The sequence below is a fragment of the Oncorhynchus nerka genome, linkage group LG25, assembly GCF_034236695.1.
Source record: "Oncorhynchus nerka isolate Pitt River linkage group LG25, Oner_Uvic_2.0, whole genome shotgun sequence".
Lineage (NCBI taxonomy): Eukaryota > Metazoa > Chordata > Actinopteri > Salmoniformes > Salmonidae > Oncorhynchus > Oncorhynchus nerka.
The window spans coordinates 33,528,226-33,600,314 of record NC_088420.1 but is presented as its reverse complement, the minus strand read 5'-3'; the positions used below and the strand labels follow the sequence as shown (position 1 = coordinate 33,600,314).

The window sequence follows — 72,089 nt, the reverse complement described above, 5'->3', positions numbered from 1 at the left end:
GATTGAAAATATTCAAAGACATGCTGTGACATTTCATGAAAGGTGTTTAAAATTGCGCCACCGCTCGCCAAACGAAATTGAAACGATTCCATAAAATGGTGTAAATATCCAATCTGTATAACCCAACAATAATATCTCCTGAATGGTTGCGGACTGCTTCTTTCGCTGCTTCTCCTAACTGCTGTCAAAGCAAAAGGTGCCAGGCTTCCGGTCTGGACAGCCTGGTATCATAGACTAGACGTAACATAGTACACGTAAATCCGGGAAACTAATTTCTATGATATGTTACGTTTGGTATTGTTACATAAGACATATGGTTAATGAAAGTAGGGTTGTTGGGTTGGGTTGGGCGTATAATGTAAACGTCTAGCAGCACAAAGGTTGTGAGTTTCAATCTCATCACTGACAATTTTAGCAACTTTGCAACTACTTAGCATGTTAGCTAACCCATACCTAACCATAACCGTAACCTTTTTAGCTAACCCTTCCATAGCTACGTGAAGTAGGAGTGCTTAGGGTGCTGCAGTATCCCCTGAAAAATTGGAATAATAATATATATATTTTTATTTGATTTCACCTTAATTTATCCAGGTAGGCTAGTTGAGAACAAGTTCTCATTTGCAACTGCGACCTGGCCAAGATAAAGCAAAGCAGTTCGACACATACAACAACACAGAGTTACACATGGAATAAACAAACAAACAGATTTTCTATTGGGTTCAGATCTGGAGACTGGCTAGGCCACTCCAGGACCTTGAGATGCTTCTTACGGAGCCACTCCCTGGCTGTGTGTTTCAGGTCGTTGTCATGCTGGAAGACCCAGCCACGACCCATCTTCAATGCTCTTACTGAGGGAAGGAGGTTGTTGGCCAAGATGTCGCAGTACATGGCCCCATCCATCCTCCCCTCAATACGGTGCAGTCATCCTGTCCCCAACCTCACCTTGTGGGGCATCAATGATCATGAGGAAGGTGAGGAATCAGCCCAGAACTACACGGCAGGACCTGGTCAATGACCTGCAGAGATCTGGGACCAAAGTAACAAAGCCTACCATCAGTAACACACTACGCCACCAGGGACTCAAATCCTGCAGTGCCAGACGTGTCCCCCTGCTTAAGCCAGTACATGTCCAGGCCTGTCTGAAGTTTGCTAGAGAGCATTTGGATGATCCAGAAGAAGATTGGTAGAATGTCATATGGTCAGACGAAACCAAAATATAACTTTTTGGTAAAAACTCAACTCGTCGTGTTTGGAGGACAAAGAATGCTGAGTTGCATCCAAAGAACACCATACCTACTGTGAAGCATGGGGGTGGAAACATCATGCTTTGGGGCTGTTTTTCTGCAAAGGGACCAGGACGACTGATCCATGTAAAGGAAAGAATGAATGGGGCCATGTATCGTGAGATTTTGAGTGAAAACCTCCCTCCATCAGCAATGGCATTGAAGATGAAACATGGCTGGGTCTTTCAGCACGACAATGATCCCAAACACACCGCCCGGGCAACGAAGGAGTGGCTTCATAAGAAGCATTTCAAGGTCCTGGAGTGGCCTAGCCAGTCTCCAGATCTCAACCCCATAGAAAATCTTTGGAGGGAGTTGAAAGTCTGTGTTGCCCAGCAACAGCCCCAAAACATCACTACTCTAGAGGAGATCTGCATGGAGGAATGGGCCAAAATACCAGCAACAGTGTGTGAAAACCTTGTGAAGACTTACAGAAAACGTTTGACCTCTGTCATTGCCAACAAAAGGTATATAAGAAAGTATTGAGATAAACTTTTGTTATTGACCAAATACTTATTTTCCACCATAATTAGCAAATAAATTCAATTAAAAATCCTACAATGTGATTGTCTGGAGAAAAAAACTTCTCATTTTGTCCTATCATAGTTGAAGTGTACCTATGATGAAAATTACAGGCCTCTCTCATCTTTTTAAGTGGGAGAACTTGCACAATTGGTGGCTGACTAAATACTTTTTTGCCCCACTGTAGCTGATATGGCTGACTTGCTTAAACAAATGTGGTTTGTAATGACAATTGAGATGTGCAAACTATGGCATAAGGGGACGACAAATGATTAAGAGGCAATCCGTAACTTCGATTAAGACATTAATGAGCGAGCATGGACGGACATAGTCAATATATCTATTTGTTCAGCACTTTTGAAATGTACAGCAACTGAATTCAGAACATGGGCCGTTCTTACAGTGTTCTCCCTGTACATCAAGTCAGAACCGTAGGATAAATAAAGGGGACAAATATGCAGATGATGAAAGCTCTTACAATATTCGATGATAACATTTCTAAAAAAACAGGTTATAGGCTACATGTGCACCACCAAGTCAGAACAGTAGGCAAAGAGGTGAACATAGACCACATTATTAGGGTGAGGCACATGGGCTACTAACAGTATTACTTTATTAGCTACACTATACATGTCTCCCTGGCATATTATATAATTTATCCAGCAGCATACAATACATTTTTGGACTCACCTTGTTGTGCTGTGAAGGTGGCACAGCGGTCCTTCGTGGGCAACTTTTGTCATCAAGGTCTGGGATTCTCTGAATTTATGGTGCTTTCAAGACAACTGGGTGGTCGGAAAAAAACAAGGTCGAATCATGATGACATCAGTGATCTTCAGTTTGTAGATGTAGAAAAAGTTTTGAATATACAATTCTGAGTTGGATGAAAGTTCAAAACATATTTTCCCAGTCGTAGCTCCTTTTTTTGTTTTGAACTCACTAAAGTCAGATTTTGCAGTTCAGAGTTAACATTTGTTTTGAGCGTGGTACAAATCTTACTTCATTGACAGCATGGCCAATGTTGAATGTTTATCCTTTTAAACGAGGAAAAGAGACCCTTAAGCTCAGACTTTGGACCACACAGCCACTCCGCTGAATAGCAGGCTAATGATTGCTTTGCAATGCTTGAAGTTAGCCACACTGATTCCTCCAAATCACTCATTGTTGAATTTGCGGTTTCCAACTTGTTGTGTAATGTTTATGTCCAATGGCCGATGAGCACCTATATGTTTTATCTATAATTTCTCTTCATTATTTCTCTTCATATGACAATAATTAAAAAGGATTTGCCAGTAGATTGTCGACTTGATTCATGATGATGACTGCTAGCTAAGACTTTGAAAGTATGATGTTGACAGTCCAATCAAAGCTACTGTAGATATGTGATTTGGCGTCATTTTATCTGTGGCCAATGACCTTAAGTCTTCTTGGATGGGCACTCCGCATGTAACTCTGTGGCAGCACCCAAGGGGCTTGAATTTTCTATCTCTACCTTTAGACTTGGCAGTGATGTAGTGTCCCCATGAGTGACAGAACACTGAGCCAATCACGGCGCAACGCTCCGTATTTTCTGCTGTCTTGCCCCACCTCCACAGAAAGCACTGAGCAAGGCTGAAACACCTGCATTTTGGAGCTGCCTTACTCAAGAAAACAAAAAGAGACCATGTTTATATGCAGCTTTATTAACTCAATGATATATATTTTTTCTGTAGTGTAGGCAAAAATATTTTTTCAGCATCTCTGCTTTAGCAAAAATAAAAATGTGTTGTATAATTAATAACAATATCTTGCAGGATTCAATCAATCCTGAATTGTAAGAGTCCCTTTATCTGTGATCTTCATTCCAATGGAATCCAGAAAGACCAAAACCCTGTCCTCAAACATTTACATCAAAAGGTGCAAAGTTATGGGCATCAAATTAAATATTTTTCTTGATCAAATAACATAGAAAACAACCACTTTTTGTTCAGTATCAATTTACCATCCTTACAAACCACTGAATGTAAATGTACATTAACATATCTTGGTTTGTACATGTAGACTTTCCATCACCATGAAGGAAAAGCAATGAGTACATTGAGACAGCAAGTAGTTTGTGAAGATGTAATGTGATGATGTGGCTTAGTTGGTAGAGCATGGTGCTTGCAACACTAGGGTTGTTGGTTCAACTCCCATGGGGGACCAGTATGGGAAAAAAAATGTAAATGTATCCACTCACTACTGTAAATTGATCTGAATAAGAGTGTCTAGTAAAAGGAATGAATAGACCATTTCAGTTTTAACATCAGTAAGTTGCATTTGCAAACTATACTGAACAAATACATAAACACAACATTCAACAATTTTACTAAGTTACAGTTCATATAAGGAAATCAGTCAATTTAAATAAATTCATTAGACCCTAATCTATGGATTTCACATGACTGGGCAGTCGTGCAGCCATAGGTGGGCTGTGAGGGCATAGGCCCACTGACTTGGGAGCCAGGCCCACCCTCTGGGGAGCAAGGCCCAGCCAATCAGAATGAGTTTTTCGACACATAAGGGTTTTATTACAGACAGAAATACTCCTCCGTATCATCAGCTGTCTGGCTGGTCTCAGACGATCCCACAGGTGAAGAAGCCAGATGTGGAGGTCCTGGGATGGCGTTGTTACGCATGGTCTGTGGTGATGAGGCCGGTTGGACATACTCTCTAAAACAACGTTGGAGGCAGTTTATGGTAGAGAAATTAACATTAAATTCTCTGGCAACAGCTGTGGGGGACATTCCTGCAGTCAGCATGCCAATTGCAAACTAGCCAGCTCCTGACTGGGACCTGCTCGTGCGTAATGTAGGTCAACGAGCCAGTGGCGTGTATTCACGGCTGCCAAGGGAAGCCAGTCTTCTCCAAACGGGGTCCCCTGAGAAGATCTGTAATATAATCAAACTAATTATTAAAAATTATCTTCAAATGTGTATAGAGTACAACCTTTTAGTGTCAATTAAGGTCCGCGTACACTTTTAGAATGTGTTTTCATTTCACACCTACTCCTGATCACTGGTCCTGACAACCCACATTGTGTACACCTGGCAACCATCATTGCGCGTACCTGCTCCCCATCGTTAAAAACACCTGGCCTCATCAACATCCTGATTACTCTCCCTTCATATTGCCCTCACCAACCTCAGTCATCAGGCAGAGTTTGTGGACATTTAAACAGATGGTTAAACAGAGCCAGGGACGGGACGGGACGGAAAAGACTGGACTGTGTCGGCACTTGTAGTGCAGGAATGTGGGGCGTAAGTCAGAAAACGTATTACGGATCATCTGGCTGTTTGAAAATGTCACCGAAGAACATGGCTGACGTTTTACATTCTCCCAACCAATTGTGCTATTTAGTTTTTTTTTTTTTGCGTTTTCTGTAACTTATTGTGTACATAATGTTGCTGCTACCATCTCCTATGACCGAAAATAACTTCTGGACATCAAAAGAGCGATTACTCACCATGGACTGGAAGAAACGTTTTACTTTAACGAGTCCGGCGAGAAGGATATCCTGCTTTCACTGGACCAAGCCCAGATCCACGCGCTTTGTTTGAAGAAAAGATGCCGGGAAAGGGTCCGCAGATTGGGCTTCCTTCTGAAAATACGGAGGCGAGCGAGTAAACTCGCATTGCTTTCCATTCTTCTCACTAACATGCAATCATTGGACAATAAAATGGATGACCTACGATTTAAGATTATCCTACCAACGGGACATTAAAAACTGTAACATCTTATGCTTCACCAAGATGTGGCTGAATGAAGATACGGACAACATAGAGCTAGCGGAATTTTCCATGCACCGGCAGAACAGAGACCCTACCTCTGGTAAGACGAGGGGGGGGGTGTGTGTCTTTTTGTCAATAACAGCTGGTGTGCAATGTCTAATATTAAAGAAGTCTTAAGGTATTGCTCGCCTGACGTAGAGTACCTTATAATAAGATGTAGACCGCATTATCTACCAAGAGTTCTCATCTGTGTTATTCGTAGCCATCTATTTACCACCACAAAATTAAGCTGGCACTAAGACAGCTCTCAACCAACTCTATAAGGCCATAAACAATTAAGAAAATGCTCAAAATCCTCACAAAAGCGGTGCTCCTAGTGGCCGGGGACTTTAATGCAGGCAAACTTAAATCAGTTTTACCAAATTGTTACCAGCAAAAACTAAAGCAGGAAGTACCAGTGACTCGCTCAATACGGAAGTGGTCAGATGACGCAGATGCTACACTACAGGACTGTTTTGCTTGCACAGACTGGAATATGTTCCAGGATTCATCTAATGGCATTGAGGAATACACCACCTCAGTCATTGGCTTCATCCATAAGTGCATCGACGACGTCGTCCTCACAGTGACTAAATGTACATATCCCAACCAGAAGCCATGGATTACAGGCAACATCCGCATCGAGCTAAAGGCAAGAGCTGCCGCTTTCAAGGAGCGGGAGACTAATCCGGACACTTATAAAAATCCCACTATGCCCTCATACGAACCATCAAACAAGCAAAGCGTCAATACAGGATTAAGATTGAATCCTATTATACCGACTCTGACACTCGTCGGATGTGGCAGGGCTTGAAAACCATTACGGACTACAAAAGGAAACCCAGACTCGTGCTACCCAGTGACGCGAGCCTACCAGATGAGCTAAATGCCTTTTATGCTCGCTTCGAGGCAAGCAACGCTGAAACACGCACGAGAGCACCAGCAGTTCTGGGTGACTGTGTGATCACCCTCTCGGTAGCCGATGTGAACAAAACCTTTAAACAGGTCAACATTCATAAAGCTGCTGGGCCAGACGGATTACCAGGACGTGTACTCAAAGCATGCGTGGACCAACTGTCAAGTGTCTTCACTGACATTTTCAACCTCTCCCTGACCAAGTCTGTAATACCTACCTGTTTCAAGCAGACCACCATAGCCCCTGTGCCCAAGGAAGCGAAGATAACCTGCCTAAATGATTACCGCCCTGTAGCACTCACATCGGTAGCCATGAAGTGCATTGAAAGGCTGATCATGGCTCACATCAACAGCATCCTCCCGGACCCACTAGACCCACTCCAATTCGCATACGTCCCCAACAGATCCACAGATGACGCAATCTCAATCACACTCCATACTGCCCTTTCCCACCTGGACAAAAGGAACACCTATGTGAGGATGCTATTCATTGACTACAGCTCAGCGTTCAACACCATAGAGCCCACGAAGCTCAACACTAAGCTAAGGACTCTGGGACTAACCTCTGCATCTGGATCCTGGACTTCCTGATGGGCCGCCCCCAGGTGGTAAGAATAGGCAACAACACATCTGCCACACTGATCCTTAACACTGGGGCTCCTCGGGGGTGTGTACCTCCTGTATTCCCTGTTCACCCACGACTGCATGGCCAAACACGACTCCAACACCATCATTAAGTTTGCTGACGACACAACAGTGTTTGACTCTTTGCAAACTGGAATCCATATATCCGGAGGCTGCATTCATTGTAGCTGAGGATTTTAACAAGGCTAATCTGAAAACAAGACTCCCTAAATTTTATCAGCATATCGATTGCGCAACCAGGGCTGGAAAAACCTTGGATCATTGCTATTCCAACCTCCGCGACGCATATAAGGCCCTGCCCCGCCCTCCTTTCGGAAAAGCTGACCACGACTCCATTTTGTTGATCCCTGCCTACAGACAGAAACTAAAACAAGAAGCTCCCGCGCTGAGGTCTGTTCAACGCTGGTCCGACCAATCCGATTCCACACTCCAAGACTGCTTCCATCACGTGGACTGGGATATGTTCCGTATTGCGTCAGACGACCACATTGACGAATACGCTGATTCGGTGTGCGAGTTCATTAGAACGTGCGTTGAAGATGTCGTTCCCATAGCAACGATTAAAACATTCCCAAACCAGAAACCGTGGATTGATGGCAGCATTCGCATGAAACTAAAAGTGCGAACCACTGCTTTTAATCAGGGCAAGGTGACTGGAAACATGACCGAATACAATCAGTGTAACTATTCCCTCCGCAAGGCAATCAAACAAGCTAAGCGTCAGTATAGAGACAAAGTAGAATCTCAATTCAACGGCTCAGACACAAGAGGTATGTGGCAGGGTCTTACAGTCAATCACGGATTACAAAAAGAAAACCAGCACCGTCACGGACCAAGATGTCTTGCTCCCAGGCAGACTAAATAACTTTTTTGCCCGCTTTGAGGACAATATAGTGCCACTGACACTGCCCGCAACTAAAACATGCGGACTTTCCTTCACTGCAGCCGACGTGAAGAAAACATTTAAACGTGTCAACCCTCGCAAGGCTGCAGGCCCAGACGGCATCCCTAACCGCGCCCTCAGAGCATGCGCAGACCAGCTGGCTGGTGTGTTTACGGACATATTCAATCAATCCCTATCCCAGTCTGTTGTTCCCACATGCTTCAAGAGGGCCACCATTGTTCCTGTTCCCAAGAAAGCTAAGGTAACTGAGCTAAACGACTATCGCCCCGTAGCACTCACTTCCGTCATCATGAAGTGCTTTGAGAAACTAGTCAAGGACCATATCACCTCCACCCTACCTGACACCCTAGACCCACTCCAATTTGCTTACTGCCCAAATAGGTCCACAGACGATGCAATCTCAACCACACTGCACACTGCCCTAACCCATCTGGACAAGAGGAATACCTATGTGAGAATGCTGTTCATCGACTACAGCTCGGCATTTAACACCATAGTGCCCTCCAAGCTCGTCATCAAGCTCGAGACCCTGGGTCTCGACCCCGCCCTGTGCAACTGGGTACTGGACTTCCTGATGGGCCGCCCCCAGGTGGTGAGGGTAGGCAACAACATCTCCACCCCGCTGATCCTCAACACTGGGGCCCCACAGGGGTGCGTTCTGAGCCCTCTCCTGTACTCCCTGTTCACCCACGACTGCGTGGCCACGCACGCCTCCAACTCAATCATCAAGTTTGCGGACGACACAACAGTGGTAGACTTGATTACCAACAACGACGAGACGGCCTACAGGGAGGAGGTGAGGGCCCTCGGAGTGTTGTGTCAGGAAAATAACCTCACACTCAACATCAACAAAACTAAGGAGATGATTGTGGACTTCAGGAAACAGCAGAGGGAACACCCCCCTATCCACATCGATGGAACAGTAGTGGAGAGGGTAGTAAGTTTTAAGTTCCTCGGCGTACACATCACAGACAAACTGAATTGGTCCACCCACACAGACAGCATCGTGAAGAAGGCGCAGCAGCGCCTCTTCAACCTCAGGAGGCTGAAGAAATTCGGCTTGTCACCAAAAGCACTCACAAACTTCTACAGATCCACAATCGAGAGCATCCTGTCGGGCTGTATCACCCCCTGGTACGGCAACTGCTCCGCCCACAACCGTAAGGCTCTCCAGAGGGTAGTGAGGTCTGCACAACGCATCAAAGGGGGAAAACTACCTGCCCTCCAGGACACCTACACCACCCGATGTCACAGGAAGGCCATAAAGATCATCAAGGACAACAACCACCCGAGCCACTGCCTGTTCACCCCGCTATCATCCAGAAGGCGAGGTCAGTACAGGTGCATCAAAGCTGGGACCGAGAGACTGAAAAACAGCTTCTATCTCAAGGCCATCAGACTGTTAAACAGCCACCACTAACATTGAGTGGCTGCTGCCAACACACTGACTCAACTCCAGCCACTTTAATAATGGGAATTGATGGGAAATGATGTAAAATATATCACTAGTCACTTTAAACAATGCTACCTAACATAATGTTTACATACCCTACATTATTCATCTCATATGTATACGTATATACTGTACTCTATATCATCTACTGCATCCTTATGTAATACATGTATCACTAGCAACTATGCCACTTTGTTTACATACTCATCTCATATGTATATACTGCACTCAATACCATCTACTGTATCTTGCCTATGCCGCTCTGTACCATCACTCATTCATATATCTTTATGTACATATTCTTTATCCCCTTACACTTGTGTCTATAAGGTAGTGGTTTTGGAATTGTTAGCTAGATTACTTGTTGGTTACATTTACATTTTACATTTAAGTCATTTAGCAGAACTAGAAGCACAAGCATTTCACCTTATGACATCCAGTGGAACACCACTAACATCTGGTCTAACCATGTGGTATTCCTGACAAATACAATTTGATTTGATTTGATTTGTTCCACCATTGGGGGCCAGAGCAGCGAACAGTTTTGATGGGCCTGATCACAGGCCAGACAACAGTGAGGTACTGGCCTATAGGGACCATGGTCTTGTAGGTCAAAGAACCAGTGGCAGTGTGGTGTTAATAATTGGTTATTACCATTGGACTAGAAGCACAAGCCTCTCCCTCAATGTGAGCAAGACTAAGGAGATGATCAGAGAACTCGTGGACTACAGGACAAGGCAGGTCAAACAGGCCCCCATTAACATCAACGGGGCTGTAGTGGAGTGTGTCGAGAATTTCTTGGTGTCCACATCACCAACTAACTATCATGGTCCAAACATACCAAGACAGGAGACTGATAATATTTGGAATGGGTCCCCAGATCCTCAAAAGGTTCTACAGCTGCGCCATTGAGAGCATCTTGACCGTTTGTATCACCGCATGGTATGGCAACTGCTCGGCATCTGACCGTAAGGCTCTACAGGGGGTAGTGTGAGTGGCCCAGTACATCACTGGGGCCAAGCTTCCTGCCATCCAGGACCTATTTACTAGGCGGTGTCAGAGGAAAGCCCATAAAATTGTCAGAGACTCCAGTCACCCAAGCTTTCGACTGTTTTCTCTGCTAACGCACGGCAAGCGGTACTGGAGCGCCTAAGTCTAGGACCAAAAGTCTCTTCAACAGCTTCTACCCCCAAGCCATAAGACTGCTGAACAATTCATAAAATCGCCACCGGACAACTTACATTGGAATGAGGCAGTTGATTTACTGGCTAAACAAGCTCTTAGAAGTGGGAATGTTGATGTAGTTTCAATGAGCAAGGCAGAGGCAGAAAGTCTGATATGGACAGCCATGGTGCAGAGATGGTAGGAGCAGTGGAATAGAGATACTAAGGGCAGGCATTTATTTCAAGTACACAGGAAAGTCGGGGAGGATGGAAGGGGCAAGAGGGGAGGCTATTTTTACAAGATTAAGGGCCAGTTGAATAAGTCCTTAAATGTGATAGGGAAGCATCCAATGGGAAAGTGTGATTTTTGCCAGGAGACAGTGGTGCATGTATTGCTACAGTGTGGGCAGTATCAGAGGGAAAGAGGGAGGCTGAGATCTTGTATGAGGGAGAAGGGGATACAGGAAATTAGTTTGAAGAGTATATTGAGTAGAATGTCATTAGATATAGTCTCAAATATGTCATCTTTATTAAGAGCAATGGGGCCGGCAGGTAGGATTTCATTTCTCCCTGTCTCTGGCCCACACTCCAGTACAGATGGTGGCGGTAATGCACCATAACGTTGGATGCCAACCACTGATAAACCCCACCGAAGAAGTCATCAGGCAGAGGCAATGGGTTTTGGACGTTGACGGAGCACGTCAGAGAAGGAAGACTGAGACCGCGCTTGTTTGAAATCGAAAGGTGTCGCGGTAGCTTTTGATAAAGATTATCATCAAGACGAAGCAACTGCATTATAAGTGGGATGCACTGTTGACCGCAACATCCCGAGGCGTTCGTGCTGATTGTACGGAGATTGTGACAGCGGGTTAAATGGCGTCCCTTGAGAAAGCAAGAACAAGATATGTCAGGAGAAGTGCAGTATTACATAAGGAGATGTATACTTGGAAAAATGGATATGGTTTGTTAAAGAAGAATGGTAGAAAGTGTAAACTGAGTGAGCTGAAGACCGGTGGAGAAATGGAAGTGTATGAGGGCGAAGTATCGGAGGTAGGTGTGGTGAAGTTCTCGGAGCCTGAGGCTTGCGGGTCAGGATAAAGATGAGTCTGTGACAGTAGGAGTGAAGTTTTTGGAAAAAGTGGACCCTTGCCTTTTGGCTGATCCATTTGTTGTTTCAGGGTGGGTGAAAACAGAATTGTGCACTGTGGAATCGGTGAGGGTAACCAGAAGTGGTCTAGTGATAATTGTTTGTGTTTCTGCTGGTCAGAGGGAGAAGGCGCTCAGTGTTAAACGAATCGGGGGCAAGAAATGTGAATTGTTTCGCTCTCAAGAAAAGCGTGCCATTGAAAATAGTGATTACTGAGGTAGCAGTAAATGTAAAAGTTGACAAACTAAAGGGGAACATTCTCGGTGTGTGTAATGCTCGTCGCTGGGTGTGATGCAGAAAGGGTGGTGTGAGTGGTGAAACAGAAGTCATTGTCTGTTTTAAGTTTTATGTTGTTTTTGCCCGACAAAGTGATGTTAGGATATATACGTTATCCTTTACGAGCTTTTGTACCGAAAACATGACATTGTTACATGTCAAGTTTATGGGCATGTGGCAGCAGTGTGTAGGAGGGAGGGTCCAAGGTGTGACAAATATGCAGAAGGGCATGAGACAAATGAATGTGTAGCATTGAGGAAAGTAGTGGAATGTGTTCATTGTAGGGTGCCCGTGGAGCTGGGGATCAGAAATGTCCGGTGCGAGAGAGGCAGGTTGAGGTTTCCAGGGTTACAGTAGTGCAGGAGTTGTCATATGCTGATGCAGTGAAGAAAGTGGAGTGATCCTGTGAGGAGTAGTTTGCATGGTAGATCTGTACCATTACAGAGGGATAGGCCAACAAGTGATATGTTTCAGTAAGATTGGATGTTTAGCATTTATAGCAATGGTTATCAACTGTACTGCAGGGATGGAACATAAGTCACAGTGCGTATGAACATACAGCGTTAACTAGGGAATATCATTTCTCCAAGTCGGGACCACTGCATTTTCTAGTGTAATTTGGAGTTGTGTGCAGATTTTTTTAAAGAACTCATTAATTATCTGGAAGTGTAATGGTTGCTTCATGGGTCTCTAATCTCTTTTAATGGTTTTAATATTTAAAAATGTACAAAGACACACGCTTGAACTTTTACTTGAAAGCATTTCACTGTGTTTAATTTGTCACTCGGGATGTTCTTACTTTATTTGTGCAACATTTAACAGTTGATTAGTATATTTGTCATTTCCACTTGACTAAGACTGAGCCTACTATTAAATGCATGACCTTTTTCCACAGGTTCCCATTTCATGACAAGCCCAGGCTACAGCAGTGGGTAGCAACTGTCAGGCGGATGAATTGGAAACCAACCCAACACTCTTGTCTCTGCCCATCACTTTGAAGATGAGTGTTTTTGGGATGATGACAAGGGAAAGGTCAGCCTCACTGCTTCTGCCCATTATTTTCTCCCCTGGTTGTCTTCAAAAGTGGTCACAATGCCCCAGGGAAAGATCAAGGAATACAGTAGGTACAGAGGTAAGTGGCAACGCTGATAATGTGAAAGCGTCTGCGGCATGATCACACTTAATGTGTATGTTACATCGTTGAGGTACTTGTTGATGATGATGTTGGTCACAGCAATATCAATGTGTTGTGTCTTTAGTATCATTAAAGGTGAAGACTGTTATTTTATCAACTCAATTCTCTGTAATTATTATTATGTGATTAAACTAATCCTGTAAATGTAATTAACTAGGAAGTCAGGGCACCACGGAAAATCTTCAGATTACAAAAATTATAATTTTCCAAATATAACTCTTCAGATATTTGAATCTGATCAATTAGTCTTCTATTAATGAATTATTCTTTATCTTACGTCAGTCTCATTTCAAACATCGTAGAATTCTTGGTTATCTGTACAAACCCAGCCTAAACTATGAATCATCCATACACCAATTGGCTTAATCATTTATTTACTAACTAACTAAACAATCACAGAAATGCATAACAAACAGTAGATATTGGTTACTAACAATGATAGGGAAGATCCCCTAGTGGACTAAACCGATATGACTGCTTGGTGGACAAAGAAAAGGGAGTGTGGACCGATAAAGGAGCTTGAAAGACAAAATGGATCACTACACACAGTGGATAATTATATTAATTGAAATGCTAATCCTTTGCAGATGATGCTCGCTCATTCGGGAATAATTACAATCAATATATTTACGCCCATATGTCGTTGTCTTCTCTGTTGGAATTGTCCGTCCGTCTGCTGGAGAGTCAGTTCATCAGAGTCTCTCTGGTTACTTATGGTGTTAGCTCTATCGGCGGCTCCTGATAGTGTCTGTTGTAATGGGTACGTCAGGGGTCCATTGTTCTTAGAGTAGATGTTTCGGCGGTCGTCGGTATTTTCATTCCAGGTTTACATAATTTCTAGCTGCAGACTAGTAATTAGTATCTAAGATTTGCTCTTATTCTGCAGGGATCGATAGTCTCAGAGTTGAACCATTTCCAGCCGTGTAGCCAATGCGCCATGTGGTATGGTTTTGTAGTCGTGGTACTCAACCATTGCAACCACAGCTCACGCTGGGGGTTTGCTTAGTCTGAAGAGGATTTCCTCAGGAGGGTTTTTTATTAGTAACAATAGAAAAGGGCGGTTCCATGATGCCTGATCATGTCTGTGCTCACAGGATGTGCTCCCTGTGCTCACAGGGAAATAACAAATAGTTTCATCTTTACTCATTCATTTTATAACCCCATAATTCAGAAATGTACACATTCAGACATATAGTTGTGTGTTTCCTGTCCTCCATGAGGTCACCAAATGAAACACACTCGTCATACCCGTCCCTTAAGTGTCCATGGACCCTTCCCACATTCTCACAAGTGGACATATAGTTTAATTCTTCCATTTTGGGGATTTAGGAGTTTGGCCAAGTGAAATCCCTTCTCTCTCTGTATTCTCTTGTTCTCTCTCTGTATGCTCAGTCCCCCCCTGTACTCCCTGTTCACCCACGACTGCATGGCCAGGCACGACTCCCAACACCATCATTAAGTTTGCAGACGACAACAGTGGTAGGCCTGATCACCGACAACGACGAGACAGCCTATAGGGAGGAGACCTGGCTGGATGGTGCCAGAATAACAACCTATCCCTCAATGTAACCAAGACAAAGGAAATGATTGTGGACTACAGGAAAAGGAGGACCGAGTACGCCCCCATTCTCATCAACAGGGCTGTAGTGGAGCAGGTTGAGAGCTTCAAGTTCCTTGGTGTCCACATCAACAACAAACTAGAATGATCCAAACACACCAAGACCGTTGTGAAGAGGGCACGACAAAGCCTATTCCCCCTCAGGAAACTAAAAGATCTGGCATGGGTCCTGAGATCCTCAAAAGGTTCTACAGCTGCAACATCGAGAGCATCCTGACTGGTTGCATCACTGCCTGGTACGGCAATTGCTCGGCCTCTGACTGCAAGGCACTACAGAGGGTAGTGTGTACGGCCCAGTACATCACTGGGGCTAAGCTGCCTGCCATCCAGGACCTCTACACCAGGCGGTGTCGGAGGAAGGCCCTAAAAATTGTCAGACTCCAGCCACCCCAGTCATAGACTGTTCTCTCTACTACCGCATGGCAAGCGGTACTGGAGTGCCAAGTCTAGGACAAAAAGGCTTCTCAACAGTTTTTACCCCCAAGCCATAAGACTCCTGAACAGGTAATCAAATGGCTATCCGGACTATTTGCATTGCCCCCCCCCCCCCCAACCCCTCTTTTACGCTGCTGCTACTCTCTGTTATCATATATGCATAGTCACTTTAACTATACATTCATGTACATACTATCTCAATTGGGCCAACCAACCAGTGCTGCCGCACATTGGCTAACCGGGCTATCTGCATTGTGTCCCACCACCCGCCAACCCCTATTTTACGCTACTGCTAATCTCTGTTCATCATATATGCATAGTCACTTTAACCATATCTACATGTACATAGTACTACCTCAATCAACCTGACTGACCGACATCTGTATGTAGCCTCGCTACGTTTACAGCCTCGCTACTGTATATAGCCTTGTCTTTTTTACTGTTTTATTTCTTTACTTACCTATTGTTCACTTAATACCTTTTTTGCACTATTGGTTAGAGCCTGTAAGTAAGCATTTCACTGTAACACCGGTTGTATTCGGCATACATGAGAAATAAACTTTGATTTGATTTTCTCTCTTTCTGCATGGCCAGGGGGAGAGTCTCCGCCAAGAATTTACGACCTGAGATAACAGAACCTGGGTGTAGGAGTCAGAGGGGGAAGCCACGATCTACACCCAGAAAGGGCCACATCATGACAACTGTGATGCTGGATGTGCATGATGACACCAGTGGTGTGTCAGATGTAGGCCTACATCACAATGACATAGCTGTGATAGTGGATGTGAGTTAAATGTGGTGTCAGATTAGCAGAGGATCTAAACCCAATACAGACAAACCCATGCGCTCTATCCTAGTTTTCCTGTAATTTTACCGTTTGTTTTCACATGACACTTACCGAAGGTCCTCCTGTGTATTCCAGCTAACTTTGTTAATCGCATGCTAGTTATCAAATTTCACTTGTGTGTTCCAGGCCGGCTGCTGCTGATTCCTTGCTTCTCACTAGGCGATGTTGCCACACCTCAGCTGAGCAGAGGATCCAATATGACAAACCATGCAGTAATTTCTCAATGGTACAGCTTCTTGGTTAAATACAAAGGTTCTCTTTCATTTTCTCCTCTACATTTGGATTAACAATGGTGCTTGTGTGCATCTAATATATTTTATGAGCTTTGATTAGAAGCATAACCAAACGGCTTTAGAAGTATAACACTGAAACTATAGATAACGTTATCCAGAAATCTTACATACTGTTTTCTGAAAGTTATTTTAAAACTGTAAATCCCTATCCTAAAGAAAATTATCCAACTTGTAACTCTGATTTGGACTATCGGTTTCTGTCAAAACACCCACACTGATGAAAGTGATAGTGGAAAGCCTAGATATGGAACCGCTTGGATGATATCAGTCTTTGGGCAAGGCATCATGAGGTTAAGTCATGTCCTCTGCCTCTCTCACTCCTCTCTGTCACTTCTCTCCTCTACACGTGGTCATTGCTTCAGCACTTGGACATTGCGGTCCTCCTGATCAAGTTCAAATGAAGTGTTCAGTATTCTCTGATTCTCAACACAAGTAAAAGAGGTCTCATACAATGAGTATACCAAACATTAGGAAGAACTTCCTAATATTGAGTTGCACCCCCTTTTGCCCTCAGAACAGCCTCAATTCATTGGGGCATGGACTCTACAAGGTGTCAAGTGTTCCACAGGGATGCTGGCCCATGTTGATGCCAATGCTTCCCACAATCCTTCTTTAACCTGTCTCCGCCCTTCATCTACAATGATTGAAGTGGATTTAACAAGTGACATCAATAACGGATCATAACATTCACTTGGTCGGTCAGTCTGTCATGGAAAGAGCAAATCAAATTTAACATGTCACATGTGCCAAATAAAATTTTTGTAGACGTTACCATGAAATGCTTACTTACAAGCCCTTAAACCAACAATTCAGTTCAAGAAAGAGTTAATAAAATATTTACTAAATAAAGTAAAAATAATTCAATCAAAAAGTAACACAACAAATGTGTATAACAATAATGAGGCTATATACAGGGGGTACAGGTACAGAGTCAATGTGCCGGGATACAGGTTAGGTGTTAATGTTTTGTATACTTGTTTTGCTCATAATGGTAGATGTATGCATGTGTTCTGTCTTTTCTAGTTGCACAACTAAGTTTCTGACTTACAATGACAGTCTGCTCACTATAATTCCCATCCAATATATTTTTACATGTATGTCTGGGGAAACCCCTTATCACCCAGTAACTCCTCCTTCAGGCTGATGATATCCATGCCCTGTTGGACACCTATGTCCCCAGATGCAGAGAAGAAGGATCACCAGCTCAGCTCATCACTGTCCAATTTCTGTCCACTCCAGGCCTGACTGCCCTTGACCAGCACAAAAACATCCTGTGGTGTACGGCATTAGCATCAAATAGCCCCTTTTCAGGGAAGTTAGGAACCAATATACACAGGCAGTTAGGAAAGCAAAGGCTAGCTTTTTCAAACAGAAATTTGCATCCTGCAGCACAAACTCCAAAAAGTTCTGGCACATTGTAAAGTCCATGGGGAATAAGAGCACCTCCTCCCAGTTGCCCACTGCACTGAGGCTAGGAAACACTGTCAACACCGATAAATCCACAATAATTGAGAATTTCAATAAGCATTTTTGTACTGCTGGCCATGCTTTCCACCTGGCCACCCCTACCCTGGTCAACAGCCCTGCACCCCCCAGAGCAACTCCTCCAAGCCTCCCACATTTCTCCTTCACCCAAATCAAGATAGCTGATGTTCTGAAAGAGCTGCAAAATCTGGACCCCTACAAATCAGCCGAAAGCCAAGTTAACAGATCACCGACCATTTTGATTCCCACCGTACCTTCTCCGCTATGCAATCTGGTTTCAGAGCTGGTCATAGGTGCACCTCAGCCACGCTCAAGGGCTTAAACGATATCATAACCGCCATCGATAAGAGACATTGCTGTACAGCCATATTCATCGACCTGGCCAAGGCTTTTGACTCTGTCAATCACCACATTCTCATCGGCAGACTCAACAGCCTTGTTTCTCAAATGACTGCCTCGCCTGGTTCACCAACTACTTCTCAGAGTTCAGTGTGTTAAATTGGAGGGCCTGTTCTCCGGACCTCTGGCAGTCTCTATGGGGGAGCCACAGGGTTCAATTCTCGGGTCGACTCTTTTCTCTGTATACATCAATGATGTCGCTCTTGCTGCTGGTGATTCTCTGATCCACCTCTACGCAGACGACACCATTCTGTATACTTCTGGCCCCTCCTTGGACACTGTGTTAACTAACCTCCAGAAGAGCTTCAATGCCATACAACTCTCATTCCGTGGCCTCCAACTGCTTTTAAATGCAAGTAAAACTAAATGTATGCTCTTCAACCGATGGCTGCCCGCACCTGCACGCCCGTCCAGCATCACTACTCTGGACGGTTCTGACTTAGAATATGTGGACAACTACAAATACCTAGGTGTGTGGTTAGACTGTAAACTCTCCTTCCAGCCTCACAATAAGCATCTCCAATCCAAAATTAAATCTAGAATCGGCTTCCTATTTCGCAACAGCATCCTTCCCTCACGCTGCCAAACATACCCTCGTACAACTGACTATCCTGCCGATCCTTGACTTCGGCGATGTCATTTACAAAATAGCATCCAACACTCTACTCAGCAAATTGGATGCAGTCTATCACAGTGCCATCTGTTTTGTCACGAAAGCCCCATATACTACCCACCACTGAGACCTGTATGCTCTCGTTGGATGGCCCTCGCTTTATGTTTGTCGCCAAATCCACTGGCTCCAGGTCACCCATAAGTATTTGCTAGGTAAAGCCCCGCCTTATCTCAGCTCACTGGTCACCATAGCAGCACCCACCTGTAGCACGCGCTCCAGCAGGTATATTTCACTGGTCATCCCCAAAGCCAATTCCTCTTTGGCTGCCTTTCCTTCCAATTCTCTGCTGCCAATGAATGGAACAAATGGAGAGAGAAAAAAAATCACTGAAGCTGGAGACCCATATCTCCCTCACTAACTTTAAGCACCAGCTGTTTGAGCAGATCACTGCACCTGTACATACCCCATCTGTAAATAGCCCATCCATCTACCTCATCCCCATACTGTTGTTTATTTTTTGGCTCCTTTGCACCCTAGTGTCTTTACTTGCACATTCATTTCTGCACATATCATTCCTGCGTTTAATTGCTATATTTGAATTATTTTGCCACTATGGCCTATTTATTGCCTTACCTTATTTGCACACACTGTATATATACTTGTTCTATTGTATTATTGACTGTTTATTATTTATTATTATTATTTGTTTATTCCATGTGGAACTCAAACTGTTGTTTGTGTTGCACTGCTTTGCTTATTCTTGACCAGTTCACAGTTGTAAATTAGAACTTGTTCTCAACTAGCCTACCTGGTTAAATAAAGGTGAAATAAATAGAATCAAAAATGTAACTTAAGAAGGTGGCACTTTAAGGTTGTCATAACTCTGTGGTCACTAAAGATCCCATGGCACTTATTGCCAGAGTATGTAATGATATGTACCATTTTAGGTGCAATGTGTATATCAAACTGTATTCCTATCATGTAATACTGTGTATAAAAATACCATGTATGAATAATGTATATGTAACAATATTTGTATAAAACATGTGTGAAACAAAGTTACTTTTGTACTCCAAATAGAAGGGTGGATGGGTCAATAAAATAAGAGTATGTAAGTGGGGTTAGGGTGGTGAGTTTCACCTTACACTGAGTCCAATCAATTAGTATTATTTCATGTTTAGCCATCTTCCATAGCTTGAAGACCATGCTTGAGATGGAGACTGGTACAAAATACCAAAAAGGTAGACTGCAAGGTTATGTTAAGTTAAATAAGTGACTATAGTAAGTGCCTAGGTGCCAAATAAAGTAACAGGATTTAAGTTAAATCTTAAATTAGCCAATTTCTGTGAAACTGTGTACGTTTTACTTGTGGCTTACTTGTATTTGAAAATCAAAATAAGTTGTGTCGATTTTTTTGTCTGCATGCCATTTTAAAAACAATTGAGATATTGGAGTAAACCTATTTGGGTTAATACAAGTAACTGAGTAAGGACAAACATCATGATAAACTTGCAAGCTAAGCTTGAATAAGACAACTGATTGCCACTTTGCATTTACAACGGTTGTTTTATTATAGCTAATAAATAACCACATTTCTGGATAACTAGATAAAATAAATTAATGTCCCTCGTCTGCCCCTGTAAACTGGGTGGGGGCATACACGTCATCACACTGCCTCATCTGATTGGTTGAGTAGGCGGGGCTTCTCACTTTGTGGCAACTAGTTAAGAACGTGAGTAAATTATGTTGAAGACAACGGTCAGGAATTTTGGACGCTGTCTCCAGTTCTTTACACCTTAGTTCTGTCAAGGTGCGTTGCTCTTTGTGGCCAACAATCCTTTGATTTCATTTGGAATGCTTGCGGGGAAGAAGGAATGGGGATTATCTACTGCCGGAAGACTGAGCCCTGTTTTGATGTGTGTAGGTCGGCCACTGTTCATGATGCTGGAGCCCTGCAGGACAGAGGGAGTCTGGACATTTTCCTTTTCATGCATTCATTAAATGCGCCATAAACATAACATTCTGAGTATTGTGTGCGCCCCAGACACTGATGAGCCTTATATTGAGAGTACATCTATTGAAATGTCTTCAAATGGATATTTTACCCAAACTACACATTGGGTTCCTTACCCTGTAAGCAGTCTATAGACATGGTATGACTGCAATCCATGCATTGGTTTAGTTTCCTTGGCACTGTTTCCACATGCTAACATTTGATCATTTGTAGCACAAATCCCATTCAAGTCACTGATTATTTGAACATGATGCGTGATAAATGTTTGTCAGTCCTATGTCATGGTATGTGTCACAAATGCTAAAACGTTAGCATGTGGAAACAGTGCCATGAAAACAACAAAGATAACGTATGGATTGCGGTCATACCTTGTCCATAGGTTGTAAGGAAACGAATAAGTAATTTCATAATTTGGGTTAACTATCCTTGTATGACCCTTTTGATGATGCTGGATGTGTGGATTTTGAAAAATAGCATATGCTGCGTTCAAAACAACTGGGAACCTGAAAATGTCAGACTTCAGTGTGTTCAAGGCAACTGGGAACTCTGACTAGGAAAAAAAGTTTTGAACTGTCATCCAAGTCGGAATTCCAAGTCGGAAACTTGGGCATCTTTCTAGAGCTCCAACTTTCTGACCTGAAGATCACTGACGTCATGACTTGACCTTTTTCTTTTCCGAGTTCCCAGTTGTCTTGAAAGCACCACTAGTATTCTCACTCAGATAGCTGCATGTAGCTGTCTGAAATGTATACAAATACAATATTTGGGACCACATTATTTTAGCAAGCTAGACATCTAAATATCTGTTCATTTTATCAAGTCTTCACCTAGCATTTTGTTTTTCTTAGAAAGATTGCCAGGTGCACGGTGTTTCCTCCAACACATTGGTGCGGCTGGCTTCCGGGTTGGATGCGCACTGTGTTAAGAAGCAGTGCGGCTTGGTTGGGTTGTGTATCGGAGGACACATGACTTTCAACCTTCGTCTCTCCCGAGGCCGTACGGGAGTTGTAGCGATGAGACAAGATAGTAGCTACTAACAATTGGATACCACGAAATTGGGGGGAAAATTCACAAAAAATAAGATCATTTAAAAAAAGAAATGAGGTAAAACTGATTTAAGTTTCCCTGCATTTAAGTCCAAATAGGAGCGCCGCCTCTGGATGAGCGTTTTCCTGTTTGCTTATGGCGGGATACAGCTCATTGAGTGTGGTTTTAGTGCCCGCTTCGGTCTCTGGTGGTATGTAGACAGCTATGGACAATACAGATAAACTCTCTAGGTAAATAGTGTGGTCTACAGCTTATCATGATATACTCTACCACAGGCGAGCAAAACCCTGAGACTTCCTTAGATACCGTGCACCAGCAATTGTTAACAAATATGCATAGGCCCCCGCCCCGTCTCTTACCAGAGGCTGCTGTTCTGTCCTGCCGAAAGTGTATAACCCGCCAACTGTATGTTCTTAATGTCGTTGTTCAGTCACAACTTGGTGAAACAAGATATTACCGTTTTTACTGTCCCGTTGGTAGGATATATGTGCTTTCAGTTCGTCCCATTTATTTTCCAGCTATTGAACGTTAGCTAGCAGAACGGGTGGCAAGGGCAGATTAGCTACTCATTGCCTGACTCTCACAAGGCATCTCTTTCCGCGAAACCCACGTTTCCTTTTAGAGTGAATCATGGGGATCTGGGCCTGGTCGGGTGTCCGTAGTATATCCCTCGCGTCCGAGTCATTGGAGAAGAACTCCTCGTCCAACTTGAAGTGAGTAATCCTAGTAGTGGAGGCTTCCAGGTTTTGTATTGTGTTCAACCTTCCCAAGTTCCCAAGTTCTCTCACGTCACCCCGCTCCTCCGCTCTCTCCACTGGCTTCCAGTTGAAGCTCGCATCCGCTACAAGACCATGGTGCTTGCCTACGGAGCTGTGAGGGGAACGGCACCTCAGTACCTCCAGGCTCTGATCAGGCCCTACACCCAAACAAGGGCACTGCGTTCATCCACCTCTGGCCTGCTCGCCTCCCTACCACTGAGGAAGTACAGTTCCCGCTCAGCCCAGTCAAAACTGTTCGCTGCTCTGGCCCCCCAATGGTGGAACAAACTCCCTCACGACGCCAGGACAGCGGAGTCAATCACCACCTTCCGGAGACACCTGAAACCCCACCTCTTTAAGGAATACCTAGGATAGGATAAAGTAATCCTTCTCACCCCCCTTAAAAGACCTAGATGCACTATTGTAAAGTGGCTGTTCCACTGGATGTCATAAGGTGAAAGCACCAATTTGTAAGTCGCTCTGGATAAGAGCGTCTGCTAAATGACTTAAATGTAAATGTAAATTGAAGTCAATGTACCAAGAGGACAGAAGCTAGCTGTGTACTCCGGCTACACCATGGTGCTACCCTGCAAGAGTGCTGTTGAGGCTACTTTAGACCTTCATTGCAAAACTGTGTTTTAATCAATTATTTGGTGACAAATATATTTAGTAAAGTTTTATCTTAACTTTTTCTGTTTTACAATTTTCATTTTTTAAAAGAAATTCACTGAGGAGGATGAATAAAACGAATTTATTAGTTGATTAATAAAACTCCCCATGCTCCTCTGAGCCTCCACTGTTGTAAACAAGCTGATGCATTGTTTTCTACAAAAATGAAGGTTATTGACCACACATAATAAAATGAGAGCATATACAACCAATTGCGCTCTAATAGACACTAGATGGCGGCATTTATTCACCATGAGACTGGGATCAGCATAGCCCTTTGCTTCCCGACTGTTCGTAAACAGGATTAGGGTTACCACACTGCCATATGTCCACGTTACAGCGCTTGTTTACTGAGAACAAACGGAAGACGGAGTGGACTACCTGTGCTAGTTAGCCATCTGCGTCTCCGAACACGTGTGTAAACGGTAGACAGACGCCACAAAGGTGTTGTCACTGAAAAAATACGGTGTGCTGAAACTGTTAAAACTGGTTTAAACAGTGTACGGTAGTGGAGGCTTGTCGATGAGCTATAGGCGGACGGGCTCATTGTAATGGATGGAGCAAACATGCTGTTTCCATATATTTGATATCGTTAAATGTATTCCATTCCAGCCATTGCAATGAGCCTGCCCTCCTGTAGCGCCTCCCCTGTTGTCCAGTGTGTGTATTTTGCAGTTGTGAAATTAGTTTTATGTTATATGAAAGTAGAGGGATTTATATTTCTAGAACCTTACTGCAATTGAGAATCGATTCACGTTTAGCTGGAGTATTTGGCAGCTTTGGCTTCCAGAGCCAAACCACCCTTTAAACAGACATGTAAGGTCCTTGGATTAAGGAGTAATGTTAGCCCAATATTGGACTAAAGGAGCCTAACTATTGAGCATGGGCTGTCAAATGCTGCTTTTTAATTTATTCATTTTACAACAACAATTACTCTTTGTCTGACACACTACTGGTTTTATCAAAATAAAACAACTATTTTTGTTTTAATCAGATCTGTTGTCTGTTTTTGCAGGAATTGTAAGTCAGACGCCAACGCAGAAAATGAGTAGATCTGGTTACTGTTGCTTGGATACTTGTTATTCAAACTAGTGAATAAGGGCTACAGCAAAATTCTACTGACAGGAAACGGTGGTCTACTCTTTCAGTCTAATACAATACAAACGGTGCAGTTAAAATTACCATAAACTTCATAAATGGGCATATCAACTGGCAATAATACTTTAGTTCTAGAGCATGTGTAAGCAAGCACGTGTAACCAACTTCAACCTTTATGATTTTATGGGCTGTTAATGTTCAACAATGACAATAAGTTTGTTCAATGTTGCATTAATATATCCCCTTTTCGCCCATCACAAATCACAATGTGTCTTTCAGCAGGAGGTAGAATTTGACCCTAACTACTGATACAGGATAAGATATTTCCCCCCCAGTTTGGGTAGGGTAATCTGATCCCAGATATATAGTGACGGGTAACTTCTAGCTCAACTGGCACCATTTTGTTTTTCCTGTGCAAATACGTTTCTGTGATCTGTCCAATGAGGGAACGAAGGGTGCCGTTTTTCATTTGAATGGGGGTTTGGTTTACAACTCGTTGCTAGGCTGTGGATATTTCTTCCAGGAAATCTTCCACTGCAAAACAGCCAAAGCTGTTCGGCTCACATCTTATTGGTCGGTGATGGGGTGGAGTACTAAGGACTGAACAGTACATTCAAAATGGCGTATGTGTTTTTGCTGCTTCCCACAAAGCAACGCCATTATGGTCTATCCATGACATTCTTCAATTGTACCTGTATACAATTGGTTCTTACATGGTCAATGCATTTTATTTGTAATATTAATAGAAATTATCGATACAAGCATTTACATATTATAGGCAAACAATTACAAATGTGGTAGTCTATATTAGTTTGACACTGGTATATTTTGACATATCTACTGTGTTCTGTAATTATTTAATTGAATAGCCTTTAGCTATGCAACACGTGATGAAATACGTGTACTGAAATACAGGACAGGAGGTAGTAAAACAAGACTTCAGGAATGTTTAATGTTCAAAACTAAACTATTTCAACAATGAAGTTGGTTTATACATCTTGCCTCATAAACACAAACATCTGTTAAGAAGAACAAACATTAAATGCAAAACAGACAGTAAACCTTTGAGCATAGATATTTGGACAAAACAAGGGAAATGTTGTCACAATGCATCTCCTAGTTTTAACATTTGATACATTTCAGACAAGTGTATAAAATACATGTAGAGCCACAATGTTGCATATTTTCCTCAATAAATCGCTTTATAGTAATTATCTAAACCATTCGAGTAGAGGCTCTCCTTGCTACCCAGGATGCTGGTGTGTTTCAGAGGAAGTTGTGTGCGCTTACGTTGAAAAAGAGGGGGCAGAGCTATTGAATAGGATAACAGTTCATGCAGACCCAGTGAGAAGGACAGACGGAAGAGACCAGCATCCAGCACAGAATGGCAGAGAAGCAGAACTGTCAGGGTGAAGATCCCGATAAAATGACGAAAATCTGCGAGAAATGCGGCGGTCGCGCGGGTAGAAGACGGGGGATAGCGCCCGTCTCACATGTGGGTAAGAAACTAAAAAACAAAAACAGTTTTCCCCTATAAAGGCGCGTTTAGAAGATGTGGCAATATGGTGGAAAGAGCGAGGGTTCTACGGTCTGTTGTAAAAATGGCCATGGTGTGTTCCCTGTTAAGAATTATACAAATAAAAAATTCGGACCTAATGTTCGTGTGGGTTGAAATTCTAATTCGTGGGATGAATAGGAGAATGAAAAAATGTGTTGCGTTAATTTAAGTCATACAAAGTAACATTATTATTGGGTACACTTTCGAGTTCTAGAACCTACGCATTTAAAATGTGCTTTGTCCTTGAAAGGGCAAATGCCCTTGTCTGAAATTGACAGATAATTAACTAAATTGAGTAACGTTACACCTTAACAATAAATGTTGATTTTAAGTGGGTTGAGAGTAAGAGGAAAGTATGAAGCTTTATATTGTGAGTTATATTATATAGTGCATTTCGATGTTTTTCCATACAAAAAAAATATATCTGTTAGAAAAGGCTTTATTGCCAGGTTTAGGTGTTACATGCTGGAAAACATTCCAGACAGGTATAGTTCTGGCTAACTTAATATTTCAGCTCATTTTAACAGTGGTTAAAATTATTAAATTAAATTTGAAGTTAAACATGTTCGATAATGGTGCTTTTTCTTTACACATAACACAAGTTTTATGTTCAAATGAAACTGCAACGTCTTGAGGAACATATATGAAGCTATTTTTCAAAAAATTGTAAATAGGGTGTTGGCTTTTAACTCTTTGTGTTACAGAATGTAAATAAAAGTCTCAGAAATAATTCCGTAAATATTTTTTGGGTTATTATTTTAGTAGTTATGGGAGTAGGTTTTTCACACTTCACAAATACAGAACGATTCACTTGATCACATTTCATAGAGGAATTATTAAGAAATACACCCTTTTCCAAGACGCAAAAGCTACTTAATGCTATCCTGACCAGGTTATTGAAATATGTCCATGAGATTTTTTTTCATAGATATTTAATGTAATCAAGTTGATGCTGTGTTATCATCTTTATTAAAGCTTAATATAAAAGTCCCTGGTGCTGAGATATTGATTCAGCCAAGTCTCAAGATTTCCATGTTTAGGGACACTATATTTAAATAAGGTATCATTGACCAGCTGCTATATTGTGGTCATAAATTGGTTGCCGGGTTTAATCTTTGTGTAACATGAACAATTCTTACTAATTTTGATACAAAAATCGTTGGATAAATGGCCACAACGCATATTTCAAGTTGAAAGTATAGTATTTTTGGACATGCATGTATTCAAAGTGTAAATGGTTATAAGTTGCCTTCTGCAAATGAATTTATATCACAAATTAATTATGGGTAGATATTAGATGATCGAGTATATGGTTGCCTCTAGTATTTGTAGTAACATTTCGAATATGAAATTCTGTACAGATGTATAGAATCTCTTGTACCAGACAATGTATGGCATTCTGCCAGATTTTGTGACATAATCACCATAATCTAACATGTATATTTTCTTTTTTTCAGGAACCATTTGAAGTTTGAAAAATGGGGGTAAAGAAGAATACCGAAGTTTTGATACTTGAAAAATGGTAGGTTTGTGAAAAACTGAGCTTGTGATGGTATTTTATGACTATTAATTATTAACAGTGCTTATGTTTAATTTAGCAAGTACGTTTCTCCTGACTGCTATATTAGACTGACCAATAGGTTGTGCTGTTTGCCTGTTTTCACTTTTGTATTTGTACTTTTGAAGGTTTGTTATCCGGGTGGCCCACCAAATCGATGACTAGGGGGATCGGAATGATCAAGGCTTGTAAGTATAAAGTGTTCGCTTTTAATTAAAGACGGGGAAGAAGATAGAACCTGAAAACAACACATTTTGAATAACATCTCTTCCATGTAAAATATTATATGGGTGTGTGTTATAGTGTATCCTAACGCTACATTGTAACATTTGCATTGTGTACTTACTTGGCATTTATTTAGTCTGTGTCCATTCAATACCTGAAAAGAAGAGTAAATAGGGAAATTTCTTAAAATGAATAAATAGGTTAAAAAAAATCGCTGAACACACTTGTGAGCAGTGTTATGATTGTTAAGACCACAAGAGGGCAATATTATTCACTATTAAAGTTAGCTCTTATTGCTACCATGATGCTGCTTCAAATCTTCGCAGGTGATGTTACGTTCACATTTTGTGGTTTGACTTATTTTTAGAATTTGATTCTCTGCTAAGGTCTCTGTTAAGTGCTTGTAAAAAATGCTATTTATCCTCTTTGGGAGAACTAACTGACATTCGTACATTAGTCCGAAAAAAAATGGCTAGCTAGCCAATGGGTAAGTAAAGAAATGATCTCAGACAAGTAAAGGACATCGGAAATTAAAGTGCTTTTAATAATATGCCTATTAATTTGGCTCAACTCAGTCTTGCCTAGGTCTTAAATGTATGATCGTTATCCTAAAAGTAGTATTATCCTTGTGTTCAAGTTGCTATATGGCTTAAGTCTGTTCAGGTTCTTTATCAGTTAGAATGTTTCTGGTTGAATGAGATGAGTTAATATAGTAAGTAATACTAATAAGCTAACTAAAGTTGTTAATAAGTTAGCTAGCTAGCTTGCTAAATTGGTCAAATTGGCAATATTACTAATCAAGAAGATGCCATGTTGTATTCTGTTAATATGAAGCATGGTTATCATAATTGATAATAAACTCACATGTTAGATGAAAATCTGTAAATGATTTGTTTGGTTGAAAAGGTCTGTAATATAATGTTACAACTCGTAGACTAGGGTTGCAGAATTTTGTAATGTCCTCTTGGGGGGGTCATAAAAAAATCTAAAGTCAGGAACCAATGTTTTTTTAAAATAATTCTGCACTACTCAGCATTACGCATAGCACTAGGAAACCTGATCACTTGAGAGATCACATTTTTGGGAACTTGAATTTTGGTTTGCAAAAACGGTATTCAAGTAAAAGCCTAGATGAGGAACTCCATTCCGAGAGACCACATTTTGTAATATTTGGCTAGTATGAGTGAGTATTCATGAAACAACTTGTGGTCTGGTGTATTTGATGGTCACCTAATTTCTCATCTTATCCCTTACAGAATCAAGACATGGACTGACTGCCTGTTCCATTCCCTCCCCATGAAGTAAGAAGACAGCTATGTAAGTCTAGTCTGTGTTGTGTCCTGTAACAAATGGAATGTTTCTTCAAATGTCTGCTGTAAATGTAATGTTAATACTCTGTACTAAATCAATTTCTTAGAAAAACATTAAGTTCTGTTTAATAACATTGAAGTAACATAACTTTTACATAAGTTCAAATCCAAGCATGTCATGTTTGCCCAAAACACAGGGCCTTAAACATAGCACTTGATCTTTAACATCATAACAATCCAGAGCTGGGCTATTTATTGGTAACGGGAGTAGGATTCCCAGTGATGTGGTATAATTTGGAAAACTGATTTTAACCAATTGAGATCAACAGAGATCTACCGCCATGACATTTCTACCTCTTCTTGTAGTGTTATTAAAATATGTATATTCCAGTGAAAGTTGACCCTTTTGTTGTTTTTTGATGCATGGTGAAAGCTATAATTTTATCACACATTGTTACATGCCACTGAACAGACACTTCAAATTAAGCTAAATCAGTTTAAAGCTACTAATCTCTTAATTTGGTATATGAAGCCCTGTTACAAGGGCATCCTGTTTTATCACAATGATTTAAAGGGATACTGCGAGATTCTGTTTTTCTACTTACCCCCTGTCCAATGAACTTGTGGATACCATTTTTATGTCTCTGTGTGAAGTATGAAGGAAGTTTGGAGCTAGTTTCGCCAGCCAATGCTAACTAGCGTAAGCGCCATGACGAAGTCTTCCGGTACGCTAGCGTATGATGCGTAAAGGACTCGCCCTTTAAATCTTTACTTCAAATATGCTCATGCTTCCCCTAGAAGCAAGAAGTTTCCATTCATTGTTGATAACTCCTGATGCTTAAAGAAGCTTTCTTCCAACTTTCAAATATTCAGTGATTCTTCTCTTGCCTGTGGCCCAATTATTCACAACTGCCCAAATTTATCCCCCAGTGTTTTTTCCCCTCTTTTTTTTGTTATCAGCTTTATTTTGAAATGTAATAGATTGAAGCTCCTTTTTTTTCACTTGGTCAGTGTATTCTGACATAATACATAGACTACTGCATTATGCTATTCTACCTAATAAAGTCACCTACCTACTACTACCATTATGATTCAGTATCTTCTGCTTTATTCGGGAGGAATTTCACTTTTCTTAAAGTCAAACGATCACAGTTAGGCCATGCTGTCTTTTTTTCTTCAGTAAAAAGGTGAGATGTGAAATAATCCTGTATTAATTAGACCCAACCCACCTCTACTAATGATTTCTTTGCATGTCCACTAAATTAGAACTTCAAACTAAAGGCCCAATGGATATTTCCTTGTACTTTGAATATGAGATGGTTTCTCGTAATAATTCAGTTTTCTTGGCAAGATCCTCCAAAAATCTTCACTTTGTTTTCACTTGTTAGTCATGAACTGACATCTTCGGTCGGAACCTGCCTCTATTTTTTTCTTGGCTTAAGTGAATGCGTAAATAGATTTTAAGAACTCTTGTTATTATTCTCGTTCTTATTAAAATTATTTTTCTCATTTTTGTGATTTCCTCTCTTCCTTGGTGAATCTCTGCTGGTCATGTGTGGAAGTTTGAGGCCGGGTGTATGCAGAGGAAGCACATTTAGCATATTTTGTGCAGTTTAACTCCATGCATGATTACTATTGTTGGAGTTTTGTGTTTCGTTACAAATAAAGGAGCAGTAGTTTAGATACAACTAATAGTTCATCAATATCAATTGGCCAAAAGTGGATTATGAGATTAACTCATGCCAGCGTGTGCTCAATTTGAATCCTGTGAACCCCCTAGTGGGCAGTTGAAGTAGTTTAGCCTAGCTTGACAGTAAAATAATAATAAATCAAATTAATGTCACCAATTTATTGTCTATCTATTCTAATGAACATAGTGCAATCCCAAAAGTTGATCACAAGCCATGGGTTGTATGAACGATTTTGATTTGTCAGATATAAATAACGACTTTACATTATCCATGCTAAAATTATAAATTATACTGATCTGTAATGATTAACAGACATTTTGTAACATTCCATTTGCTTAGCTTTCACCTGTATTTCCTGTTTTGTCTTTGTTGTTTTCAAATTATTCAGCTGTAAAATTTGTTGAATGCTTGCTATTAAATTGCATAATGCTGTGTTCATGTGCTCTCGGAATCATCGGAAATTTGGGACTGGGATGCTCCCAGAATTTACGTAATTGCGAGTTTCCGACATCCAAAACCAATCATAACGAGCGCCCAAGTATGATATAGTCGTACTCCTAATGTTTTCCCGTTCTGGTAGTTTTGAGTTTCCTACTTCAGGTGAACGAAGCATAATAATATTTGACTTTAGATTTATCGTTAAAACACTCGTGAGAATCATAGATTTCTAAAGGTTTTAAATTATTGCTTTTGTGGAAATTTGAACAGCTGACTTGCATTACTTTTACTATTCCATCCCCAAAAAATATTAACATAATTGTCTAACGTTCATATTTGAAAATCATGGGCACAAGGTCATTTGGGGTGAATAGGGCTGAATCTTCAAATTATATTCACATTTTGTCCAATCTGTCTGCATATTTACACATGTGTATGGTTAGTAAGCATTCAGCCCTTAATGCTCTTTATATAAACATTCTGGATTTTGGGGGATTTATTTGAATTGCGATATTTGTCACTGCATACTGCTATGATACAGACATTTTAACTTTGAGTTTCATTACCAACTCGACTTTCAGCTAGCTATTGAGCATTGGAATCGGAATCTTTTGTGGTGTTGTTGAAGTTCTTTTCGCAGGCAAATTCCAATTGATGGGATAGGACAAAAGTGAGGTCTTAATTAAATGTAATTGGGGTTTTCGACTCATTTTCTTTTTCTTAATTCCATTAAAGACCCCATTCTACTGGACATTGAAGTGGAGACAGCTGCTTTGTCATCAAGATGGCGGCGTTGATTTGGGAGCTAATTGGATTTTTGAAAAGCTGACTGGATTTTTCAGGATTTTATTTTACTGGATAAGATGCATCAATTGGAATTACATCAAACTTTGACATGGACTCTTGTGCTTTGGATGTGCTGGCAATTCTTTGGACTCAATTGTTTGAATATTGTAATGGTTTCCTTTACTGAGTTCAGTTACACTACTTTTTCTACTTATGTGATTTCCTAATAGGATGTTATTTATGTTAAATAAAACATTGCAATTTTCACTATTCTGACTTTCTTTCATTGATCAATATGCTACCCAAGAATGTTACAGGACTATTTGTCTTTTCGCTAAATGTGAAAATTCTCTCCAACTGAATCAATTTTACTCAAATGTAATTCAGTTTCTGGTATTTTCTTGGGCTTCCGATTTACTCCTGTTTACTGGAAGGTATGATACGTTTGCCTTGTACAATCTAAATTGACATTTAATAGTGCTAGCTAAATTAGGCCTACTAACTTTAAATAAGATCTGGGGAATTGGAGGGTAAACGCAAGTAATAATTTACACAACTTTTTATTTTGTGAACTTTTACACCTATTACGCTAAAGTTTTTTTGCTCAAGTGTTTACGCTACTTGTCTCCATTACGAGCAATACATAACAATGTAGCAACTTTTTAAAACTATTTATATCCCGGGTTAATTTAATTGACCAGTTTATTACTTCCTACACTTTTTGTAGGACTGTTCTGTATTCACAATCTGACTCGTAATTGGCGCAAACATTTATTTTTTAAGTAAGTCAAATGAAAGGGTATGGCTTCTAGTGATTAACACATTCCATGGTGAATGAAGGGGCTGGCTAATCCATACAGCAATACTCTGCATTTCTACATAGCTCTACATAATATACAGTTGAAACAGCTTTTGGCAAAAACTGAAATGGTGGCCAAGGCTCTGCCTCTAAAATGGCTCCTTTAAGTCATACTTCCTGTCTGAGCAGGAAGTGATGGGTCTTAGTGTTTAATTCTTTGAGTACAAATATTACTCTTATTGATAAAAAAATATATATATGGATATGACTTTGGCAAAGGCTATCCTCTTGAAGTGATGCAACTTTTTATGAAATAAAAATGTAATATAGGTTTGCCGTTTTTATACAAAATAAAGGGGGTGGGACTTTGGGACATCACCTGAGTGTGGGGTAAATGGAAATAACGTCAATCAAAGGCAAAGCTTTCAGAGCTAGGAAGGAGCTCTAGATGGCGGATGAGCCTTGGGAAGGGGAACAATTCATTGGGCTTTCGTCAGCCCTTTTTCATGAAATCAAGCTGGAATATGCCGCTCTATGATTATTTTTTAAAATTTAAAATAAAAACTAGTACTATAGTGAACAGTAGATTAGGTTTACTGCTTTTATTAGTTTTTCGTCGTGTATATCGGTTTTACTGAGTGTATGCGCGAGTCGTTGTCTTCTCTGCCTAGGTCTGGCAGCCATGGCGCGCCTCCATTTTTCGTGTGCTCTGTGAAGAGCTCTAGCCTTTCGTCTCACGATCACTTGTGTTGACGCTTCAATATCCTATTAATGTCTTTTCCCCTAATGTTTATTTTCATTCAACCTTTTTTTTTATATATACCTTTTTTGGGGGTAATGAGTATTGTATAGTCTATAGCCTACTTTGCGGATGTGAATCTAATACTTCATTATACCTTACTGTACATGGAATAGGTATGTTTACATTTTTATAATGCCTACAATCGATTTAATTTTTATTTATCATATTTTGGTCGTCCTTTGTCTGATGACGCAGTTAGAATTAGTGCATGTGGCTCGGTCGGTGGATCTAATTGTAATTCTCAACACTTGGCTTTTTAATTACAGGATGTCATCAGTTGTCATTTATCCATCGATAATTTATATATTAATATATGTCCAATTTAAACGCCTGACACAACGTTGTCTTATTTCGTAACGTCAAGGATTTTACTGTCCTCTGAGAAACTATCTTATGGGACTTTTATGATAGTTCATCACTCTTCTAACTTTTGACAGCAAATACCAGCACATAAGACCATCAAATCCAACGTTTTCAAGATAAAACTATGATGAAGAATAAGAATAAAAAGCAAGAAGATGAAGGTTCGACTCAAAGCAATGCATCAAGGTACGATCATCTATTTAACTTTTTAGACATCTGTTTTCATTGTTTACCTTGACAAGCATGGTTGATCGCCTGTGGACACATTTGCTACATAGTTTTAACGATTTGTACCAGTTTCAAACCAATGACCTTGGTCTTGTTTAATAGCCACACCCTAATTTTGCTAGCATTTTGTTACAAGACTGAACTTTCAGGCCCATGTTATTTCATCTTTACCCACATGTATACAACCTAGAATAAGTTTAATTGGCTTTTTTCCCAAGAACAAATGCATGATTTCAATGTTTGTTGTTCCATCGTTACTATGTGATATGACCTTGTCATATTAGTCGACACTGCATTGCACCATTTGAACATGCAACGCGTATTCTTTTTTCAAACGTTTTAGAACTCTAATTTACTCATGTTAACAGCATGTGTGGCTGAAGGGAAGTATTTAAATAAATATCCAGTAGACTCTATTCAACTTGTTTTCTGCATTGGCAACTATGTAGGTACGTTTAAAGACTCATTTGTCATCATTTGAAACAGTTGACAACATTGGTTTTAGTAAGCTTAAATGTGGATAGCCTAAATTATAAAGTGTGTAGTATTTGAATGAGAACTGTTAAATGTATAGTAGGCCATACAGTCAATCACGACTGAATGTTAACTAGATTTTAGTTTCTATTTAGGCTGTTGTAGATCTATTTACCTCCTGGATATTTTGTCTTCAGTTACTCCTTCATTTGTTACAGGCTTCTGTCCATAAGAAAGGGAGCCTCTATTATTGTAGGCCTATTTGAAAACGGCTTCACTGATAGTCAGTCCTCTTGTAAATGTATTTAACTTTGACATGTTTTATGGATAGCCATTTGAAATAGTTATTAGGTAAGGGGTGTATATACTGAAAAAGTATGCATTCTGATGTCATTCAGAGAACAATTTGAGGGGTTATTGGCATTGATGTAGCTCTTTTTGAAGTGCTCTTCACTGGTACACAAATCAGACTAACCATTGACATACTACAACTACATTTTGCACAGATTTGGTGTTCACTCAAAAGTTCTAGATTAGGCTTTTCTATTAGGCTGCATTTTCGGATTTGATAGGACAGCTGATTCAATTGAGTGATGTCCTCAATGCACAGTAGCCCTTTATTCAGCTGTGCCTGTATTTGTGACCAAGAGGGGCTTATATTCTGATACCAAGGAATAGGCTACTAGCTAAGTGCCAGGATGGTAAATGTCATGTATTGCAGATGTTTTCATGGTCTCAACAACTTGAGCTATTAGATTTATACTTTTATTTGTAAAATAATACAAAGGTTGGGATTCAAATGATTGAAATGTATTATCTGTTTGTGTTGGAACACAAAACAATGTAATTTATTATAATCAATAAAAAGTTATACATGTGCACAGGTTATTTTGAGGCATACTTGTGTCAAATAACCATTCTTGCTTGCAAAATCATGGTAATCTTGAGTGGAACATAATATCTGCTTATCCATCATAGTGAAATCATTTCATTCTATCGGGGATGGTAAGTGCACATTGCTTACACCTCTTACATCTCTGATAGTTTTCAAATTCAGTCATGGAATTAACTGTCTTATGTCGGCCTATGTATAATTGGTGACTGGATATCGTAATTAAAGCCTGATGGGGCCAACATGTTGTCACCTATTACATGGCTTACATTTCTTACCATAGGCCTACATGACTACTACATCTACAGGCCTGTTTGGGTGTCTCTTCAAGAGAGAAGTATTGCATTGGTTTTAGATTGTCAATCCATGCAAATGTTTCATCTTAACTGCCCATAGCCCTTAATTCAATTGATAATGGGTCACATACAGGACATGAAGACGTTGTCAAACAATTAAAGCCTGTGTAGTGCTTTTGCTATCCTGTTGGCAGCCATTTTAATAACCATGCACATTTTATCCGAAGTCTGTCCCTCAAAGTACTAATCCTCTACCACACTTTTGACTGCTCTCGTCCTGATAGAGGACTACTTTTCAAGCACATGTAAGCAAAATACACTGGGAGAGCAGATCCCTTCAATAAATATTATTTTGAAATACAGGGCATGAAGTGGAGTCCACTTTCAATTCACAAAATGGCTCTTGTTTTGTACTTTCTGTATTAAAAGTGTGCACAGAACTACAGGAAAGGGGAACAGGAAGTGTTTCAAAGGTCATAGGCTTTTATTTTGAGCTGTGATTGGCTCATTCCTCACCTAGCAACCCACCAGCCTGTAATCATTTACTTCAGTTTTTTGTCCCGCCTATGTCTAACTTCACACTCAATGAAGGGAGTCACTTGCTCATGGGGGTTTGAGCATTTGTCACTGGGTGACTGACTGGTCAATAAATTACAATAACTTTATCACAATTCATTAGCTTTTGATATCACAATAACAAATCTTTCTTACCTGAATGGTTATATAAACATTTAATCCGTTAGATTTTCTATAGTTGGATGTATATTTTCAAATGAAATATTATGTACTAATAGAATAGCTCTAGTTATATGCATAAATACTGTCATAAGAGACACACACATAGGTAATAAAGCATGGCTACAAATGAAAGGATTGTTCTGGTTCTATTGTAGGAGCCTTCTCCATGTTTTAACCATTTTAAGGTAGGCTGACTGTGGATATGATCTATTTTGAAAATGAAATAATGCTGGATGTGGGTACCCCCTATAGTCTGTTCAAGGTACTGCACATTCTATGTCAGTATGGGGCATAGACAGACAGGTTTACATTCTTGTAATTTGCTGGGTTTATTATGTAAGTATTACAGTTTTAATAAATAAATGTTAGTGATTAATGTGTTCTGGTTTCATTAAATAAAGACATTCCATTTAAATTGAATGTTGACATTTCTTCTAATCTTTTTTTAGTTGCATGTAACATTTTCACGGTAAACTACAGTATGAATATGGCATTTTTGTGTGTGTTTTGAATGTATCAGGGCATGGTTCTGTCATTGTTTACATACATTAGTTAAATGTAGCCTAATGTTTGCATTAACAAAATGATATGATGTGCTCTTGAGGTGAATATTACTTCAGGTCTAGACATTATAATTGGTTGTTGGATAGAATCTCAGTAGGAGCTTCATGTTTGGTGGAGTCACTGTTGGCCCTATGTATGTACTGATGTGGCACTGGCAACCATTGGACTTATTTGGCGCCCTCTATTGTTTTAAAACAGTAATGGTTATTTGTGAAAGTTTGTAGGCTATGTTAGGAATTGAATGAATGCAAAGATATTTTTAGTGTGGGCAACTTTTAAATACTGTGAAAAGATTTTTCAACATGACAATAATAGTATGGACATAAAACACATCCCAAATTGAGAAGCACTTGTGTGGTTTTCAGCCATTTCTCCTGCATGGGGTTATGGAAGTATTTTTAAAGATCTGTTTTAAGAGGATTGGATTGGCATGAAAAGTGGTCTTGTTATGACAAAGTTAATCTGAGCACACTATGGTGATGTAATGATGTTTCCTTTCCACCTAAAGGCGTTAGCATTTTGTGTGTAGTCTTTTCAGTACTACATGAACTCCATTCACTTAGAAAACATGTTACACATTCTCCAACTTTTTGTACTTTGTGAAATAAGTCTCAACTTTCTACACACATCCTAGATGACATTGGCTGCTGTTGTGCCCTTGAGCAAGGTGCTCAACACCCCTCAACAACAGCTCCATGGGTGCCCAGTGTGGCAGCCCCCTGCTCCAACCTCCAACCTGTATGTGTGTCTTTCAGAGGTGTTAGGATGAAGCGGAAGTCAAATTTCCTATGGCGCTTGTGTACAATTTTGAATAATAAAGTGATCTTCATTTGTTGAGCCAAATCCGTGCTTGACAACAGTAGGTGGGAGATTGGAGAAACTGTTCATGAAATGTGCTTGTTATTGAAAAGGGAACTCTTTGCATAGCTTACCAAATGAAAGTACAGCACTATAAAAGGATGATATTAAGTAAATCTGGTAATATTTTAGACTGAAATTCCACATTTTTGATGCTATAGCAATTCGGCGTCAGAAGAATCGAACCACTCTGGGTTGGAGTCTGGGAGTCAGTCGGAGAGTGAGCAGGGCAGGGAGAGGAGAAGATTGCACCACTCAGGAGAGTCCAACAGCTCTTCTGAATCTGGGAGCCAGTCCGGGTCTGAGAGTGAATCCCAGCAGGCCTCGGCAGAGGTCAAGGACAGACAACCAGTTAAAAAGAAAGACAATCTGTCAGATGTGAAGAAGGTAAACAAAGCAAGGCCTGTACTGCAAACTAGTTTGCTTGAGTTATAATATGTAGGGCTGAAAGGCCGTTGCAGCGTTGGAAATAAATTGAAGCCCAATGCCAAGTCTGTGGTCTATGCAAATATATATATATAAGCACCATTTCAGTTGAATGCATATAGTTATACCACAGACTTGGTATCCTACTTTCCCCATATTTGGTTATACCATTATTTACCTGATGATTATTTGCCTGATGGTTTCTAGATTGTAAATCAGATTTTCTATACCAGGCCAGAAGAAGACATGTACTGTATTTACATTTGAGTAATTTAGCAGACACTTCTATAGAGCGTCTTCATATTCCGTTCAGATTCAGAAGCAATTGGGGTTAAGTGCCCACAAGGGCACATCAACAGATTTTTCACCAAGTCGGCTCTGGGATATATCGCGCCATCAGTTGCACAACAGCTTTTATGCATGGGCACTGCATATTTAGAAATGGGGTCCTGTCTCAATTGGGTTGGAGACGGAAAATGGCAAGGATGCAATGATCCAATTTGGTATTTGATTCCAGATGTGGGAAGAGCATCCAGATGTCTATGGGGTCAGGCGATCAAATCGCAGTAGACAAGAACCTGCTCGTCTCAATATTGGAGCTGGGGTAAGAAGTGCAACATGAAATCTACTGAAATACTGCTGAATGGATATTCTTTAAAGAAAACTTCCAAAAAACTTCTAGTGTATGTCATGTGGATATATTGGTGACTCAGTCAATTTAGCTGCAACCCCTTATGGCACAGCCTAATCTCTCATTGAGATGTAATCAATTTCAACACACTTGCAGGGTAGCAGTGACTCCGAAGGTGAAAGTCCTAAAAGAAAAGCACCACGACAGAAGAAGAAAGAGTGAGTATTGAGATTATTAGATTTGTAATTTTCATTTTTTTCTTCTCGATTTTGATTGATTCTCATCAACTTAAATCTATCATGTCGTGGGATGAATTTACTATGTTGTGCCAAATTCTGCTCAATGTGTAGAATAACTCATTTGAATCATGACTTAGGTCTACTTGTCAAATCAATTGTAAATGGGTTAGTTAAACCGACAAATGCCATACATGACGTTCGTTATCTGTAGCACATGTTTGCATTACTGGCAATCCATGTTGTTTTTTTGCTTCCAAAATGCACTTTCTGCTATCCAATTAGACTCTTCCATAACCTTGGATCACATTCTTGCTTGATATCATGAACACATAGCCATAGTATCCCATGACAGTCTGGATGTAAGTGCAAGACATATATTTGGTTTGATCTTTCAATTCAGTGGCGTTTGTATTTGTCATTTATTTTTTCCAATAATTTTTGGATACTGTCCTTGCCATTTTCATGCATATGTGGATGTTTGTGCTTGTCTAAAGTGGCTCATTAGGAGATTCAGACAGCAAGACAGAGGTGGTCTTCAGAACTTTACTTTATGTTTAGTTATCTGATCAAATCTTGCTAACCAGAGCACCCTAAGCCCGGTGTAGAGCATTAATAAACCCAAAGGGTGAACTTGTGGTATTTCTGTGTTGTAAGAAATACCTGGAAAAGTGATGAATCGGATGATGATGATGATGATGATGATGATGAGGAGGATGCCAGCAGTGCAGACAGTGAGCAGGAAGAGAAAAAAGTTAGATCCAGACGACTTCCTGCTAGAAGGTAAGGGTGTAGTGAAGCCTGGCCTTCAGACAGCTAATCTGTCCACTTTCATGTCCATTGTGTGTGATCAGAAACGGGCTGTTGTAGTGCTTTTTTGGCTTTGAAAGTGCTGTATGACCGTGTTTCTTTTTAGCCTTCAGTCACATACAAAATATGAAATCTGTCAATTCCAATCTGATAATTGTTCAAAATGTTCTTCTGTGTATTATTTATTACTGTGCATTTAATATGTTGTATCAACTATGATATGCATTATACTATTCTATATTGTTATATTGCAGTGAATATTTGCATTTAGACTCAGAAGGATGACCAAAAAAAGAACAGTTAAATCCTAAAGTCAACCAAAATGATGTTCTGATGAAGGCTTGCTAACATTATCAGCTACAGTGCCTTTGTAAAGTATTCAGACCCCTTGACTTTTTACACATTTTGTTATGCTACTGCTTCTAAAATTGATTAAATAAATAAAAATTCTCAGCAATCTACACACAATACCCAATAATGACAAAGCAAAAACAGGTTTTTAGAAATGTATTAAAAATAAATGTACATTCGTATTCAGACCCTTTGCTATGAAACTCGAAATTGAGCTCAGGTGCATCCTGTTCCCATTGATCCATCCTTGAGATGTTTGTACCTGTGGTAAATTCAATTGATTGGACATGATTTGGAAAGGCACACACCTGTCTATATAAGGTCCCACAGTTGACAGTGCATATCAGAGCAACAACAAAACCATAAGGTCAAAGGAATTGTCCCTTGAACTCCAAGACAGAACAGTGGTCTCCATCATTCTTAAGTGGAATAAGTTTGGAACCACCAAGAGCTGGCCTCCCGGCCAAACTGCAATTGGTGGAGAAGGGCCTTGGTCAGGGAGTTTACCAAGGACCCGATGGTCACTCTGACAGAGCTCCAGAGTTCCTCTGTGGAGATGGGAGACCCTTCCAGAAGGACAACCATCTCAGCAGCACTCTACCTGTCAGGCCTTTATCGTAGAGTGGCCAGACGGAAGCCACTCTTCAGTAAAAGGCACATGACAGCCCGCTTGGAGTTTGCCAAAAGGCACCTAAAGGACTCTCAGACCACGAGAAACAATATTCTCTGGTCTGATGAAACCAAGAAAGATTGAACTCTTTGGAGGAAACCTGGCACCGTACCTACGGCAAAGCATGGTGGTAGCAGTATCATGGTGTGGGGATATTTTTCAGCGGCAGGGACTGGAAGACTAGTCAAGATCGAGGCAAAGATGAACAGAGCAAAGTACAGATAGATCCTTGATGATAACCTGCTCCAGAGCGCTCAGAACCTCAGACTGGGGTGAAGGTTCACCTACCAACAGGACAATGACCCTAAGCACACCGCTAAGACAACTCAGGACTTGAACCCGATCGAACATCTCGCTCTCGAGACCTGAAGACGGATTTGATGCAACGCTCCCCATCCAACCTGACAGAGCTTGAGAGTATCTGCAGAGAAGGAAGGGGAGAAACTCCACAAATACAGGTGGGCCAAACTTGTAGTGTCATACCCAAGAAGACTCAATGCTGTATTCGCTGCCAAATGTGCTTAAACAAAGTACTGACTAAAGGGTCTTAATACTTATGTAAATGTGATATTTCAGTTTTTATATTTGTAATACACTTGGAAACATTTCTAAACCTGTTTTTGCTTTGTCACTGTGAGGTATTGTGTGTAGATTAAGGTGAAAAAAAACAATTTAATACATTTTAGAAAGCTGTAATGTAATAAAATGTGGAAAATTTGAGGGTTCTGAATACTTTCTGAATGGACCGTACATTAAATATTTTTGTAGGCTTTAGGATTCCCCCCCATTGATCACTTGGTATTCTAAAGGAATTTAATTAAGAAATTCACCTGTAAGCCATAAATTATTAATATTGCTGAGGTCGGAGGGTTGAAAGCTGTCTCAAGGCCATTGGTGTGAGTCAGATTGTTAGGAGTGATTATAGTCAGCTAGAGCTGTAGAGGAAAACTAGTATGTAGGCTGTCTTGCAGAGTGGTTAGAAGTGGTATATGTGTGTATTTGACTCAATATTTTACAGACCAAAGAACAAATCATCTACAGTCAAAAAACAGCAGCCTCCAAAGGGAAGGAAAACCAGGAAACAAGAGTCATCTGTGGAGGAAGATGATGACGACGACGATGATGATGACGACGATGATGATGAAGATACCCCAAAGAGACAAACCCGGCGAAGGGTGTCTGCTAAAGTCAGGTATGTCAATGTTTCACTTGTTCAATATAAAATATGAAAGAAATTGTTTACCGTGCATGACATGCATTGTGTTGGTTTGTTACAGTTACAAGGAGGACCAAAATGACTTTGAGACTGACTCTGACGACCTGATAGAGATGGAGGGAGCTGAGGTGGAGCCGGAAGATGACAGCGAGACCATTGAGAAGATCATGGATATCAGGACAGGCAAAAAAGGAGGTGATGCATCCTCACTTAGTATCTCACCTGTATTGTGTTAACCCATCGAGATAGACATTGCAAGCAGAAGGGTTTACTACAAAGCAGGATCAAGGAGTTAGCCAGATAACTTGCCTAACTATTCTGATAGGCTTGAAATGGGCATGGTCTAATTGATTCAACAAATGAAAACTCATATCTAAGTTTCTATTTTTTAATAAACCAGAATATCATTTTTTTGTGGTTGTTTATCAAAGTTAGCTGGATAACTAATTGATCCTGCTTTATAGTACCCTCTGGTGTTGAAAGAGACCGTAATATGAGCACCTCGGTTACTATGCTAGACAAGATATCTGTTTATTAGCGGCTGCCTCCTGGTTAGGAATCTATACTGTGAATAATATTCAGATATTGAAAATATTAATGTCCGAATTTTGTGTGTGTATCCATTTTAGCCTGCGGGGCTTCCACTACGCAGTATGCTGTGGAGGAAAATGGGGACCCAGGAGCTGACTTTGACCCAGAGAAGGATGAGGGAGAGATCCATTACCTGATCAAGTGGAAAGGCTGGTCCTACATCCACAACACCTGGGAGAGCATTGACTCCCTCACTCAACAGAAGGTCAAGGGACTAAAGAAACTAGATAACTTCAAGAAGAAGAACGATGAGCTCAGTGCTTGGTGAGGGCTTGTTGTGTACATATGTAAAGTAGCTACAATTGAAGTTGTATCTTTCAGTGTTGTGTTCTTTTACTTGTTTGACACTGATTATCTTCCATAGGTTAAACAAAGCATCCCCTGAGGATTCAGAATATTACAACTGCCAGCAAGAGCTAACCAATGATTTAAATAAGCAGTTCCATATTCTGGAGAGAGTCATTGGTAAGAAACTAAACTCCTTTGAAATGTGTCTTCATTGACTAGCAGCAATGGTTCATCGATGAAAATATATTTGACAAAATTGTGATTATTACAACAGACTTACCTTCTTTCTTCACACTTTATGATATATTTACAGAATTAGTGTAATCAACAATTATAGCTATTTGGGGAATGTAATTTGAGATGTTATTATTATTTTCAGCGACTAAAACCGGGAAGACACAGGGTCTCTCGGATTTTCCTTGTAAGTCCCTCATGTCATCACCAACATTATCATACACTATATATACAAAAGTATGTGGACACCTGTTAAAATGAGTGGATTCTGCTTTTTCAGCCACACCCATTGCTGACAGGTTTATACATTCGAGCACACAGCTATGCAATCCCCATAGACAAACATTGGCAGTAGAATGGCCTTACTGAAGAGCTCAGTGACTTTCAATGTGGCACCGTCAAAGGAGGCCTCCTTTCCAACAAATTAATTCATCAAATTTCTGCCTTGCTAGAGCTGTCCCGGTCAACTGTAAGTGCTGTTATTGTGAAGTGGAAACGTCTAGGAGCAACAACGGCTCAGCCGCGAAGTGGTAGGCCACTCAAGTTCACAGAATGGAAGTGCTGAAGTGCGTAGCGCGTAAAAATCATCTGTCCTCGGTTTCAACACTCACTACCAAGTTCCAAACTGCCTCTGGAAGCAACATCAGCAGCACAAGAACTGTTCGTCTGGTGCTTCATGAAATGGGTTTCCATGGCCGAGCAGCCGCACACAAGCCTAAGATCACCATGCGCAATGCCAAACGTTGGCTGGAGTGGTGTAAAGCTCACCGCCATTGGACTCTGGAGCAGTGGAAACGCATTCTCTGGAGTGATGAAGTACGCTTCACCATCTGTCAGACCGACGGACAAATCTGGGTTTGGCTGATGCCAGGAGAATGCTACCTGCCCGTCTGCATAGTGCCAATTTAATGCTACAGCATACAATGACATTCTAGACGATTCTGTGACTCCAACTTTGTGGCAACAGTTTGGGGAAGGCCCTTTCCTGTTTCAGCATGACAATGCCCTTGTCTGTGCAAAAAGTGAGTTACAGAAATTGTTTGTTGAGATCTGACTTGCCTGCACAGAGCCCTGACCTCAACCCCATTGAACACCTTTGGGATGAATTGGAACGCTGACTGCGAGCCAGGCCTAATTGCCCAACATCAGTGCCCGACCTCACTAATGCTCTTGTGGTTGAATGGAAGCAAGTCCCCACAGCAATGTTCCAACATCTAGTGGAAAGCCTTCCCAGAAGAGTGGAGGCTGTTATAGCAACAAAGATGGGGCCAATTACATATTAATGCCCATGATTTTGGAATGAGATGTTTGACGAGCAGATGTCCACATATGTTTGGTCATGTAGTGCATCTTCATTATCATACTAAGCACATTTTCAATAAAACCTTCTGAAAAACATTTTCACTGAAGATGTTGTTTTCACTGTACACCAGCTCACAGCCACAAGAATGGTGCTTCTTCCAATGAGCCAGAGTACCTGTGTAAGTGGATGGGCCTGCCTTATTCAGAGTGCAGCTGGGAGGATGGAGCTCTGCTGGGGAAGAAGTTCCAGCACTGTATAGACGGCTTCACCAACAGGAACTCCAGTAAAACAGTCCCCTCCAAAGACTGCAAAGTGAGTGAGGAAAGTGTCCCGACTAGATAGATTGCACATCAATACTCATCACAATTGTTTTATTTAAACATTTACTAATATCAGCTAGAACACAAAAATGTACAATATGTAGCTATGGTAATTTCAGAACAGTGCAGTGATTTTCTAACTCTAATTTCAGGTGTTGAAACAGAGGCCCAGATTTGTTGCACTAAAGAACCAGCCATCGTACATTGGGGATGAGAACCTGCAGCTGAGAGATTACCAGTTAGATGGACTGAACTGGCTGGCTCACTCCTGGTGCAGGTATACATCAAGTCACGAAGGACACTAGAGAAACAGTAGAGATTATTACTGTTTTAATCATCTCATTTAGTGGATGTACTGATACTGTACTGAGGTGTACTGTTAATTACCTGGAATTAGGTAGTTCGTAGGTCATTTTAGCGTGAATGTAACCCTAATAAGACTCCATGTTCTGTGTTTTTCAGGTGCAATAGTGTGATCCTGGCTGATGAGATGGGTCTGGGGAAAACCATCCAGACCATCTCGTTCTTGTCCTACATGTTCCACCAGCACCAGCTGTATGGGCCCTCCCTGGTGGTGGTACCCCTATCCACCCTCACCTCCTGGCAGAGAGAGTTTGACACCTGGGCCCCCGATATGAACGTGGTGGTCTACTTGGGAGACGTGATGAGCAGGAAATCGGTACGGAAATCTCCTCTTTACAAAACTCGAAAGAAGCGTTGTAGTCTTGTTGCCAACCAAAAATGAATGTCCCCCTCTAATTTTTTATTTAACCTTTATTTAACTAGGCAAGTCAGTTAAGAACAAATTCTTATTTATGGGTTAAGCGCCTTAAGGGGCAGAATGACAGATTTTTACCTTGTCAGCTCGGGGATTTGATCTAGCAACCTTTCGGTTACTGGCCTAACGCTCTAACTACTAGGCTACCTGCCGCCCCTCTGCTTTGCTTTTGTGTTGAACAGATCCGTGACTATGAGTGGGTATGCCATCAGACGAAGAGAATAAAGTTCAATGCACTTATAACCACGTATGAAATTCTACTGAAAGACAAGGTAAGGCATCTGTATTTCTTGGAAGCATTTTCAGACAGATGCATTTCGATATACTGAATCGGCTTCGATTTGTACTGGCCAAAATAGTACACATTTTGTGATTATTTAAAATATAAAAAAGACAGAAAACATTTAATTGTTTGATTGAATACAACTCTCCACTCAATGTGTGTGTTCTGTCCATAGGGGGTGTTGGGGAACATAAACTGGGCTTTTTTGGGTGTGGACGAAGCTCACAGGCTAAAGAATGACGACTCCCTGTTGTACAAAACCCTGATTGAGTTCCGGTCCAACCACAGACTTCTTATCACAGGGACACCACTGCAGAACTCTCTCAAAGAGCTGTGGTCCCTTCTGCACTTCCTCATGCCTGACAAGTATGTACTTCTCCTCTCTATAAAATGCATCATGTATATTTTGGCAAATGTGGACTTTGAGAAGAACAACCTGTGCATTTGTATTCATTTACAGTGTTCTTATCTCGATGCAATTGTACTTTTCCCCCTCTGAAGGTTTGAAAATTGGGAAGATTTTGAAAGTGAGCATGGTAAAGGGACTGACAATGGCTACCAGAGCCTTCACAAAGTCCTTGAGCCCTTCCTCCTGAGGCGTGTAAAGAAGGATGTGGAGAAATCCCTGCCTGCCAAGGTAGAACAGATCCTCCGTGTGGACATGTCTGCTGTGCAGAAGCAGTACTACAAGTACGTTCTCTCAAATGTAGCGCTTCTGTCTATCCATGTCTGCCTGTCTGGACAGATGATTTGAGCAGTATCTAAGGTCTTACTCCTTGTCCCTGAAGTTAACTGGTGGTGTGTTTTGGTGCTTGTTTCAGGTGGATTCTCACCAGGAACTTCAGAGCCCTGCAGAAAGGCACCCGAGGCAGCTCCTCTGGCTTCCTCAACATCGTCATGGAGCTGAAGAAGTGCACTAACCATGGTTTCCTCATCAAACAGCCTGAGGAAGAGTGTGACACTCCACAGGAGCACCTGCAGGTAGGACTAGCAAGAAGAGCTCAGCTCAGCGCATTATGGCAAAAGATGTGTTATGTCCATGTGATAATACAGTGGACTAATTATCTCTACTTTTGCTGTTTTGAACATTTAGAAATACTCTCATTGGTTAAAATGGCAGCAGAGCATGATTACATGTAGCCACACTAATGTATCGGTTTGTTAGAGGGTGGAGAAGAGATGTTAATTTCCCTAAGTTTGACTGTTGACCTTTTGCGTATCTCAGGCGTTGGTGAGGGGCAGTGGGAAGCTGGTTCTTCTGGACAAGCTACTGACCAGACTTCGGGACAGGGGCAACAGAGTCCTCATCTTCTCCCAGATGGTGCGCATGTTGGACATACTGGCTGAGTACCTGGCCCTGAAGCGCTACCCATTCCAGGTAGGGTATAACAGGGGATGGCAAGGTAGCAGGTCCAACCCTTCAGTAGTGTACCTGCTGTTCTTTTATTCTGCATGACTTGTCCTTGTTCTCTTACGTCTCCATTAAATGTTAATACATCTTTATTATGGTGACTTAGTGAGGGTGTTTTCAGTAGCTGTTGAGATGTTGGAGTCCACTCAGATGTTAACCGACTCATGTGTCAGTGTTGCTGCAAACATGCTCTTGCATAGTTATTTTTATCCTCAAGTTATTTTTGATGGGGACTGGCTGGTCCCCAGAGCCAGAGTGACCACTGGGTCTTAGCACAGGTAAATAACTAGACATAGTTTTACTGTTGTAATTCTCTTTGACAATATGCTGCTTGTCTGATGGATCATATAATGCCATGTATAGCTGAGCATTCCCAAGTGGGATCTTAGGGTTTGGAGTTCAGGCAAGGTTCCAAGGCCTGAAAACTCTCTCCTTCCCTATCTTCTCAGCGCCTGGATGGCTCCATAAAGGGAGAAATACGAAAACAAGCACTTGACCACTTTAATGCTGAAGGTTCTGAGGTATGTCATCTATACTATGTTTTAGCTATTGCAGATTGCAGGTCTGAACATTCGAGGCGTTGATATTTGAAGTGTCTATGTCAGCCCTGAATCTGCGTTGGAACTCAGTTGGTATGCATTTCACTTACTCAGCGACGTATCTAACTGAAGATAACCATAGTGATACCATACATTAACATGACAGCCAGTACATTGTTTCATCTAGTGTTAAGATTTATTTTCTTCGGAAGTTATCATATTCTTTTGAGGTCAATTTAGCAAGACACATTTACTGACCTGTGATAGCGTAGCTCAACCAAGTAAAAACAAAATGGCCGTGACTGTTACCTGGGGTGTTTTACCACATCAGGTAAAACTTGATTTGGATCGTCCCAAGTAGATGGTTTGTAGATGTTCAATAACTGTCAACATTTCAACTAACTATCTACTAACCCTAGCTCAAATCTTAACCCTTATCCTAACACTTGTTCTAAACCTCACCTTTACTGTAACCTTAACAAGCCGTTTCTTATCAATAGGTAGTTTGTTGATATATGACCATCTGTGGATCATCTATATGGGAATATCCAAATAAAGTCTGAACCCACACCATAAAAGCCACAAGAACGGTTATCACACTTGACATGTTCTCTACTTCAGGCATTTTGTCCCTTCACCTGTGATTTGTTTTGAGAATAATAATCCCCCCTCTCTGTCCAGGACTTCTGTTTCCTGCTGTCCACAAGAGCTGGAGGTTTGGGTATCAACCTTGCCTCTGCAGACACTGTGGTCATCTTTGACTCTGACTGGAACCCTCAGAACGACCTGCAGGCTCAGGCCAGGGCTCACAGGATTGGCCAGAAGAAGCAGGTATCTACAACGAGACCCACTGTCCTAAGTATTGAGGGAAGGTTTAGCTAAGCACAAAATTGTTGGTCTGATTCTGGTGACTTGATCCTAATGAATAAAACCTGTGAGGTACAGTAGGAAGTTAGTTATCAGTTTGGCATACGTTTTCTTTGGCAGAGCCGTCATGGAAAATGTTTGTCTTCCAACTTTGTGAGTTGGACGTTTAAATGTCTCCTTTCTTGTATTTCTGAACAGGTGAATATCTATCGCTTGGTCACAAAGGGATCTGTGGAGGAGGACATTATTGAGAGAGCCAAGAAGAAGATGGTTTTGGACCATCTTGTAATTCAGAGAATGGACACCACTGGTCGAACTGTATTGGATAACAACTCCGGAAATTCAAAGTGAGGAAACTTCACCATGCGGTCTACTAGTCTTTGAGTGATATTTAGCTTTGACTGAAAACATGAGGTCCCTCAGGTTCTTAACTTAACATCAACATCTTTTCACAGCTCCAACCCATTCAATAAAGATGAGCTGACTGCCATTCTGAAGTTTGGAGCTGAAGATCTGTTCAAAGAGGCAGAAGGAGAGGAGACTGAACCTACGGTACACAGACACACATTTCTATTGATTATTTACTCTGTTGAAAGTTAAATTGTATGAGTGATCGATTTTCAAACTTCCAGATTTGCAGAATGTCTGCGTTTCTTGTCCTTTACATTGTACCTTTCTCTTTTCGCCCTTGCAGGAGATGGATATTGATGAGATCTTGCGGTTGGCTGAAACCAGAGAAAGTGACCAGGGATCAAGTGCCACAGATGAGCTTCTCTCTCAGTTCAAGGTACCTAAAAGTTGATCCAACTCTCAGCCTGCTTTTCACAATACTTCTCGGAATGCCTTTAGCTACTATTCTAACTAAAGATATATTATTATTCCCAGTCTCAGACAGTACATGTGTGTCTCCCTCCAGGTGGCCAACTTCTCCAACATGGAGGAGAGTGCTCCAGAGATGGTGGAGCGGATGGTGCCTGACTGGGACGACATCATCCCGGAGGACCAGCGGCGGAGGCTGGAGGAGGAGCAGAAGCAGAAGGAGATGGAGGACATATACATGCTGCCTAGAAGCAGGAGCTCCAATAAGAGGGTATACAGGAGAGAACACACATCTCACGTTAGATCTCTTGAGCATGACAGAGATGTCTACTCCATGGTGCAGCTCAGGTGGCTGTGTGTGAAGGGGCTTCCCCAGGGAGTATGTGTGCTGCTGAACTGTTTACTTTCATCCTCTCCTGCTCTCTGTCGGGGGACTGGGGGTCTGATGGGGTGGTAATGAGGTGTTTACTGCCTCACGGTGTAGGTGAATCCCTGGTGATTCCACTGCGTGTGTATGTGAATCTTCTGCATGAGAAGCTTCCTTAATGAATCATTAGGGCTTATAGCAGCATTGTCCCTTGTGATGCAACAGTGGGTATTTATATCACACAGATCACCTTCAACACCATAGGATATTATTCAAATTCATGAAATGCATGGAAGAGTCATCTCAAAATGATTCATTAGTGTGATTCAATTATAATTCTTGATTAGATTTTCTCTTGATTTTATTTAATATTATAGTAGAGAAAACAAACATCCTTAAACATTTCAGCATTCAGAAGTATTCATAACTCAAAAAGGTATTGGGCAATTACAATCAGTAGGAAATAGGTTTTGCTTGTTGTGTCTGAAGGTTGTATTGTGTCTATTAATTGCAGGCCCAAGCCAACGACAGTGACAGTGACGTTGGCTCCAAGCTGAAGCACCGCTCCTCGGGCTCCGAGAGCGAGACGGACGATAGCGGCGATGACAAGAAGCCAAAGAGGAGAGGCAGGCCCCGAGCCCGCAAGAACAACGTGGAGGGTTTTACTGATGCAGAGATCCGCAGGTTTGTAGGTCTCTTTGGCCATTTAGACTGAATGGTTTCTCAGTGTTTCATTAAACACTTAGTTCATATTTTACACTTTCCTTCACCAGGTTCATCAAGGCTTATAAGAAATTTGGAGCTCCGCTTGAAAGGCTGGAGGGTATTGCCCGGGACTCCGAGCTGGTGGACAAATCCCAGGCAGACCTGAAGAGATTGGGCGAGCTGATCCATAGCAGCTGTGTGACTGCTGTCCAAGAGCATGAAGAGCACCTCAGAGAGAATCCCAGTGAAGGTGAGTGTGTCTGACTGCTGCCGACAGCCTGCCTGCCTGTCTGTCTGACGGCCTGTATGATTCAGATTTTTAGGAATCGGGGCTTAGAATGTGTGCGCTAATGTTTTGACTCATGCATACCCGGTTCCTTTAGCCAAAGGCCCTGGGAAGCGCAGAGGTATTAACATCAAGATCTCAGGAGTGCAGGTCAATGCCAAGTCCATCATTCAGCACGAGGAGGAGTTTGAGCCACTGCACAAAGCTGTGCCAGCTAATCCTACTGAGAGAAACCAGTAAGTTACCATTGCAGATATCAGATGAAAATAAATATTACTATAACAGATGTGGGTCAAAGAGGTAACAACTGATGCAGACACCAGGGCATTGTCATGATTTGCTGCAGTAGCAGAGGGTTTGACCACCTCTCCTCTTTTCGCCACAGATTCCAACTGACCTGCAGAGTGAAGGTGCCTCACTTTGACGTGGACTGGGATCTGCAGGATGACACTCAACTGTTGCTGGGGGTCTATGAGCATGGCTACGGAAACTGGGATCTGATGAAGACCGACCCCGATCTCAAACTCGCAGACAAGGTAACCATCAGAATGTCAGACTAAAAAATGTTCTCAGAAAGCTGTGGAGCTCGATGAAACTATAAAGCTGTGCGTTAGATTGGCTCCTGTTAACAAATTGTATTCTATATGCACAGATTCTCCCAGATGACCCAGAGAAGAAACCTCAAGGGAAGCAGTTGCAGGCCAGATCAGACTATCTTCTGAAGATGCTGAAGAAAGAAGCGGACTGTAAAGATGTTACTAAGGAGGAGGTTAGAAAAGACATGGCTGCTCTGTTTAACAGGACCTCTCTTAAATAATAAATGTACAGTCTGTCTGGTATTGGTTTCTGCACAGTATATACCCCATTGGCTCATCATATCTCTCCCCCCCTCCCAGGCCAAAGTGAAGAAGAGGAAGCCTCGGTTGAAGAAAGAGAACAAGGCCCCTAAAGATGAACAGGGCAATGACATCTCCTCCCCCCGCATGTCAGACAACCCCTCAGAGGAAGGGGAGGTGAGGGTAAGTCATCTCAAAACACCCAGCTCTACCTGCCTATCAACCACCAGCCTTTTCACAAGGGAGTTTCTTGTTGGTTACAGAACTAGTTTACTTATTTACTGTTCCGTGTTCTTTATTTAACCAGGATGACGGGACTGAAAAAACTCCCACAAAGAAGAGGCAGAAGAAAAAGGATAACAAAGAGAACAAAGAAAAACACGGAACTCCTAAAAAAGAGAAGGACGCGGACAAAGACAAAAAACGTCCGAAGCCAAAAAAAGAAAAGGTACTTTGGCAGTGGCAAACTTTATGCCTTGTGCTGCGGTAGTATACAATCTCACACCCACTAACCTTTTCTGTTTCCAAACAAATGGGTGAACATTTAGCTTTGTCTGTGTTGTTGATGGTAGATTTAGGAGCAAGATGGGGTGTACAGATTAGGTTATAATATTGCTCCTAGATCACCGGGAGGGATAGTGTCACTGTGCAGGTGTTTGTATGGAGATCTGTGTTAACCTGCTTGGTGGTGTCTGTTTGTTTATCTGTGTCTCAGGCAAAAGGAGCTAAAGGGAAGAAGCCCCAGGGGCCGGTCCACATTACTGCTGGGAGTGACCCTGTTCCCATCGGAGAGGAGGACGATGAGCTGGACCAAGAGAACTTCAGCATAGTGAGTTATTGCACCCTGTAACGACTAGAGCATGGCCATGCTAGTTACCCACCGGCATGGACAGGATAAGGAAACATATTAACTACGTTGAAGACTAATGTAGGTGTTAATAATCCATTTAATATGTCAAACATAATGGATGTTCTGTTACAGCTGAGGATAATTGAAACATGGATCATCTTTGGCTTGGCGCTCTCTTGTACTTAGCGGAGTAAACTGTCTGTGTGTGTCTGTCCAGTGTAAGGAGCGCATGAGGCCGGTGAAGAAGGCCTTAAAACAGCTGGATAAGCCTGACGAGGGCCTGTCTGTTCAGGAGCAGCTCCAACACACACGCACCTGCCTGCTGAAGATAGGAGACCGCATCACTGAGTGTCTTAAAGCCTACAGCGACCCAGAGCATGTCAAAACATGGCGTCGGTAAGCCCTCAGCCAACCATAAGTTATAAACTGAGTGTACAAAACATTAGGAACATCTTTCCAATATTGAGTTGCATCCTTTTTTGTATGGATTCTACAAGGTGTTGAAAGTGTTCCACAGGGATGCTGGCCCATGTTGACTTCAATGCTTCCCACAGTTGTGTCAAGTTGGCTTGATGTCGTTTGGGTGGTGGACCATTCTTGATACACACGGGAAACAATTGAGCACTTTATTTAACCTTTCGCCTCCCTTTCATCTACACTGATTTGAAGTGGATTTAACAGGTGACATCAATAAGGGATCATAGCTTTCACCTGGTCAGTCTGTCATGTGAAGAACAGGTGTTCCTAATGTTTTGTACACTCAGTGTATGCACAGAAGGTTTGATTATGAAACCAACTCCTTGGTCATTTAGGTCAATCTATGTTTTTAATTCTGATGCCATTGAGTTTCATTAAAATAGTTCTCCATATTAAGGTTAAGTCTGTGACTTAACATGACTTACCAAGATGTCTTTGTTTGGCAGGAACCTCTGGATTTTTGTGTCTAAGTTCACAGAATTTGGAGCGAGGAAGCTTCACAAGCTGTACAAGATGGCTCAGAAGAAGCGGTCTCGGGAGGAGGAGGTGAGCTGGTCTCTTTTCTCCTAGTATGAAAACTCACAGGCTTCTGTAACAAGTACAACCAGACATGTTATTTTTGCTTGGTCCTGTGCTTGACCCTTTGCTAATTTTCAGAAGGAGCATAGAAAAAAGGGGGATGACCCGTCAGGCAGGAAAAAGACTTTCCGAGCAGAGGCGTCTGGTTCCAGTCGAGACTCCACCGGCACCCAGCCATCGTCCAAGTCTCATCCAGGCATGCCCCACCCCTCTCCAACGTCCCCCCATGGTCCCCACAGAGAAGGCTACAACCAGTCCAACAAGCGACACTTTGGAAATGATGGTAAGAGTTGTTTATTTTGTATGAAGTATGCACAATTCTACAACTTTGCAGCAATTGTGTGGATTTCTATTAAAAAAATTATATGAGCACGACACCTCACGGGCCACTATTTTATCTTATTATAAAAGATCGAGGAGATTGGCAGCGAGATCGTAAATACAACTACCCTGGAAATAGCAACCAGCCCTGGCAAAGCGAGCGGCATCATCCATATGATGCCCATCGGTATAAGGACCATCACTATGGTGACCGTCGTCCGCGTGAAGACTCCTACCGCAGCAGCTCTAGTAGTTACCGTAGTGGCGGCAGCAGCAGCTCCCCTCGGAAGAGGCCGTATGACCAGTATGACAGCGACCGAGAACACAGGGACCGTCGTGCCTATTACGACAGGTGAGAATTAGGCCTTTTCAAACACAATAATGTAGAGGTTTGTATTGAAATGTAATGCTAAAATCATATGACTTGTGATAGCTTGTAGCTCTGTAGTAGTAAGCTCTGAAAGATATCATCCCTCTTGCTCCAGACATCCAGACTCAAAGCGGAGACGCGGCGATGACTTCCGTCCTCCCCAAGACTTCAGGGGGAGTGGAGGCCATCCCCAAGACTTCAGGGTGAGGATGCCAGAGCATAGGGGGCCCCCGGGGCCAGCAGGGCCAGAACACTTCACCCGGCCCTATCCAGACAACAAACCCCCCCCCATGCTGGACCCACGCTCCCCACAGGCGCAGAAGTCCCCCCAGGACTCGCGCTCGCCAACTGCAGAGCGGACTGCAGAGCAGAAAGCAGCTTCGGCTGATTTAAACTGGAACAACAGGAAGACATGAGGACTGTCGCTGAAGGACAATGTGAGTGTATTTTGTTCAGGTGATGAACACAGTGTGAACTCCACATGCTGCTGAAGGACAGGTCTGGGCTGGCTAGACTCACTGGTTTGCTTGGCCTGACACACCCTCAGTCGCAAATACTCTGTTTACCAGCAAACACCAAACTCCAAACCCCTCCTCCGGGTGTGACTGTGGTAGTGAACTGTCTGTGCCCATATTGAAATCTATTACAGATGTTTTTTTTAGATGAAATGACAGGTGATCAGTCAGTGTTAGTGGTGAGTCTGTAAAATGCCTGTGGATCACTAGTCCCATGGACTATTATCTGGGGAAAGCTTACAATGCCTAAAAGGTTGATGTTGACTGATCTTGGAACATAAAAGTGCCTACAGTATTTGGCCTTTTTGACTGTTAGAGGTATGGGATTATTCCCAAAGGAACCATGACTTTGATTTCCTTTTTTGTGTTTAGCTTTATGCCATTATGATGTCCATAGGAAATGTTTCTGTAAAAATGTTATATTTATCATGTCACCCTCACCTTCAAATGTTTATGAATCTTAATGTTGAGATGGTCGTGCAACTATCATCATTTAATAAAGAGATGCACCTTCTTCCCCAAATCCAAATGGGAGTGCATCCGTATGTCTAAATTGAAGTGGAGAATAGTAAGTTAGTCAGCTTGCCAGTACCTAGTCCTCAGAATGACTATTTAAAAGGTTTTAATGAGCATTTCTCATTACTGTTGATAATCATTCTTCTGAAAAGACATTCATCATTGCAAGTTTCTTTAAGTTGATAAAAACCACTTACTCGCTGATAAGTTGAGGACCTAATGAAAGGACAACTTTCTAAGCAGTATTTAAGGTAATTCATTGGGCAAAGGTTCAGAAGAACACTATGACTATGTTTAAGCTATCCCTAATAACATTTTATTTGTAGATGTGCAAAGAATGAAGCTATTTCAACCATATTTCTGTGTCTTATGTATGAATGGTACTTTTGCATCTTACATTGCACTAGAAGTACTGCACTCTACCGCTTTATTCCACCCATAAAAGTATTGAATGATGTTTGAGAAGACTGGAAATCATTTTCTCTTTCTCTAAAGTTAAAAGATTGCTGTCGCTGGGAATCAAACAATGTAACTAACTTCTGGTAAATTTTCAAAGGGACATTTGAGTGTTTACGGATGTGGTTGATGACATGCTGTTATTGGTCAATCTGGTTCAGTGCCAAACCAGAGACTGGCCCTGCTCTGGTTCTTATGATTTCTGGTGTTTTGGTGTGCTTCTCCATTTGTGCCTTATTTTTGTGTATATTTTCATACTGTATATGGGTTCATGTACATTAGTGTACTCTACTACAGCAATGATGCAGTATTAAACAGTCATGTTTTGAGACTTTTCTCAATGGATGATTTGTGGAATGCTTGTTAAGTGAAGACTGGAGGTGGGAACAAATTGTTAAGTTTGTCATGTTCTTCTGTAACTCCCCACAAGTTATTGGGAAAAGGATAAACAGCATTACACAGGTGAATCTGTGTATGTCCTCTGTGGGTAGATCTGTTACAAGGAATAGCCAACCAACACCGCCTTCCTTCTCTCCACGCTACAGTCCCTGGACCTGTCCTCTTGAAAACAAGCCGAAATAATTTATATTTGTGAAAGCCACTCTTCACATGAAATGTACTGTAAAAATGTTAATAGACATGTATTAAACTTTCCTACATTATGAAAAGCATTGTCACTTGTTTATTCATCTAGTAAAGTATAAGACCAACAATCAGTCTGATTATGATAAAGGTTGATTGCTATAAGAATGCTATTAATGATGTCATTGGGAATCTTGACCCTTCCCACAACATTTCCAGTGCATTCAGACCCCTTCACTTTTTCCACGTTTTGTTAGGTTACAGCCTTATTCTAAAATGGATTAAATAGTTTAACGTCAATCGACACAATACCCCATAATGAAGCAAAAACAGGTTTATGAAAATTTTGCACATTTTTTACTAAAATGACATTTACATAAGTATTCTTCAGACCCTTTACTCTACTTTGTTGAAGCACCTTTGGCAGCCTCGAGTCTTCTTGGGTATGACGCTACAAGCTTGGCACAACTGTATTTGTCAACCCTCGCAAGGCTGCAGGCCCAGACGGCATCCCCAGCCGCGCCCTCAGAGCATGCGCAGACCAGCTGGCTGGTGTGTTTACGGACATATTCAATCAATCCCTATCCCAGTCTGTTGTTCCCACATGCTTCAAGAGGGCCACCATTGTTCCTGTTCCCAAGAAAGCTAAGGTAACTGAGCTAAACGACTACCGCCCCGTAGCACTCACTTCCGTCATCATGAAGTGCTTTGAGAGACTAGTCAAGGACCATATCACCTCCACCCTACCTGACACCCTACACCCACTCCAATTTGCTTACCGCCCAAATAGGTCCACAGATGATGCAATCTCAACCACACTGCACACTGCCCTAACCCATCTGGACCAGAGGAATACCTATGTGAGAATGCTGTTCATCGACTACAGCTCGGCATTTAAGACCATAATGCCCTCCAAGCTCGTCATCAAGCTCGAGACCCTGGGTCTCGACCCCGCCCTGTGCAACTGGGTACTGGACTTCCTGACGGGCCGCGCCCCAGGTGGTGAGGGTAGGCAACAACATCTCCACCCCGCTGATCCTCAACACTGGGGCCCCACAAGGGTGCGTTCTGAGCCCTCTCCCGTACTCCCTGTTCACCCACGACTGCGTGGCTACGCACGCCTCCAACTCAATCAAGTTTGCGTACGACACAACAGTGGTAGGCTTGATTACCAACAACGACGAGACGGCCTACAGGGAGGAGGTGAGGGCCCTCGGAGTGTGGTGTCAGGAAAACAACCTCACACTCAACGTCAACAAAACTAAGGAGATGATTGTGGACTTCAGGAAACAGCAGATGGAACACCCCCCTATCCACATCGATGGAACAGTAGTGGAGAGGGTAGTAAGTTTTAAGTTCCTCGGCGTACACATCACAGACAAACTGAATTGGTCCACCCACACAGACAGCATTGTGAAGAAGGCGCAGCAGCATCTCAAGGCCATCAGACTGTTAAACAGCCACCACTAACATTGAGTGGCTGCTGCCAACACACTGACTCAACTCCAGCCACTGTAATAATGGGAATTGATGGGAAATGATGTAAAATATATCACTAGCCACTTTAAACAATGCTACCTAATATGTTTACATACCCTACATTATTCATCTCATATGTATACGTATATACTGTACTCTATATCATCTACTGCATCCTTATGTAATACATGTATCACTAGCCACTTTAACTATGCCACTTTGTTTACATACTCATATGTATATACTGCACTCAATACCATCTACTGTATCTTGCCTATGCCACTCTGTACCATCACTCATTCATATATCTTTATGTACATATTCTTTATCCCCTTACACTTGTGTCTATAAGGTAGTAGTTTTGGAATTGTTAGCTAGATTACTTGTTGGTTATTACTGCATTGTCAGAACTAGAAGCACAAGCATTTCGCTACACTCGCATTAACATCTGCTAACCATGTGTATGTGACAAATAAAATTTGATTTGATTTATTTGGGGAATTTTCCCCCATTCTTCTCTGCAAATCCTCTCAAGCTCTGTCAGGTTGGATGGGGAGCGTCTCTACAGAGATGCTCGATCGAGTTCAAGTCCGGGCTCTGGCTGGGCCACAAGTACATTGAGACTTGTCCTGAAGCCACTCCTGCATCATCTTGGCTGTGTACTTAGGGTCGTTGTCCTGTTGGAAGGTGAACCTTTGCCCAAGTTTTAGGTGCTGATTGCTCTGGAGCAGGTTTTCAATTATCTGTACTTTTCTCCGTTCATCTTTCCCTCGATCCTGACTAGTCTCCCAGTCCCTACTGCTGAAAAACATCCCCACAGCATGATACAACCACCACAATGCTTTACCGTAGGGATGGTATTGGCCAGATGAGTGGTGCCTGGTTCCCTCCAGACCTGATGCTTGGCATTCAGGCCAACTAGTTCAATCTTGGTTTCATCAGACCAGAATCTACTTTCATGGTCTGAGAGTCCTTTAAGTGCCAAGCGGGCTGTCCTGCCTTTTACTGGGAAGTGGCTTCTGTCTGGCCACTCTACGACTGGTGGACCGCTGCTGCTGAGACAGTTGTCATTCTGGAAGGGTCTCCCATCTCCACAGAGGAACTGGAGCTCTGTCACAGTGACCATCAGGTTGTTGGTCACCTCCCTGACCAAGTCCTTTCTCCCCCTATTGCTCAGTTTGGCCCGGTGGCCAGCTCTAGGAAGAGTTGGTGGTTCCAAACTTCTTCCATTTAAGAATGATGGAGGCCACTATATTATTGGGGACCTTCAATGCTGCAGAAATGTTTTGTTACCTTTCCCCAGATCTGTTCCTCGACACAATCCTGTCTCGGAGCTCTACGGACAATTCCTTCGACCTCATGGCTAGGTTTGTGCTCTGATATGCAGTCAACTGTGAAACCTTATATAGACAGTTGTGTGCCATTCCAAATCATGTCCAATCAATTGAATTTACCACAGGTGGACTCCAAGTTTTAGAAACAGGATGCACCTGAGCTCAATTTCGAGTCTCATAGCAAAGGTCTGAATACATGTTTTTTTATTTATTTTGAATACATTTGCAAATGTCTATACCTGTACGCTTTGCCATTATAGGGTATTCTATGTAGATTGAGGACGTGTTTTATTTCATCAATTTTAGAATAAGACTGTAACAAAGTGGAAAAAGTGAAGGGGTCTGAATACTTCCGGCACGCACTGTATATGCTAATATGAACATCCATGGCTATTCACTGGATCACTATCGAGATGCTTGTTTTGTATGATGTCAGGACTCCCCCGGAGCAGTTCAAATGTATTCATACCATTAAAACGCTTACACCAGGGGGCAGTGTAACTAAGCAAATCAAGGCGCTGAATGCAACACCACTCAATCAAGAATTTTAACAATGCTTTTCATCTCTTAAGTATTTCATTATCACTATGAAACATGAGGTTCACTTTGGGTGCTGTCTATCTTTTATTTAATAAATAATTGACAGTATAAACAGTTTGTGGCACACCGCTTTTGTCCTACATACAGTTTGATCTTTCTGGCTTCTCCCAATCGGACATGTTTTTTATTTTTATTCCATATTTTTCTACCGTTACAAGTCTGGCAACCTCTATTCACAATCAAGTTCAAACCAAGTAAGAGCCAAGTGAAAAAACATAAAGTGCTTTAAAATGAAAGACATGAACACCAAAAAACTTTCTTGTATTCCCTTAGTAGACATCTAGGTGGATAGAATCAAGGTTAACTTGTCTGCTCCTGAGCAGGTAAAGGAATGCTCTGAAACTACAGTAACCAGTATAGGATTCCTGCCATTAATGGATAGCTGAAAACTAGGCCCTAACAACCCAACAGCTTTGTAATGTTCACATTTTCACTAAATCCTTTTTAAATAAAGGTCACATTCACCAAACCTTTTCTCATATACAAAACTGTAGTGATAAATTCAACACAACAGATAATACAATATTTTAGCAATTCAACAACAAACATGTATACAATCACACATTACACATGTAGAACCATATATCAAACTCACAATACAAATTACATCTATAATCACAAGATTCAGTGTTACATTCATTTTTGTTTCTTTGATCATCTTTTAAGGCCAGACTAAGAACAAACTGCACATGCTCCCATAGCAGTAGTTAGGCCAAATACTTCAGTGTAAGGATATATTACCTTTTAAGTTGTTTAATAGATGAGTGCTAAGGGACTAGGAAGGTAAAAACCCAAAAATATTCAACAGAGATGAAATCGGAAAACCCCCCCGAAGCAAATCGTCTGACAAGGTTTTATCCTTACTTGGGTATACAACAACTAATGCAAATCAAGATCCAACCAGAATGAAAGGTTCAATGTCTTCTTCATATAACATGCCTTTGAAGTATTAGTACCTCCAGCTTCAAGATTTAGAACTTGATTAAATCTGTATCGTGAAAGTTCAGCGCTATAGCATGATTGACATTTAAAGGCAAAGCTCCTGGCTCCTGGAGACTGCATTCACGATAAACGCTGCATGTGCCGGCTCAATCAGAAATTACCTTTCAATTTCGCTATCGCACTGAACGTCCCCTGTACGAATTTAAACAAGCCCTTATGCTTACTAATGAATGAAATTATTACACAGACAATGCAATGGAGACACTACAACACATCAAAATGGTACTGTAGATCAGTGGAGGCTGGTGGGATGCGCATGGGCTCATTGTAATGGCTGGAATGGAATCAGTGGTGGAAAAAGTACTCAAATATACTTGAAGTTTTTTTTTTTAAATACCTTAATAGAAAATGACTCAAGTAAAAGTCCCCCAGTAAAATACTACTTGAGGCAAAGTCTAAAAGTATGTGTTTAATATACTTAAGTATCAAAAGTAAATGTAGTTGCTAAAATATACTTAAGTATCAAAAGTATGAATCATTTAAAATTCCTTATATTAAGCAAACCAGACAGTTAGCCAGGGTCACACTAACATCTACAAACAAAGCAGGTGTTTAGTGAGTGCGCCAGATCAGAGGCAATAGGGATGACCAGGTGTGTGAATTTGACCATTTTCTGTCCTGCTAAGCATTCAAAATGTAACGAGTACTTTTGGGTGTGAGGGAAAATGTATGGAGTAAAAAGTACATCATTTTCTTCAAGAATGTAGTGAAGTAAAAGTTGTCAAAAATACAGATACCACAAAAACTACTTAAGTAGTACTTTAAAGTGTCTTACACCACTAAATGGAATAAATGGAACGACAAACAATTAACATATAGAAACCATGCGTTTGACTCATTTCCATTGATTCCATTCCAGCTGTTAAAATGAGCCAGTCCTCTTATAAAACTCATCCCACCAGCCTCCACTGCTGTAGCTGCATGCATTTCACATATGACAGAAGATCAAATTCAAAACCAGAAACTGACAGCTGATTTACCATGCTGCGCTGAATAAGTCAATCCACTAAGTTCAAGCAGTAGCACCAGCGTTCTACACAATCCAAATGGAAACTTTATCGCAAAAGTTTACAGAGAAAGAGAGTAGTGAAAATTCAGCTGTTGGGAAAATTGTTGGCACCAGGGCTTGTTCTTTGGCAAAGTTTAAAGCCATAAATTGACAGGTCTACAGACAGATGCAAGTTGTATGTTCCCTATAGCGGAGCCATGTCAACACCCTCTTTTACGTACAGGGCCTGCACATTTCCATCCACAGTTTTTATGTGGGTAAAATCATACCGTATAAAACAAATCACGACAGTGGTGTTAGAAACAGGAGATTTTGGTACAACTTTATAAATGCCGATAAATAATTTGTTCATTCAACATGGTGGGATCTTTTTGTGTTGGTAAAATTAATTATGCGAGAAATGGCAGTGGAAACCCCTTTATGCGCAAATATTAATAGAATAACCATCATATCGAAGAACTTGGAGTCACGTGATGATATGGTGTGTCCTCCGACTAGGGAAACAATGCCGCTTATTAGACGACAGACAACTTCACAGGGTGATGAAAGTGTACGGTGATGAGCTTGATGCTCCTTTCCAATAAATGTTGAGGGTCTGACATGATGATTGATGCTTGACTGCCATTTGACAAATATTCTTGCTCTTATCCATAATAATGTCAATGTAGACAAGCCTACCCGCACTGTATCTGCCAGCTGTTGGCTAGAGCGCATGTGTCAAGACCAGAGTAGGTACATTTTCTACAATGTGTGACAAAATTATCGGTAGAATTGAAAATACAATGGAAACAAATTGAACTTAAAGTACATTTTGTGTGCACTACGTCATCACACTGATTTGTATCCGCAACAAGTCCATTTGGTGGAAGGACACCACGGGTGGGAAAACATTTGATTTTAACCTAGTGTGACTATACCTTTCTCAAACCCATCACATTGCCAATATACCTACATCTGCAGGGAACTGTTGACTGCCTAGACAAGAAACAAATGATCTGTAGAAAACCATTTCTTGGCCATGATACATTGTACATGAAAGTTGGTTGGTTGAATAAAGAGAGATACTGTGTAAACGTGATCTGTGTTTCTGCATTGTGTGCCCTTGGTAGAGTTTGTTCAGGGCTTTTTCCTTATGAACATCTCCATTCCTAATTAGACCTGATACAAAAAAATACATTTATCATACTTAACACTTTAAAAACGGCAATATTTGAACTAAGTCTTTTTGACACTGATTGACGGGTGAAAAGTTGGGAAAATATTTTTTTACTGTCTGCCAGTTCACTTAGAAGTAACCACTTGGCAGGCAGAGGCAGTTTCAACTGACTCTAGACCACCATGACGGTTCTATATTGGAACCTGGGGTGCAATATAACAACATTAAGAAATATTTCTCCCAAGGAAAGATTTCTTGCACTTTTGAGTAACACTCACTCTCACACACAACCGTTTCTGGAGCACACAATTAACCACATAGGTGCGCACGCACACACACACACACACACACACACACACACACACAGACAGACAAACAAACACACAATGTTACAAAAGACCTGGCGTTATGAGCTATTAATCTCCACAACAGACAACTAGACTCGCTGCTCTGACATCCTTTTGGCTGAGAGCTTCCTCCAAAAAGCTACAGCTTTTCCAAAGCTGGAAGATCATCAAACAGGGAGCTACTTCTGGCCAGAGGTTAACAAAAGCCCCTGTCATGTCGTCTAGCCCATACCCATGAGCCACAGGGAGCTCCACTGGCTTGGAACCAGTGAGGTTCTTTCTGCAAGAGATAATCTCATCTCACTTCCCATAGGCGCATGCAGTCCCAGTGGGAATGTGGGATTTAATCCCAGCTTGATATCCAAAGTACTGGGGCTCCTGGGCTCTCCTCACTCACCACCGCTCTCCTTCATCAAAGGACCATTCCTTAAACCAGCAGAATGAATGTAATGATAGGTGGGAGCACATAGAGCTCACCTCACCACCAGATGGAAGTCAACACATGATGACAACAACAAAACAATGATGAAACCATGGCTGGGATGAGTTTGATTGCACATGGGCTGCTCTGTCCCCTCAGAGGCATGGAAGGGCTTGCGGACTCCACTGGCCACCAGCCACTGAGGACAGAGCAGTGGTGGTGAAGTATGACACGGTGAGAGCACTGTTTCACACCCACTGACAGCTAGCATAATGAGGATGATGTTGGCAGAGGACTATAGATGAACATAACAGCCAGAAAGTTGAGGAGGACTAGCGAGAACACATCTGATCCCCTTGGCGCCGCATTACTCCCAAATGCATCCTTTTCATAAATGTGGTATTTGTCCTTATTGGAGTGGAGCATTTTCACATCCTCAAAGGCATAGTAGGCAGCCATGGTGAAGTTGACATCCCCGGAGGAAAGCAGGTCGAACACACAGGACTGGAAGTACAGGTCCTCCACTGGGAGGCGCTCTTTACACTTAGCCATGGCAGCCTTGTAGGTAAACCCATGGGGTGGGCTGCCAGTCCTGCTCAGGCCGTGGCCCTCCACTGCACGGGCCCTGAATGTCCTGAAGTCGATGCGTTGGTTGGCGGGGCAGCCGTGCAGGCAGAGGTACAGGTCCTGGTTGTCTCTGTCTTCTACAGAGTTCACTACTTCCTCTGGCATCCGCACAGCAAAGGTCAGGTATTGCCCCACCTGCCGGACCACAATGGTTGTACCGATGTAGCGTGCGTGGATCTCCACCTGCTGCCCAGGCACCTTCTCCACGATGCGTAGCGTGTTGGCCCCGTGGCGGTCTCCGCCATTCTTGGAGCCATCGGCGAACGCTGCAGGCAGCTCGTCTGTCTCTGCATGATACATCTTCTGGTCCACACACTCCTGGAAGTTCTTGAAGATGATTGTCAACTGTAGCAAGAGAGAGGGGATTAGAAATAGCAGTCAGCACAACAATAGTTAGCTCATTCAATACGTTTCAGGTAATGGTGGAGCCTTTTGAGGCTGAAAATAGAAAGGGTACATATAGACATCAAATTAATGAACTCATTGAACACCAGTTGAATTTAATAACTGTATGGAGGCTCTCTATTGTCATGTTTATATGTGGACAAGAGTTAGTGGTAGGGCTACACAAACGACTGAGGGGTATCTTTGTGCTTTGGCATTAAGAACACCAGTAGTTTGTGTAATGCAGACCCCACCCCAGTTTCACATTTCAGCTCTGCCTCAACATAGGGGAGGCCAAAGTAAACGGCCTCAGAAAACATGGGTATAGGCCATGTTAAATCGGGCCTTAGTGTGCAGACACAAAGACGAGCCATTCATAGTGGTGAAAAACATGCCTGTGAACCCCAGAACTGTGCTCTGGGGAGTGGCACTGGGCCAGTAGGGGAGAGCATGCTCTGCGGCTAATTAACTCAGGCTGGTCACTTCTCCGCTTGCATGGTTTCATTAGGACGCCAGTGAGCCGTTGTCACAGAAGTGAGCCCGGTACAGCCGAGAGGCTCTGATCTCAGAGTGGAGGGGGGAGGGGAGCACGAAAATGCCTTACCCAGTGAAGTCATCTGCCACCCAGCCCACCCCTCAATCTCCCGTTTTCAAAGGACAACTTTATCTAAGAACATGCAAAAACCCTGTGCATAAAGAAACAATTTGCATCATTAACCTTAATGAAGGTAGTCAGTGTTTCCCCTATATTAATTTGGCAGTGGTGGCCCATCGCTGCTAAATTGTCGCCAACGCTAAAAAAAAAGTCATTTTTTATATATTTCTACTGAGAAGAACGTTTAAGGGAATAGTCATTGGCTCAATGACTGGAAGTCTAAGGGAACAGCTAGCATGTCACACTGGTAGAGTATACAACCGACAGTTCCCATATACACTGCAGCAGGAGCCAATGTTAAGCAGAGCTCCAGCAATGCCATGGTCTATCTATAACCAGGGAAGTCTTGTTTGTATAGGCTGTAGCATTGTTTTCCCTTTGTCCAGACTGAATAACTTAAAAAGCTGTCTAACTTGTTTCCAAGTACAGCTGTGTACAAATATAATTACCTTAAGTGCACAGAAAAAAGCCTGAATGTTGAAAGTGCATCATTAGGTCTGATGATGGAAAATTGGTCTTTCTCTTTATGTGATTGAGGACAAAGTTTCAGTGTAAACCCTGAAGTCAGGATACAGCGCACGGAGGCCTTTTGGTCACACAATCACTATTGCCAAAATTTCACCAAATGTGGACCGAATATTAAGTGAATTCACAGACTACAAATGCTCTGGGTTCTTGGTTTTCCCCTTAAGTTAGTGAAAGCCATTTCAGGGTAAACCCTCCAGGCCGTCCTATGTACCATAGAAGCAAAACAATGATAATTGATGAGGTATGAGGGCCAACTAATGTGGAGAAAATGTCTGCAGTTTCCTGCATGGCTTGAGCACTTAGTTAAAACAACAGTTTCTAATTCACATACACACAATGCTAGGGTATGGACTGCTACACATACAGTGGGCCTAACATTAGTCTTGGCTGTTAACAAAACAAACAAAAAAAGCGAGAGGGCTGGAGCCACCTGGTAACTTTTGATGTTTATAATACTGGCATATCATTTGTAAACCTTATCAAGATCCCAACAATTGGTCTGTGTATTGCCTCTTGGTCTGCGATGGAACTGATCCAAACATTAACCAGAGTCCACAAGGCTGTTCCTACTTCTCTACCCACATTAAAGAGGCCCAGAACCTTACATATGAAGGTCTTACTTACGATACTATTTCTTGATTTGAGAGCTCCTACAAACTAATCACTGCAGTACAATTTGTCTGTTTACTGATTCATACAAACCGGCCAACATATTTTCCCATTCCCTGAAAGGGCTTTCTTTAGTAAGAAAATGGCAGAATAGAGGATCACCAGCCTTGGTCAGGACAGACAACAAAATGTTCCCCTTCCTAAAAATCTCTACCTGGCATTTTAACACAGCTTTCCTTTATGGGCCCATATTGGAAGCTCAATTATGTAATAGTGGACATAGCTAGCTATCAAGCTATATTTTTTGCTATTTCTGAGTTCTTTACTTAGAAGACTTGTACACTCCTCCGCAGCAGTGAGAAGACAGGTGTTTTCAGAATTTTTTTGCAAGGTCTGTTGGTATTTCTATGATAAGAGAAGTGGTGACATTTTACTTCAAGCGAGTAGTTTTGCAAGGTTTCAGTCCTTGGCAAAGAATTTATCACAGAATACTTGATCAGTAGTTAGACTGTCTGGGGATGCCTGACGTTGATAACTGTGCTGTGCCCACAATATAGTCAATATGTCATGGATTCAACATGTGAATATGATAGAGAGCTGTAGAGGCTCCTCTCACCTTGCTGGTGGCCGTAGCAGAGGAGCCAGGCACGACAGGTGTGTTGGTCACCTGAACAGACAGGTATTTGTTATGGACAAGGGGCCAGGCTCCCTCAACCTTGCAGGTCTGGAAGTCATCGCTGAAAGTACGGAGGTGCGGGTCTCCAAAGAAGCCACAGTGGGTGTAGTTGGGTGGCGAGGATTGGCGATGAAGGCTGCGTTCGTAATGACACTGCTCTGGCCCATCGGAGCGCTCCTGGCTGTCAGGCTGTAGCTGTGGTGGTGGAGCGGGGGTCCGGGCTCGAGGCTGAGTTGTAGGCCCCTCCTTGGAGCAGTTGTTCTGGCTCATGAGATCCTCTATGCCATGTTGGGCTGAGTGGTAGGCTAAGTCGCCTCTGCAGGTGCGTGCGGTGCGACGTACACAGTTGTTGTATGCCCGCAGCGCAGTACAGAACTCCTCCTCCGGGCCGGAGCTTGAGGTGGAGGCCCAAAACTCTGAGTTACACTTGAGGATCTTACACTGCAGACTCACTGTAGAGAGAAGAAAACATTAGGACCATAGTTCAAACAAACAATGGAAAAACCAATACTTACAATGGACAGTTGTATGTACTAAGAATTTTAAATAAAAGCAAGTGTTATAGTCTTATCTGTGTGTTTTGAAACCTATAACAATAACCTATGTAAGGGCAATGCTTCTATTTAGACTTCTGTAATTCCAAAAAGCCCTGCAGCATCCTTTTAGTTTTTCCATGTTTTTTCAGTGTCAAGACAAATTGAGCATTTATGTCCATTAAATAACTCTGACCTCATGTGTAAAGAAACCCAAAATTCCACCACATGTGGATTCCAAGTGGCTGCAATTTGCCAAGTTCAAATCAATTCTGCTCTGAGATTTCATAACACTCAATGAACACCATCGTATTCTTAAAGAACATACAGCACACAAAGTGAGATTCACAGTTTAAGAGATACAGTAGACTTGCAAAAGTTAATGCATCACCAAAAATATATATTTTTGTAGAAGACAAGGTGTATTCATTTAACTTGTAAAAAAAATATACAAACTTTATTTCAACAGGGACATTGGGGGATAAATTATTAAAAACACCAACATACACCTCAGGCCACTCTTGTAATGGCACCGGAAGAGATTACTGCCGTTTTACAAGCGCCTAACCAATTGTGCTATTGTGTTGTCCTTTGTCGCGCTATTTGTAACTTATTTTGATTCTGACACTGTCTCTTATGACCGAAAAGAGCTTCTGGATATCAGGACAGCGATTACTCACCTCATACTGGACGGACGCAAAGGATTTACTTCAGGCACCAAACAAGGCACAAATCCCCGTCATTTGCATGAAAAGACAGAAATATCGGGATATAGGTCAGGGTGCCATGTAAGGATCCGACGGTAAGCGGCTAATCCGCCGCTGCCATCAGTCCTATTAGCCAACGTGCAATCATTGGATGAAAAGAGATGCGTTCCGATCAAGACGAACCTGCCAACAGGAGATTAAAAACTGCAATATCTTCTGTTTATCTGAGTTGTGGCTGAACGACGACATGGATAACATACAGCTGACGGAGTTGTCCGTGAATCGTACTACACCAGCGCCAACGCTCGTCGGATGTAGCAGGGCGTAAAAAACTATTACGGACTACAAAGGGAAGCACAGCCGAGAGCTGCCCAGTGACACGAGCCTACCAGATGAGCTAAATCACTTCTATGCTCACTTCGAGGCAAGCAAACACTGAAGCATGCATGAGAGCACCAGCTGTTCCGGACGTCTGTGTGATCACGCTCTCCGTAGCCAATGTGAGTAAGACCTTTAAAATAGGTCAACATTCACAAGGCCACAGGGCCAGATGGATTACCAGGACATGTACTCAGCATGCGCTGACCAACTGGCCAATATCTTTACTGACATTCTCAACCTGTCCCTGACCGAGTCTGTAATACAAACATTTCAAGCAGACCACCATGGTGTTCTTGGGCACAGGGACTATGGTAACCTGCCTAAATGACTACCGACCCATAGCACTCACGTCTGTAGCCATGAGGTGCACCATTATCCCAGAAACTATAGACCCACTCCAATTTCCATACCGCCCCAACAGATCCACACGATGCACTCCACACTGCCCTTTCCCACCTGGACAAAGAAAACACCTACATGAAAATGCTGTTCATTGACTACAGCTCAGCATTCAACTCCATAGTGCCCTCAAAGCTCATCACTAAGCTAAGGACCCTGGGACTAAAAACCTCCCTCTGCAACTGGATCCTAGACTTCCTGACAGGACACCCCAAGGTGGTAAAGATAGGTAACAACACATCTGCCACACTGATCCTCAACATGGGGGACCCTCAGGGGTGTGTGCTCAGTCCCCTTCTGTACTCCCTGTTCACCCACGACTGCGTGGCCAAGCACGACTCCAACACTATCATTAAGTTTGCTGACGACACAGAGGTTGGCCTGATCACCATCAACAATGAAACAACCTATAGGGAGGAGGTCAGAGACCTGGCAGTGTGGTGCTAGGATAACACCTCTCCCTCAATGTGATCAAGACAAAGGAGATGATCGTGGACTACAGGAAAAGGAGGGCCGAGCACGCCCCCCATTCTCCTCGACAGGGCTGTAGTGGAGCAGGTTGAGAGCTTTAAGATCCTTGATATCCAAATCACCAACAAACTATCATGGCCAAAACACACCAAGACAGTCAGTAAGAGGGAACAATGCCTATACCCCCTCAGAAGACAAAGGATTTGGAATGGGTCCTCAGATCCTCAAACGGTTCTACAGCTGCACCATCGAGAGCATCCTGACAGGTTGCATCATTGACTCTGTACCGGTACCTCCTGTATATAACCCCGCTACTGTTATTTTATTGTTGCTCTTGAATTACTATTTTTTTTATTACTTCTGTTTATTTTAGTAAATACTTTTAACACTTATTTTTCTTAAAACTGCAATGTTGGTTAAGGGCTTGTAAGTAAGCTGTAAGGTCTACACCTCTTGTATTCGGTGCATGTGATAAATACAATTTTATTTGAATTAGTCAAAACAAGCTACTCAGAAGTGTTAACTGCATAAATTCACCAATTGGTATCCTACCCAGTGTTTTCATTTATACTATATCCTCTTGTTGCATGGCTAAAAGCCAGAAATCAGTCTTTATAAAACCCCCACCAGGGGTGAGGAAAGACCTTCCCATTTGAGAATCCAGCTCGTTGAAGTGAACCGGAGGGGGGTATGAGTTTGTGTGAGCCAATGTGGGAGGGGGTAGTCTTCCAGCTCTGAATGAAGACAATGTAATTTGCCATTGAGAAGAGACCAGCAGAGTCATAAATTAGCCCTGTGTAAAGGGATTAGATTGAGTTTCATCAGCAATGGGTTGAGGCAATGGGGGGGGGGGGCTCCAGGACCAGAAGAGAGGTCTCACCATTCCACAGTTCAAACTGGATATAAGATATCCACCTGTCCATTGCAGAAGGACGTAATCAAAGAGTAACGCAATTTTCAACAGGCATTCCCTGGTACTTAAATTACATGAGCTGAAATTTAAGTTGCTTTGGGAGGCATGAAAAAGGGGTGGGTATATAGGACATAATAGATGTAATTAAAAGCAAATACCAATACAATTGGATCTCCTAGCTGTCGCCTAATAAACAAACTTCAGTTTAGGCCTTCATTTCCTCCACCAAACTTTTCCCCAGAACTCAGCAGCCAACACTTTCAGTTGAATGCTGATGGTTCTACCACACCACAACAACGATTTCCCCACCACCACCAAATGACACACCACTCCCGCCTCAGCAACTAATAAACTTCAAAAAGGAACACTTCCATTTGTCAGTAAGTGATTTGAAAGAAACCGATAAAAATGGTAGGCCATCATTGTAAATAAGATTTTGTTCTTAACCGACGTGCCTAGTTAAATAAAAGGTCAAAAATAAAAAATAATGAAGGTTGGCAAATTGAGTTCTATGGGGCATGGAGATATGGTATTTTTGTATCTCATAAACAGGAAAGTAAGACCATTATTAGCTGTGCTTGATCAAGTTTTATTTCATGTTTACTTTTACTAGAACCATGCAGGTCAAACAATGAATAAATAACCTAAGCATGGTTATGAATTGCTCAGGGGGAAATTCGATGTGCAGTTCAGGGTAACTTTACTTGTTTTGACCGAGGCCAAAATAAAAAGTCAAATCAAGAAAGTAGGCTACTTTAGTAAAGGGGGATAGAATCCGTAAACCCTACCCCCATCCCCCCAAACAACCGCACGGGGGTGTAGCACTTGAGTAGCCTAGAGCTGCGTAAAACGGTTAAATTAAAATAAGACGTTATTTCTATAACTAACCGAAAATTATTACGACTAGCATAGGCCTCAAACTCACAACATGGAGCACAAGAAATACGAAATAAGTGGCTGTTTGCACCGACAGTCGATTCCACGGGTCTCTGATATTTTATGCATTTTGCCAGTGTTGACATGCAATTTATTAAATTCTTAAATTTTTGTTGATACACTCAAATATAGTATTTTTAAT

General features: G+C 41.8%; 2 protein-coding genes and 1 long non-coding RNA gene across 6 annotated transcripts in view; 2 read left to right on the top strand and 1 right to left on the bottom strand.

Annotated features, from left to right (window-relative positions):
- The first annotated feature begins 11,357 nt into the window (after positions 1-11,357).
- On the top strand, positions 11,358-20,306 carry LOC115108911 (uncharacterized). 2 transcript variants are annotated; one of them, XR_010461113.1, is made up of 5 exons: positions 11,358-11,723; positions 12,992-13,228; positions 14,684-15,413; positions 15,939-16,128; positions 16,318-20,306. It is a non-coding gene; the product is annotated as an uncharacterized LOC115108911 (long non-coding RNA). The 2 variants fall into 2 exon arrangements; XR_003860434.2 differs by having other exon boundaries at positions 12,992-15,413.
- Positions 20,307-25,868: 5,562 nt separating this feature from the next.
- LOC115109408 (chromodomain-helicase-DNA-binding protein 2-like) lies at positions 25,869-56,866 on the top strand. Of its 3 annotated transcripts, XM_029634261.2 has the most exons (42): positions 25,869-26,066; positions 27,583-27,647; positions 27,812-27,871; positions 29,165-29,225; positions 32,083-33,847; positions 34,172-34,283; positions 38,309-38,534; positions 39,091-39,177; positions 39,361-39,422; positions 40,098-40,223; positions 42,290-42,463; positions 42,549-42,682; positions 43,117-43,342; positions 43,443-43,543; positions 43,746-43,787; positions 45,034-45,215; positions 45,376-45,500; positions 45,686-45,902; positions 46,184-46,273; positions 46,460-46,650; positions 46,786-46,974; positions 47,106-47,265; positions 47,510-47,662; positions 48,145-48,216; positions 48,916-49,065; positions 49,300-49,448; positions 49,557-49,653; positions 49,796-49,888; positions 50,018-50,191; positions 50,802-50,971; positions 51,061-51,242; positions 51,376-51,514; positions 51,664-51,814; positions 51,931-52,047; positions 52,175-52,297; positions 52,422-52,562; positions 52,830-52,943; positions 53,182-53,360; positions 53,888-53,987; positions 54,099-54,303; positions 54,432-54,693; positions 54,827-56,866. In XM_029634261.2, the coding sequence occupies exons 6-42, from the start codon at positions 34,222-34,224 to the stop codon at positions 55,125-55,127; spliced, it is 5,466 nt and encodes a 1,821-aa protein (XP_029490121.2). In that variant the 5' UTR covers positions 25,869-26,066; positions 27,583-27,647; positions 27,812-27,871; positions 29,165-29,225; positions 32,083-33,847; positions 34,172-34,221; the 3' UTR covers positions 55,128-56,866. The 3 variants fall into 3 exon arrangements, with proteins under 3 accessions (XP_029490121.2, XP_064865819.1, XP_064865820.1); XM_065009747.1 differs by having other exon boundaries at positions 25,869-26,062; positions 32,083-34,283; XM_065009748.1 differs by lacking the exons at positions 25,869-26,066; positions 27,583-27,647; positions 27,812-27,871; positions 29,165-29,225 and having other exon boundaries at positions 29,232-34,283.
- A 3,437-nt stretch (positions 56,867-60,303) lies between these two features.
- The window catches only part of LOC115109407 (repulsive guidance molecule A-like), a 17,163-nt gene continuing 5,377 nt past the window's right edge, over positions 60,304-72,089 (bottom strand). Inside the window, exons 3-4 of the mRNA XM_029634257.2 lie at positions 67,548-68,059; positions 60,304-65,100 (exon numbers count right to left, since the gene is read on the bottom strand). Coding sequence (XP_029490117.1) covers positions 64,393-65,100; positions 67,548-68,059 — 1,220 coding nt within the window. The 3' untranslated portion in view covers positions 60,304-64,392. The remainder of the gene's footprint in view (positions 65,101-67,547; positions 68,060-72,089) is intronic.

What these genes read in the sequence shown, in the direction of transcription:
- LOC115109408 (XM_065009747.1), top strand. Translation starts at nt 34,222, where the DNA reads ATGATGAAGAATAAGAATAAAAAGCAAGAAGATGAAGGTTCGACTCAA. An exon ending in CACTTCCTCATGCCTGACAA is followed by an intron (nt 46,651 to 46,785) that starts GTATGTACTTCT and finishes CCCCCTCTGAAG; the next exon opens with GTTTGAAAATTGGGAAGATT. An exon ending in AGCGGTCTCGGGAGGAGGAG is followed by an intron (nt 53,988 to 54,098) that starts GTGAGCTGGTCT and finishes GCTAATTTTCAG; the next exon opens with AAGGAGCATAGAAAAAAGGG.